General features: G+C 40.8%; 1 protein-coding gene and 1 pseudogene across 1 annotated transcript; both read right to left on the bottom strand.

Annotated features, from left to right (window-relative positions):
- Positions 1–13,694: 13,694 nt before the first annotated feature.
- On the bottom strand, positions 13,695–14,694 carry LOC102001283 (annotated as a pseudogene).
- Positions 14,695–36,805: 22,111 nt separating this feature from the next.
- On the bottom strand, positions 36,806–37,316 carry LOC102001001 (60S ribosomal protein L26-like). Its single transcript, XM_005356478.3, has one exon. It carries the CDS (start codon positions 37,306–37,308, stop codon positions 36,871–36,873), a length of 438 nt encoding a protein of 145 aa, XP_005356535.1. The 5' UTR covers positions 37,309–37,316; the 3' UTR covers positions 36,806–36,870.
- Positions 37,317–72,089: the final 34,773 nt, after the last annotated feature.

Genomic DNA, 72,089 nt, shown 5'->3' with positions numbered 1-72,089 from the left:
GTTTTGTTATATGTAATTTTACTATGTTAAAGTTAAAACCTTCCTTTATATTTAGAAAGAAAAGGAGAGATGGTGTGGGATTCCCCTCTGTATGCTGTGAGTATGTTTTATTACCATTGATTAATAAAGAAGCTGCTTTGGCCTATGGCAGGGCAGAATATGACAAGGTGGAAAATCCAAGCAGAGCTAGAGTCAGGCAGATGCCATGTAGATGTTGAAGCAGAAAGATGCCAGAACCTTACTGGTAAGCCACAGCCTCATGATGACACTCAGATTAATAGAAATTGGTTAATTTAAGATGTAAGAACTAGCTACAAATATACCTGAGCCATTGGCCAAACAGTGTTGTAATTAGTATAGTTTTGTATGATTCTTCAGGTCTCGGTGGCCAGGAAACTAAAGTTCAATCTCCTATTACAGATTGCAGCTTCCAGCACCCCTGAGCAGAGGCCTGTGCTGGCTCTATACCTTATTGTTGTTTGTGAGTCTTCCCAAATAATTATTTGATATTCCATGTTTTGGGCTTTTGTGGACTCACTTACTCTCATTTACAGAGTCTGCCAGATATTCTAGGCCTGTAAATTGAAGATTGGATGCTCCAATGTTGCAGAGGAACCTTGGGTGACTGACTGCCTAGGCAGCCAGATATCTCTATCATTTCTAGAGTTTTGGGAGTTGTTTGCACCGCATTCCCTGTTTACTCAGGTAATATTATATCCTTATGGGGTCTTTGATGGAGTTGAAGACTAGGTAGTTATTGTTGCAGTTTTCCTTAGTTATGATAGAAGGTAAATTAGATACAGAGCTTTAGACTCATCAAGATAGAAAAAATAATGGAATATTTCCCCCCATATGTCAGATACAAATGGCCTGGACATTGTAAATGTAATTCTTCCCTAATGATTGTTCTTACTGTTTATAGTTTTACTGCATTAGAGCTAAAACCTTCCATTTTTACTTAGACAAAGGGGGGAAATTTTGTGGAATAATCTTTTTGTACACTGTGGAGAAGTGTCACTTGGATTGGCTTAATAAAAAGCTAAATGGCCAATAGCGAGGCAGGGTATTTGGGACAGAGAAAGAATCTGGGAAGAAGAAAGTGGAGTCACCAGTGGGCATGGAGCAAACAGACAACAAGCTACCAGCCACGTGACAGCACGCAGATGAACAGAAATGGGTTAGGGTGTAAGAGCTAGTTAGAAGCAAGCCTACGCTATTAACCAAGCTTTCAAAATTAATAATAAGTCTCGGGGGCTGGAGAGATGGCTCAGTGGTTAAGAGCACTGGCAGCTTTTCCAGAGGATCCAGGTTCAATTCCCAGCACCCATATGACAGCTCACAAGTGTCTATAACTCCAGTTCTAGGGCATCTAACACCTTCACAGCAATGTACATAGAAGAAAGTCAAATAAATTTAAAAAAAAATAAGTCTTAGTGTCGTGATTTGAGAGCTGGTTGCTGGGACAGAAAAAAAACTCATTACAGTACCTGACTATTTAAATTTTAAATTTATGTTAAAGAAAAGTTAAAATTCAAATTGGCATGGGGGCACATGCCTATATTACTAACACTTGGGAAGTGGAGGCAGGAGGACCAGGAAATTAATATTATCTTTGATTGTGCAGCAAATTTGAAGTCAACCTGGACTAAATGAGACTCTGTCTTAACAAAGTAAAATAAATGAATAAAAAATAAAAACACAGTCTGGGGCCATGGTAAAGTGCTCACTGCACAAGTGTGAAGACTCGGGTTCATATTCCAGCAGCACAGAAAGAGTAGACACAAGTGTCTACCTCTAATCCATGTGATGGAGCTATGTTGGCCCATCAAGCTAGCTGAATTGGTGAGCTCCAAGTTAAACAAGAAACCTTGTCTCAAAAAAAAGGCGGTGAGCAGATGAAGATGCCAGATGCTAACCTCTGGCATGCACGCACACACACACACACACACACACACACACACACACACACACACTCAGACACACATACACACACAGATAATAAATATATACACATAGAAAATTTTAAGTACAAGTATCCAAGTGACTTTTTTCTAAGAAGATGTATTATTTTTATTTTGTGTGTATGGGTGTTTTGCCTACGTGCATTTCTGTGCATGTGTACCTGGTACTAGCAGAGGCCAGAAGACAGTATCAGAACCCCTGGAAGTGGAGCCACAGGTGGTGGTGAGCTGCTGGGAATTTAAGCCATGTCATCTGTGAGCATCAAGGACTCTTAACCAGCAAGCCATCTCACCAGCCCCACAATATTCATATTTTAAGTGCCTAAAGCCTACATGTGTTCAGCTGTTACTATATGTGGGTAGCTGGCAGGAAGTTTTTTTCGGGACAGATCTACTTAAAGGATTCCAGGGCAGAGAGGTAGAGAATCAGATTGCTCAGCTTCTTGCTGCATATTATAGGAGTTTGCGGTATGCGTTAGTTGTTGACTAAGCATTGAATAGGGCACCAAGTATCTCCGAGGACCGCGAGGAAAGGCATGTGAGTAGGAACTTTTTTCTCCATATTTCTTTTTTTCTAGTTTTTATTTTATTTATATAAGTGTTTTCCTGCTTGTATATCTGTGTACCGCATTCATTCCTGGTGCCTGCAGAGAATAGAAGTGGATGCTGGATCTCCTGGAAATGGAGTTACAGATAGTTATATGTTGACATGTGCTTCTCCATATTTCTATCTACATTTTCATATAAAAAACTTTGAAAAAACAGGGATAATGAGATACATGAAGAATATTTTAACTATTGAGGATATAGAATGAGAGGAATATGCATTTCAAGTCTAGCGTGTCTGTTCTTTCTGTTTATTACCGCTCAAATCCATTCCCCAGCGATTTTATCTATAGTAATGAAAGAAAGCTTGTGATGTAAGTCTATACATGCATCTGCCCCTGAGTGCTGGGCTGTCCCGTGGTCACTGAGAGTGCTCGTGTGAGGGAGGCTGTAGTGTGCAAGAGGAGAGCAGCAATGCTCCGAGGGAAAGTGCACACTCATAGCACAAACATGTGCACTCTAATTTTGTTCCAGCAATGTTTTGCTCTTTTAGGGAAACAACTGGCTAACACTTTTAGCTTTTCTAAGCCTGAGGTGAAATTAACCTCACTTTTTCCCTAGGGTACCCTTAGCTCCCTGGAGATCTTAAAGCAGGCTCTCCATCAAAACCCTGTGGGTACTGTCAAGTGTGCTGCTGCAGTAGTTGTGATTCAGATCGTGGGTTTGGATTCCCAATGCAGTTGTGTTTGGTAAACCTGTGTATGTGCAGATGTGCACAAAGAAAACTCAGCTGAAAAGGCTTGTATGTGGTGCACCGGTGCCAGGCATGTGTAGCACAGATGAATCTTGAAGGATTGATTTCATGACCTATGCAACATAAGGTGTGTAATGAACCCAGACTAGATTGAGTTAGTAGGGAGGGGAAACTATTTAAGATTCATATTGGTTTTTTTTTAAAGTTTCAATTGGTGACCAAAAGGTAAAAATTTCACTTTTACTTTGAGACTTAAAATAATTTTAAAAATGGGAGCTTACTTAAAATGGTGATGTGATATGTGACTTGTTGGCAATGTTGGAAAATAGCAGAAATCAGTATTGACTGGACTTATGAGTATCACAGTAGACACTGATTTTTTAATCATAGAAGAAATCCATCCAGAAATGCATCAAAAATGAAATCCCCAATCACCAGGTGCAGTGGTTAATCATGACGTTGCTCACTTGCTGTTCTGTCTTCCTCTGCTGCAGTAAACTGCAGTATGTCTGAGACAGTCCATGTCTCAGCAGCATCTAGAAAACCACAAACAAGCATGTCATTTGTTTCCAGTAAAATATAATTTTAGTATCATCTGATGCACACACAGGCTTCGTGGATTATTTCAAAGTATCTTTTTAGAATTAGAGAATATGGCACAAACACAATAGTTCTCTTCCCTTACTTTGTAAGACAAATTTGTGATTTTTGTAAACTGGTAGCATTGGGTTACCATTATTGCAATCCATTTGCTTGTGTGTTTGTGTGTGTGTGTGTGTGTGTGTGTGTCTAAGACAGAAGTCTGTCACCTTGCAATGTAATTCCTTAGGAGCTGTCCATGTTATTTTATGAGACAGGTTCTCTGTTTGGCACCAGGGCTCACCAATTAGTCTAGGCTGGCTCTGGTGAGCTCCAGGACCCACCTGTTTTCACTTCTCCAGCACGTGAATTACAAGTGTTCAGATTCTTATGAGGCCTGGAGTCCCAACTCTAGTCCTCACGGTTTCATGGCCAGTACCGAATTGTCTCCCCACATTACCAGCATCACCATCAATCCCCTCCAGCCTATCTCTATGTAGTACCTGCTCCTCCCTCTAGACTTAGGCAATCACTGATTTGCTTGCTCTCCCCATACATATGTGTATGTAGTATGTGTACATTTATGTTCACACCTCTGGGCTCACATATGTGTGCATGTACATTTGAAGGCTGGAGGTCAACATCATGTATCTTCCTTGATGATTCTCCATTTTATACACCGAGGGAGGGTCTCCTATTGAGATGTGCTATTTTGAAGCCGGCCTCGGTAGCTTGCTTTGGGCATTCACTATTTCACTCAGTTTTCATGTGGGTTCTATGAATCTGAACTCTGGTCCTAATCTTTGCACAGTGACAGTAAGCACTGTATAGACTGAGCCTTTTTATGGCCCTTGATTTGGTATCTGTTCGCATAAATTTTCCTTTTTGGATATTGTGTATTTTATTTTTTTAAAACCTAGTGCTATTTACCCACCTCTCCTTTTTTTCTTCCTGTTACTTTTTTTTCTCTGAACTGTCTTGTGTTCTTGCTACTTCATCCCCTGCCCTTTAAAGTTCTTGTAAATGAGATTTGTGCAATAGAATTTTTGCAATTATGTAAATGTTCTTTATCTGCATTGTCTAATGGCTACTTGTGGCTTTTGAACCCTTTGAAATAGGATTATTATAATGGAAAAGTTGAATTTTACATTTTAAATTCATACCACTAAATATAGCAGCAGCATTGTCATTAGATAGTGCAGTTGTTGGGTCTTAGTTGGATTTCAGCCCAGTGTTTAGGGCACAGACAGTTCCTAAAAAGTGTCATGTGCTCAATGTATCACACCACATTAGGAAGTATGAAGTGTTTGCTTGTTCTACTGCTAGGGATACAGTGGATTTGAGTAATGACAGTGTAATCTCCATTGTAACAATTCCCTAGGAATATTTATGTAGGCAGAGGCTGCTTGTTTGTTCCCAGTTTCCCAAATTCAAAATAATCACACAGAAACTTTATTAATTAAAACATTGGTTGGCCAATCACTTAGGTGTATTGTTAGCTAGCTCTTATATCTTAAACTAACCCATCTCTATTAATCTGTGCATCATCATGAGGTCATTGCCTACTGAGAAGGTTCCAGCAGGCTCCTGTAGACATCTTTCTCTTTCTGCGGCTGCATGGCATCCCTCTGACTCTGCCTTCTGTTTCTCTACATCTCTGTTTGGATTTCCCACCTGGCTTTCTCTGTTAAGTCATTGGCCTAAAGCAGCTTCTTTATTAACCAATGGCAATAAACCATATTCATAGCAGACAGAGTGGAATCCCACATCACCTACCCTTTTCTGTCTAAGTAATAAGGAAGGTTTTAACTTTAACATAACAAAATTACATATAACAAAACAGATATCATGCAAGAAATACAGTTACAATATTTATATCTACTTTATCTTTTATCATAACTAAGGAAAACTATAACTATCTATTCTTCAACTCCATCAAAGACCCCAGAAGGATATAATATTACCTAAATTAATAGGAAGTACATTGTAAGCAATTCCAAAACTCTAGAGAATTGACAGAGACATCTCACTGCTTGGACAGTAACCTATAGTTCTTCTGTAACATTGGTACATCCATATTCAACCTACAGGCACATAGTATCTGACAGACTTTTCCATGAAGCAGTAAATTCAAAGACAGTTTTGCCTATATTGGCAGCTTGTCAGTCACTTTCTTCTGTGTCCTGCAGAATGTCTGGCAGATTCTGTCATGAAGCAGGAACCCTGAAGGATTGTCTCACCTTCTTTAGGCAAGTTCGGCAATCATTTTTCTGTGGGTCCTGCACATTCGTTTCACACAGCATAGCATCAAGCAGTCCAGGCAAGAACAGTTTCTTCCCCAAATGGCTAGCAAATTCCATAAGGAGCTTCTTTAATACCTACCATACTCTTGAAGTAGATTGGTGCTACCAGGAGCAGATGTGTCTCATTGTCATAAAAAGTCCTAATTTATTAAACATTTTAAATGCCATATTCTATTAGTCTTTGAAAAGTTTGAAGAATAACTATCTATTTGAAATGTATTTATACATCTAGAAAAACCTAACTAACATGAATACAAGTTTGACTATTATAAATGACTATCTGCTAATCTATATTTTTAAATTATACATTATTTTTAAATGATCTGCACAAACACAATACCTTAATCAAGAGCAGAAATATACATATAATAAAATTGACCTTAAATTTATATCAATAGAACAAAATCTATACAAACGCAAAGTATTCATCTCTATATCATATCCCCCTTTAAATATAAACAAACATTTATAAACAATCATTTAGAGAATTTGGACATTGCTCTCTCTAAAATGCTTCCTGCTTTTTGGTGGGTGAAGTAATTTTTGGGGTTAATGGAGATCTTTCAGGGGGTCTTTTCCATCAAACCACATTAGCCTGGAAGGAATCTACAGGTTCTCATCTTCTGTAGAAACAAAAGCAGAACCTCTTTTCCAAAGCAACATATCCCTAGCCCCAAACTTTCAAGTCAAGATACCTTTAAAGTATACATATTGATTTAGCTTAGCAGCCAATACAATGAAATGTCTCTCTGTACTTCTTCATAGTCAAAAAAATTAAAAGAAAATACAATAATATATATAATCTAGACTCTCTCTGTATTTTCCATCTTTGCATGACTTATTTTTCTTTATTCCTTTACTCTATGACTGTCTGTACTGTCTCTTTAAAGACTTTGTTTTATTTTTTATATTTATTTACTTCCCTTTTATGACTGTCTATATTCTTCTCTCTCTCTCTCTCTCTCTCTCTCTCAAGCCTACATACATTTATCCAGCACTATGACCCATTTAGAGGTCTTTTTCCATTTGAATTTGTCTTTATTGTGTACCTGTAATAATTTTCTGACCAGGAGCACTTCTTAAAATGCTAAGTAGTATGGCTTGTACTAAGGCTGCTTTTGCCCAGTCTAAAATGGTGGAGGTCTGTTGACTGCCTCTGAGACTGCTAGGTGGAAGCTGCCTCAACTCTGGGTAGCACTGTGTAGCATATAAACCCTTTTTTAATCTGAGTAATAGCTAAATCTGCCATGCAGCATACTGCATGACCTGGAAATCTCTCTGTGTATGGTGGTGGGACACTGCCATGCTCTCCTGCCTGCACACTCTTAGCAGACTCGATCCCGCTACCTGCCCAGGCAGAGGGTGCTAAGCCATGGGCATGGTCTCAGCTACTTTCCTCTTGACCCCAAGTGGGCACAAAAACATCCAGACCCAAAGTGGGTGGCAAGCATCAGTTCCAAACATTTGAGTGCCATTCTGTAGGCAGAGGCTGCTTGTTCATTCCCAGTCACCCAGACCTGAAATAATTACACAGAAACTGTATTAATTAAAATATTGCCTGGTCAATCATTCAGGCATATTGTTAGCTAGCTCTTATATCTTAAATTAACCCATCTCTATTAATCTGTGCATTACCATGAGGTTATGGCCTACCAGCAAAGTTCCAGAACACTCCTGTGGGCATCTTTCTCCTTCTGCAGCTGCATGGCATACCTCTGACTCTGCTTTTTTTCCCCTCTACATCTCTGGATTTTCTGCCTGGCTTTTTCTGTTAAGCCATTGACCAAAAGCAGTTTCTTTATTAACCAATGGCAATGAAAGATATCCACAGCATACAGAGAGGAATTCCACATCATATTCTTGTATCCTAAAGTAAAGATTGTTGTGGGACAAAAAGGACAGATACTTAATTTTATAGAGGAATGTATTCCGTAGTTATCAGTGGGACTCAGTGTAGTTGTATTTTATTTTCAGTGTCATTATGGATTAGAGCATTTACTTAGCATAGATTAGTCAGTTTTATTTATTTTTTATGATAAAGTATCTTATCTTTGGCTAATAGGAGCTCTGTGTATTAGCATGTTTGCTCTTTTGGTAAAACCAGAGGGAACAGTAACTATTAAGGAAATGAAAATCAAAACCATAATGATATCAATGGAATGATGATTATCATTCGACACAATAGAAAATCAAGTCACTGGTGTTGGCAGAGATGTGGAGAAATTGCTGACTTTATGTGCTATAGGTAGTAATATGAAATAGGATAGCCACTATACACAATGTATGATGTTGCTATCCTGAAAGTCACTGTGTAGACCAGGCTGGCCTCAAACTCACAGTGATCTGCTTGCCTCTGTCTCCCCAGAGTGCTGGGATCAAAGGTGTGGGCCACATCTGGAACTAAAGATATATTTATGTAGTTATGGATATGGATGTTTGTCTACCTGGACATCCACACTCCAAAAGAGAGCACTGGATCCAATGGGACTACTGTTTCAGATGGGTGTGAGCTGCCATGTAGGGGTGCTGGGTATTTGACTCAGGACCTCTGGAAGAGCAGTCAGTGCTCTTTACTGCCATCTCTCCAACCCTACTATGGTGTTATTAAAAGTATTCAAAATAAAATTACTACATGGCCCATCAGTTCCACTTAAAATGGGTATGTACTCAAAAGGGTCAAAAGCAAGACCTTGATATTTGCACACAAGAATCAAAATTTGTTCACAACAATCAAAAGTCACTGTGTTAAACAGTGGATGAAGAGATAAAACAAACATGGTGTGCATTTACACACACATGTACACACACCATGTGTGTAGACATACATAATGGAATATTATTCAGTGTAAAGAGGAAGGAAATTCCGCTGCATGCTACAGCACAGATGAACCTTGAGAACATTGGACAAAGGCCATGTCATTGTGCTTATATGGAGGAAAGTACAGTTGTAAGATTCATATAGATAGGAAATAGAATAGTGGTTATCAGGGCCTACAAAGAAAATGGAGAATTATAGTTTAATGGTTAATGAATTTCAGTTAGTAAGATGGGAGGGATTCTGTGAAAAGATGACATTGAACTATACTGTTAGAGATGTGGTAAAGTGGTATGTTTTATTTTTATATGTATTTGTACCATAGACTTTAAAAATATTTTTCTAATTCTTTGAAAATTTCATATAATTTTAATTCATTCCCCTCCCCCAACTTCTCCCAGATTCTCTCCTACCCATCTACCCATTTAATTTTATGTTATTTTCCCTACTTTAAAAGAATCCACTGAATTTATTTATATTTTGAGACAGAGTCTCAACATGTAATGCTGGTTGCCCTGGAACTCGCTGTGTAGATCAAACGTGCCTTGATCTTGCCTCTGCCTCCCAAGTGCTGCGATTCAAGACATGTGCCACCATGCAGGCAGAATTACACTCTTCAGGCAGTCTATGGAGACCTCAGAAGGAAATAAGAACTAAAAGCAGGCAGTGTGACACCGGAATTGTCTTTTTTAACAGCTTATCACCAGTTTTGCTTTTCTGTGCATTCTATAGGTTTAAATAATAATATAGTATAAACAAATGTGATATATATTCTTCCTTCTATGTTATATTCTTCCTTCCTCCTTCCCTCCCTCCCTCCCTCCCTCTTTCTTTCTTTCTTTCTTTCTTTCTTTCTTTCTTTCTTTCTTTCTTTCTTTCTTTCTTTCTTTCTTTATTCCAAGATAGGGCTTCTCTGTGTAGCCTGGCTGTCCTGGAACTCAATCTATAGACCAGATTGGCCTCGAACACAGAATCTGCCTGTCTTTGCCTCCCAAGTACTGGGATTAAAGCCATGCGCCACCACTACTCAGCTTTTTCCTTAATGTTTTTATACAAATAAAGTTCTGCTGTTCCATGCATTGCCTTTTATATGATGCATATAAAGATTTTGCCTCTTTTCTGGCAGGTGCCACATCGGTGCTTCTTGCAGTGTTTTATTCCTAGGTCTCCCTTTGTCCCTAACTTGAAACATTTTTTTGAGAAAGCGTCTTTAAGTGCCAAGTCTGGCCTCAAACTTGTGATTCTCTTGATTTAGCTTCGGAAGTAGCTAAGGTTGTAGGTGTATACCAGCATGCCAGGCACTGAAATTTTCCTACATTAGTACACAACGGGTTTTCTTATATTTTTTACAGTGTATGCATATAGTAGAATTACTTTAAGCTTCTATTAATGAGCATTTAAACTGGGTTTGGTCACTTCCTGTAATTATTTTGTAGTATGTAATCTTAAATACTTAATCATTTCATAAATTTTTGAGAGTACGTTAGAGTTTTACTTTTTAAATTTTTTAATAGTGCAAAATTGTTCTCTAGGAAGTTTAACAGTTTAAAGCTTGAACAGCGACTTAATGAGATTTCCAGGTTTTAGTCTTTGAAAAAAAAATAGAGGAGGATTTAAACAACAACAACAAATTTAAATTGTTCTAAATCGCCAAAGAAGAGATCTAGAGTCAAGGAGAAGTGAAACATTGAACTTGAAATGGGAATCACCTCTGTTAGAAACATAGCTTCATACTGAAGAAACAGCATTTTCCTAACATTCCAAATGCCACGCTTGTAGGGAAAGGCTTTGGCAGTGCTTTTGAACTGTGATTATCCCGCAGTGCTAAATTCCTTGTGACTTTAATGCCTTGACTACATTAGGAGGCCTACAATGAGGCTAATATTATGCATAGCTCTATTCTAGTCTATTAACAACCTTGCGACTCCTTTTAATGAAGAGTTTGAGAAGATAGATAACATTATGTGATTTCCTTTTCCTTTTGGGAGGTCAAAAGCAATGGACTGATTGCCGGTAGCTAAAATAAAATTATTTCCAACTTTAAGAGCCACTTTAGTTGGAATTAATCTCATTTCAGACTGTATGTCCTGGCAGACAAATTTCAATGAATGGTCGAGTTTTTATTCTAAAACTGTTTTTTTTTTCTCTTTGGTTTTTTGTGCTGGAACTCACTCTGTAGACCAGTCTGGCTTCAGAGTCACAGAGATCCTCCTGCCTCTGCCTCCTGAGTTCCGGGATTAAAGGTGTGCCTTGCCACTGCCCAGCCTAAAACTTCCTTTATGACAATTCTTGGTGGTCTGAATGAGAACGGTCCCATAGGCTCGTAGCTCTGAGTACTTGGTTTGGAAGGGTTAGGAGATGTGACCCTGTTGGGAAAGGTGTTCACTGGGGGATGTTTGAGGTTTCTAAAGCCCAAACCACCCCCACTTAACTCTTTCTCTCTCCCTTGTGCTTGTGGTTCAGGCTGTGAGCTCTTAGCCACTGCTTCAGTACCGTGTCTGCCTGCTGACATGCTCCCCGCCATGATGGTGGGTCATGGACTCCAGCCCTCAGAAGCTGAAGTCCCCAGTAAACTCTCCTGTAAGGTGCCTCAGGCATGTTGCTTTGTCACAGCCATTGGAAAACAACTAAGACACAATTTCAAAACTGATTTCAGGCAGTAGCGTTATTCCACTTGCTTGTCATTTCCACACCTCCACGCCAGCTTTAGTTATTACTCCTTTACTGTCTTCAAGTCAGCAACTCGAGTGAACCCCATTTCCATGGCCTTTAAAAAAGATTTATTTTATTTTTATTATATGTATGTGGGGTTGGGGCTCTGTGCACATGGCTGCAGGTACCCACAGATGCCAGAAGAGGATACTGGATCCCCTGTAGTTGGAATTAAAGACAGTTGTGCCCAGTGTAAGTGCTGGGAACTGAACTTAGCTCCTCTGAAAGAGCAGTACTTTTCTTGACTGCTGAGCCATTTCTCCAGTTTCCTTTTTATGTCCTTTTAAAACTTACTCTGACTTAATGAAGACAAGGTACAATTATTGGTGGATTATTTCTGAGTTTTGACAAAGATATATGTGTGTGTGTGTGTGTGTGTGTGTGTCTAACACTATAGTTGACAATATAGAACACTTCTGTCACCTCCAAAACTTCTGTCATTCCCCTTTGCTGCCAATCCTTTTGTCCTATGCCTAAGTCCTCACCTGCTTGGGTCCCTGTTTAAACTTTGCCTTTTCTAGAACACCAGTAACCGGATACTATAGTGTAGCAGAGTCGTTGGTCTTGACCTCTTTCATGCATGATGCTTTTCAGTTCACATTTTAACATGAATCGGTATTTTCTTACTGGTTATTGTAAAGTAGATTCTGCTATAAGGAACTGTCAAGGCTTGCTATTTTTAGTTTATGATTCTAGAGTTATTTGGGTATATGGGTAAGGTTTCCATATATAAGCCAGTGATTTGACTTCACCCATGGTCAAATACAGGTTATCCTACAAAAAGTATGACATACGTATTAGTACAGGAACCATACATTTTCTTTAGAATCAGTCTGTGTAGAAGGCATCACTTGAGTTGCACCTGTAGGCACAAGGAAGAAAGATGTCATGAACCACAGGTGACGCTAGGAGCAGTGAGTGAGTGTGAGCACTGCCTGAGGACTTACGGTTCCTGGATCAAAGTTCTCTGAGGGAAGACAAGGTAGGAATTCAAGCCAGGCAGAAACCTGGAGGCAGGAACTGATGCAGAGGCCATGGAGAAGTGTTGCTAATGGCTTGATCCTTATGACTTGTTCAGCCTGCTTTCTTACAGTATCCAGGACCACTAGCCCAGGGATAGTGCCACTCACAATGGTCTAGACCCTTCCATAGCAATCTTAATTTAAAAAACAATCCTACAGTTTTGCCCACAGCCTAAACTGATGGAGGCTATTTCCCGGTTGAGGTTCCTTTCTCTTAGGTGACTCTAGCTTGTGTCAAGTTGACACAAAATTAGCCAGCATAGGACTCAAACCCTCAGAATCATTTACTGGTGTAGGCAAAACTGTGAAATTTCATTTGTAATTTCCCAGTGGTTGGCTCTGGTAACATTACTGGTTGAGGAGTGTATTAGGGTCAGGGCATGCTAGACATGAGAGAGTAAACTAACTCGGGTAATTACTTAGACAAACTATAACAGGAACTAAATCAAATGAACATTAATGATGTGCAGGATAGCTTTCCCTGCAAGTTCTGGATTGTTTTTAGAAAGCATTTTCTGGCCCCTCTCAAGCCATCCCTTCCCTGCAAGTGCACAGCACAGTGAACTCCAGAGCAGTAGTTCAGCGTGGTCTGCAGAGCTCTGTGGGTCCCCTTGCAGGAGCCGTGGGAGCAAGAAGCATTTCCTGTTCTCTTTTCATGGTTATGGCCGTTTTCAGTTCAAAAACAATGGCAGACCAAGCAGCTCATATTCAAAGTGGCTCAGCACTATGCTGCCACCCTGTGCTGCCAGGGATTGTACTCCTATTTGTATGCGTGTAATGAAAGGAAAAATGTTTGTTGTTGTTGTTGTTGTTGAGGGGTGCAATGAGCTTTATTGATGGTATTCAAAAGAGTAGGGCTCCCTAAGCCCCCTCCTGCTATTCTGGGGAAACTGTGAGGGAGATGCTCAGTGTCAAGGGTTAGTTAGGACAGGGACTGCTCAGCAGCTGAGGGCCTCTCTCTTGCTGTGTCCTTGCTGGGATGGGTGGTCCAGGGTGAGCTTACTACTCCTTGGAGGTCATGTAGGCCATGAGGTCCACCACTCTGTTGCTGTAGCCGAATTCATTGTTGTACCAGGAAATGAGCTTTACGAAGTTGTCATTGAGAGCAATGCCAGCCCCAGCATCAAAGATGGAAGAGTGGGAGTCACTGTTAAAGTCACAGGAGACGACCTGGGCCCTCGGATGCCTGCTTCACCACCTTCTTGATGTCGTCATACTTGGCAGCTTTCTCCAGGCAGCATGTCAGATCGACGACAGACACATTGGGGGTAGGAACGCGGAAGGCCATGCCCATGAGCTTCCTGTTCAGCTCTGGGATGACTTTGCCTACAGCCTTGGCAGTGCCAGTGGACGCAGGGATGATGTTCTGGGCAGCGCCACGGCCATTTTGCCACAGCTTCCCAGAGGGGCCATCCACCGTCTTCTGAGTGGCCGTGATGGCATGGACTGTGGTCATGAGTCCTTCCACGATGCCAAAGTTGTCATGGATGACCTTGGCCAAGGGAGCTAAACAGTTGGTGGTGCAGGAAGCGTTGCTGACAATCTTGAGGGAATTATCATCTTGTCATGGTTCACACCTATCACAAACATGGGGGCATCGGCAGAAGGGGCGGAGATGATGACCCTTTTGGCCCCACCCTTCAAGTGGGCCCCAGCCTTCTCCATGGTGGTGAAGACACCGGTCGACTCCACAACATACTCGGCGCCGGCATCCCCCCATTTGATGTTGGCTGGATCTCGCTCCTGGAAGATGGTGATGGCCTTCTTGTTGATGACAAGCTTCCCATTCTCAGCCTTAACTGTGCCTTTGAACTTGCCATGGGTGGAGTCATACTGGAACATGTAGACCATGTAGTTGAGGTCGATGAAAGGGTCATTGATGGCAACAACGTCAACTTTGCCAGAAGTGAAGGCAGCCCTGGTAACCAGGCGTCCAATACGGGCCAAATCTGTTCACTCCGACCTTCACCATCGTGTCTCTGGAACGAGGCTGGCACTGCACGAAAGAAGCTGCTGTCTCTAGAAGAGGGAGGAGCAGAGAGCCAGGAAAAATATTTTAAGACAATTTTTGATGTCTCTTGTGTAAACATCTTTACACCATTCTGGGATACAATGTATCATATTTCAGTATGAAGGAAAGGAAGCCGGCGGGGAGCCTGTTTGCCTGCACATCCCAGTGCAGGGAGCCTGTTTGCCTGCACATCCCAGTGCAGTGGTTCTCAAGGAAAAGCTCTGTGTGAATGAAGGATGCGCTTAGCCAGATGCCCCATACATGGGATGCTTTCGCTCATATCGGCTGACAAACAGTGCTTATTCAGAAGCTTATTGAGAAGCTGGCAGACGCCTCAAAAGTAAAGTGATCTTTCATGAAAATTTTAGAGAAAAGAAAAGGTAGTATCGCAAGTGTTAATTTTTAAACTCCAACTAAAAGCTAGAAATTTAGGAAACTTGAATGAACTGTGAGCTTGATAGTGCCCAACAGCTGAAGATTTCCTGATGAGACTGGTGCCCTTATTAATTGTTGTTACTTAAAAATGTGGTACAATGAAACAGCGTTTGAAAGATTGTGTCAGTGAACTAATAACTCGTGCGTGGTAATGAAAGATCCATTCAGACGCGGACTGAGGGTGGAACTCTGTGCTAGAGGCTTAGAAGTGTGTGCAGGCTTGGGTTCGAGCCCTGGCACTGAGATGTGAAACAAACAAGAAGGCCAAATGTGCGATAAACTGCTATAGCCTCCCTCTTCCCTCCCTCCCTCCCTCCCTCCCTCCCTCCAGCCGGCTCTGTCAACAGGGCCTGGCTGTTCTCCAGTTGCTTATGTAACTAAGAAGGACCCTGAAGTCCTAATTCTCCTGCCGCCACTGCTCAAGTGCTGGTTATAGGAAAGCATCATCACAGCTAGCTTAAATACGCTGCCAAGTATGAAAGCATCCACAGTATGGATTCTGATCCTGTATTTAGACTGACAGAGGCCTTTTGGTTTTTATTAAAGCTGACTATCTGCAGCATGCAAAGTAATATCTCATTTCCCACTACTTACGCACATATGTGGCTAGATTTACTTTATAGAGTTCAGTAAATCAACATACCTAGACAAATTGAAGCCTGGTTCATTTATAAGATTCAGGCTGTCTTCTATTAAGGCAGTATTCTTTTTTCTTTTTTGTGAGAGGAGATGAGGAGGAATTCTTTTAATTAAAAATTTATAGGCGGATCTCTGTGAGTTCGAGACCAGCCTGGTCTACAAGAGCTAGTTCCAGGACAGGCTCCAAAACCACAGAGAAACCCTGTCTCGAAAAAACAAAAACAAAAAAATTATTTATTTATTTATTTATTTTATGTGTGTGTAGAAGTTCAGAGGCCAAAGGAAAATGTGTTTCTTACCTCCCCACCATGTGGATCCTGGGGATTGAACTCAGGTCTTCAGGCATCATGCAAGTGCCTCTATTGGCTGAGCCATCTTGCTGCCCCAGAATTATAGTTATTTTAAATAACTATATATTGTTAAACTATGTATTTAAATAACTATATAAAATGTTAGTTATGTTACTATATAATAGGCTTAGTCTCATAATTTTAAAATTAATTAATGAGTAAATACCTTTGAAAATCACACACGCATAATATATATAGGCACACACATATATATAGGCATACACATAGTATTTATAGGCACACACATAATATATATGTGCACACACATAATATATACAGGCACACACACATATTTTCTTAAAACAGGGTTTCTCTGTGTAGCCCTGGCTGACCTGTAACTCATTCTGTAGACTAGGCTGGCCCGGAACTGATAGAGACCCACATGCCTCTGCCTCCCAATTCCTGGGATTACAGGCATGCGCCACCACTGCCCAGCATCAGTTCTAATTTTTAACACACCACATATCCAAATCACTCAGAAATAAAAGGTCATTGGAGCCCTATATTTTTAGGGTATAAGAAAGTCTGATAATTCATCAGGCTGAGCCTTGATCCTGCTGAAGCATTTTCTTTCTGCTCTGTTCCCTGCTTGTCTCCACTGTAAAGCAATCAAGGAATTTGGTTGCTGGGATTTGTAGATCCACTCTGGTTTTCTTTCCTTTTGTTCCACATATCTTTATTGATTATTCGGGAATTTCACATAATGCACCCTGATCACACTCACTGCTCTGTCCTCCTGATCACCCCACCCTTGTAACCTCCCCACACACAAGGAGAAAAATAACCAGATCCAAATTGTGTTGCCCTGGGGGAACTGTAGAGATGGCTCACAGGTTGAGAGCATTAGCTGCTCTTGCAGAGATCTTGCGGTCAATTCCCAGCAACCATATGGTGGCTCACAACCATCTGTAATGAGATCTGGTGCCCTCTTCTGGCCTGCAGGCATACATGCAGACAGAACACTACGTACATAATATAAATAAATCTTAAAAAAATAAAGAAAGAAAATAGTCCAAATTGTGTTGCCCAAATACTCACTGGAGCATGGTCACACTCCTGGTGGCCACCCCTTAAAGAAAAATGAGTCCTCCCCCTCCCCCCATCTTCCCACCCCCACATTAAAGTCTTCATCGTGGAAAACCACACTTCAGCTTCCTTACCACATTCTTTTTTTCGAAGCAGGATTTCTCTGTGGCTTTGGAGCCTGCTCTGAAACTAGCTCTTGTAGACCAGGCTGGTCTCGAACTCACAGAGATCCACTTGCCTCTGCCTCCGAGTTCTGGGATTAAAGGCATGCACCACCACCACCCGGCCCTTATCACAATTTTTAAGCGTTCTCTTCAGGCTATTTCTCTTTGGGAGGAGGAGTGGGGTGTGCAGAGTAGGGACAGTAGGGAGAGGATGTCACAGAAGCCTTCTATGCCCCTCATTCTCAACTCTGAGTCTATAGAACTCCCCCTCCCCAGCCGCCCTCTTTCAGCAGGACTAGCATCCATGGTGGCTCCAGCAGCTCCATGCTGTGGGCGGGTCCAAGGACCAAGGCCTGGTCCTATTCAGTGATGTTGTGTTCTTTGACACTATCGCAAAAGAAGCATCCTTGCCCTGTGCAGTTGGCAGGAGCACAGTTTATGGACTTCCACATGGCTCTGGAGACAGGACGGACCATGAACGTGGCCTCTGGCATCAGCATGTATTGTGGACGTCAGCATGGTTCCCATGGCAGTGCAGACTTCGGACTTGAACATGGCCCTCTGCTGCAGCACGCGCCATCACAGCCCTCAGGCAGTAGCACCGACTGTGGACATCAACATGGCTTCCAGCACAGATCACAGACATCAACACGCCCTCTGGCTGCAGGACAGATCACACACTTTAACATGGCGCTTGGCTGCAGCACGACCTCAAGCCCCAACATGAGCTCTGGGGGCAGCATGGACCGCGGAGGTCTTTTGAGGAGGTCAAGTTCAGAAAATGAACCCTTTATTGTCTCAGACATCCTGCCGTTGCTTAGAAACAGGGCAATTGTGAGGCTGGGCAGCAGCACATTCTGGGGTTGAGTCTGCGCAAACTCCCGGCTGCTGCATCTCTCTGTTGGCGCTACTCAGCGACGTGTTTTCCTGCCCAGTGCAGTCTTCTCCCACACTGACCACGTTCATGCGTCTCCAGTTCCTCTCTCCACCGCACATCACTGCTGTGTTCCTCAGTCTTTCCCACCTCTTTTCATATTCATTTGTTGTAGAGGAATTGGAAACTGCAGTGTGTCACACAGTGTGTGTGTGTGTGTGTGTGTGAGAGAGAGAGAGAGAGAGAGAGAGAGAGAGAGAGAGAGAGAGAGAGCCTAAACGTGCAAATAACCGTACAGGACCATCACTGAGACTCTCAAATATACTGCTGTTGCCCAGTGATCTTATGGAAGCAGGGGAGAGAGTTCCAGTCCCCCAAATAGCTCCCACTCTCAATGCAGGTCGCCTTGAGGATCAATGGGAATGACCCTTTTGCTTGCAGTCTGTAAGCAGCACCGCCCCCTCCCCAGCCGCCCTCTTTCAGCAGGACTAGCATCCACGGTGGCTCCAGCAGCTCCATGCTGTGGGCGGGTCCAAGGAGCAAGGCCTGGTCCTATTCAGTGATGCTGTGTTCTTTGCCCACAGAGACTGTGCTTCCCTATCGTCCTGGTACCTTTCGTTGGGAGTTCCATCATTCTCCCATACACACACAGCTCTGCTCCACCATTTTCCCTTCCAATTTTGGAAGTCTACTTTTTTTTTTTTTTAAAAAAAAAACTATTTACTTAACATCCCAGCTGATGTTTCCCCTTCTTCCTCTCCTTCCAGTGTCTTCCCATGCCTCCTCTGTTCCCACCCCCAATCCACTCCTCCATTTCTGTTGGGAAATGGGAGGTTTCCCATGGATATCAACAAAACTTTACATATCAAGTTACAGTGAGACTAAGCAATTCCCCATGCATTAAGGCTGGGCAAGCTATCCATTATGAGGAGTAGGGCCCAAAAGCCAGTAAGAGTCAGAAATAGCTCCTATTCCCACTGTAAGGAGTCCCACAAGAGGACCAAACTACACAACTGAAACATATATGCAGAGTACCTAGGTCAGTCCCATGCAGGCTCCCTGGTTGTCAGTTTAGTCTCTGTGAGCCCCCATGAGCCCAGGTTAGTTGAGTCTGTGGGTTTTCTTGTGGTGTCCTTGACCCCATTGGCTCCTGCAGTCCTTTCTTCTGCATGACCTCCCAAGTTCCACCTAATGTTTGGCTGTAGGTCTCTGCATCTGCTCCCATCAGTTATGGGTGAAACTTCTCTGATGACAATTGGGATAGGTATCACTCTATGAGTCTAACAGAACATTGTTAGGCATTATTACATTGATATTTTTATCCAATTAAAAAACTGGGGTACAGAGCTAAACAGGGAATTCTCAACAAAAGAATCTCAAGTGGTTGAGAAACACTTAAAGAAAGGTTCAATGTCCTTAGCCATCAGGGAAATGCAAATCAAAATGACTCTTGAGATTCTATCTTATACCTGTAAGAAAGGCTGAGATCAAAAACATAAGTGATAGCTCATTCTGGAAAGGATGTGGAGCAAGGAAAACCCTCCTTCATTACTGCGGGAGTACAAACATGTACAGTCACTTTAAAAATTACTATGGCGGTTTCTCAGAAAACACCTGAAAACTATAGAACAACAACAACAAAAAAAAGCAAACTCACCCAGGAGGACTAGATGGCAGGAAATAATCAAATTGAGAACTGAAATCAACAAAATAGAAACAAATGAAACAATACAAAAAATCAATGAGACAAAAAGTTGGTTCTTCAAGAAAATCAACAAAATAGACAAAACTTTATCTAAACTAACCAAAAGGCAAAGAGAGAATATCCAATTAATAAAATCAGAAATGAAAAGGGGGATATAACAACAAACACAGAGGAAATCCAGAGAATTATCAGGTCGTATTTCAAAATCTGTACTCCACACAATTGGAAAACTAAAATGAAATGGACAATTTTCTGGATAAATATCACTTACCAAAATTAAATCAAAACCAGATAAGCAAATTAAATAAACTTATAACTGCCAAAGAAATAGAAACAGTCATCAAAATCTCCCAACCAAAAAAACCCCACAAACAACAAAAAAACAACAACTCCAGGGCCAGATTGTTTCAGTGTGGAATTCTACAAGATTTTCAAAGAACTAATACCAATACTCTTCAAATTGTTCCACACAATAGAAACAGAAGAAACATTGCCAAATGTTTTTTATGAGGGTACAATTACCCTGATACCCAAACCACACAAAGACATTACTCAGAAAGAGAATTACAGGTCAACCTCATGAACATTGATACAAAATTAGTCAATAGAATACTAGCAAACTGAATCCAAGAACATGTCAGAGCCATCATTCACCATGATCAAGTTGGCTTCATCCCAGAGATGCAGGAAAGGTTCAACATATGAAAATCTGTCAATGTAATCTACCATATACACAAACTGAAAAATAAAAACCACATGATCATTTTATTAGAGGCTGAAAAAGCCTTCAACAAAGTACATCTCTTTCGGATAAAGGTTTTGGAGAAAGCAAGGATACAAGGAGCATACCTAAACATGATAAAGGCAATATACAGCAAGCTAACAGACAACATCAAACTAAATGGAAAGAAACTAAAAGTGATCCCACTGAAATCAAGAACAAGACAATGTTGTTCACTCTCTCCATATTTATTCAATATAGTTCTTGAGGTTCTAGCTAGAACAATAAGACAACAAAAGGAGATCAAGAGGATACAAATCAGAAAAGAAGAAGTCTCACTATTTGCTAAAGATGTAATATTTTACATAATTTTCCCCAAAAATTCTACCAAGGAACTTCTACAACTCATAAACACCTTCTGTAATGTAGCAGGATACAAGATTAACTTGGAAAAATCAGTATCCCTGTTGACAGAGGTTTCTGTCCTGCCCAGTTCTGCAAGAATTCAGTCCCAAAGAAATACACAGAGGTCTATATTAATTATAAACTGGTTGGCCTATTAGCTCAGGCTTCTTATTAACTAATTCTTACACCTTACATTAACTTATAATTCTTGTCTGTTAGTCATGTGGCTTGGTACCTTTATCAGTGAGGTATTCTTATCTTGCTTCCTCTGCATCTGAGTGCAGACTGCAGACTGAGCCTTTCTTCTTCCCAGAATTCTCTTGTTCTGATTGCCCCACCTGCTGGCTACTGGCCAATCAGCAATTTATTAATTCAAGTGACAAATCTTTACAGGGTACAAGACCATTGTCCCACAGCACTCCCACCTTTTTTTTTTAAAAAAAAAAAACAAGAACTATGAATCTAATCTCCTTTGCTTAGTTTTCTTCCTGATCATTATCTAAAACAGCTTGTGGCCAACACTCTAAGCAAAGATAAACATACATAATCCAGTTTTTGGGAATGTGGGCATAGTTTTCTAGGATGCTTCCTGCTGATTGGGGTGCTGGTAGTTTTATGGGGACCTAAAGAAAACAAATGGTACCAATGTGGACAACTGCATCTACATAAAACCTGAGAGAACTTGGGAAGTAATCCTAGACACAAAAGAAGAGTGTTAAGCACAGCTTCTTGGTAGCAGCATTTTCTTGGGTGGGTTCTGTTTGCCAGAGGCAAGCACATCTCATTCAAGAGAGGCTTCTTGACTCAGCTTTAGCTGCAAAAACCTTGCAGCTCTAAGAGGCTCCACCACCAAACACTTAAGTGGTGTTTATGAATAGCTGACAGCATGCTTCTTGGTGGTGGCAGGACCTTAAAACTCCATAGAGTTGTGGCAATAAACCCGGCTCCTGGCAGTACCTCTGCCATAATGCTAGACTCTCAGAAAGCTAAGGAATGGGGCGGACCCAGCCATCAAAGCCACAACTTTAATCCTAGCCATATTGTTTAGCAAATTAAAGACTCATGTGGTAAGAAAAAGAGAGATAATACAGTAAAGATAGATTCAGATGAATAAAAACCTCTAGTTTTTATTACAGTGTGTTTAAAAATATAAGTAGGCTTGTGAGAGAAAAGTAAAAGGACAAAGTCCTTAAAAAGAGAGAGAGAGTAGTTGGGTGTGGTGGCACACACCTTTAATCCCAGCACTTGGGAGACAGAGGCAAGCAGATCTCTGTGAGTTCAAGGACAGCCTGGTCTACAGCCTGAGTTCCAGGACAGCCAAAGATACACAGAGAACCCTGTTGAAATAGGAGCAGCGGCGCTGTGTCCCCGGCACCCGGCCACCCACATGGCTAGCTTATGCCCTGAAATAATTACACGGAAACTGTATTCTTTTAAACACTGCTTGGCCCATTATATCTAGCCTTTTCTCGGCTAACTCTCCCACCTGAACTAGCCCATTTCCAAAAATCTGTGTAGCCCATGAGGTGGCTTACCAGGAAAGATCTTAACTTACATCTGTCTGGAGTGGGAGAATCATGGCGACTCACTGACTCAGCTTCTTTCTCCCAGCATTCTGTTCTGTTTATTCCGCCTATCTAAATTCTACCCTATCAGAGGCCAAGCAGTTTCTTTATTACTTAACCAATGAAACAACAGATAGAAAGATGACCCTCCTCCATCAGAACCCCTGTCTTAAAAAAACAAAAATTAAAAATAAAAATAAAAGAAATAGAGTTTAAAATAAAGCCACATAAAGGTGGAAAATACAGAGAATCTGGATACTGTACGTTATTGTGTTGTCTTTTAATTGTTTGACAGCTCAGGAAGGAGCAACAGCTGCTAAAAGACATTTGATTATAAATGCTGCTGGATTAATCCAACCTATATATTTTGAAAATGCCTTGACTTCAAAATTTAAGTCAAAATGTATATTACTTTGGAGAAAAGGTTTTTCTTTTGTTTCCACAGGAAATGAAAGGCTGTGGATTCATTCTGGGTTAAGAAAAATCAGGTTTGACCAAACCCTGAGAAATCTCCAATAGGATCAGATGGCCCAGATGTCTAAGTTCTACATCCAGAACAGCCTCAAGACTGCTTGCTGGCTGAGATGATCAAGCCTCACAGAATATTTCAGTCAGGACTTGAGCAAATTCTAAATTTTCCTTAGGCCCCATATTATCAGTGCCTCCAATGAGCAAGAAGTAACCTAGAAAACTATGCCCACATTCCCCCAAAATGGAATATGGATGTTTATCTTTGTTTAGAATGTCAGTTACATAGCCTTCCTTTACACAGATGATAAATTGGTTGAGAAAAAAATCAGAGAAATATCACCCTTCACAATAGCCACATGTAGCATAAAATATCTGGGAATAACTCTAACAAGTGGAAGATCTGTATGACAAGAACTTTAAATCTTTGAAGAATGAGATTGAAGAAGGCACCAGAATATGGAAAGATCTACCATGCTCTTGGGTAGGTAGAATTAACATAATAAAAAATGACAATCTTACCAAAAGCAATCTACAGATTCAATGCAATACCCATCAAAATCCCAGCAAAATTCTTCACAGACGTTGAAAGAATAATACTCAACTTCATATAGAAAAACAAACAAACAAAAACAGGATAATCAAAACAATCCTGTACAATAAAAGAATTTCTAGAGGCATCACAATCCCTGACTTCAAACTCTACTACAAAGCTACAGTACTGAAAACAGCCTGGTATTGGCATAAAAACAGACAAGAGGACCAATGGAACCAAATCGAAGACACAGATATTAATCCAAACACTTGATTTTTGACAAAGAAGCTAAAATTATACAATGTAAAAAAGAAGCATATTCAACAAACTGTGCTGGCATAACTGGATGTCAACATGTAGAAGAAGGAAAATAGGTCCATATCTATCACCATGCACAAAACTCAAGTCCAAATGGACCAAAGACCTCAACATAAAATCAACCACGCTGAACCTCATAGAAGAGAAAGTGAGAAGTACTTGAATGTATTGGCCCAGGAGACCACTTCCTAAATATAACCCCAGTAGCACAGACACTGAGAGAAACAATTAATAAATGGGATCTCCTGAAACTGAAAAGCTTCTGTAAAGCAAAGGACATGGTCAACAAGACAAAACGACAGCCTACAGAATGGGAAAAGATCTTCACCAACCCCACATCAGACAGAGGGCTGATCTCCAAAATATACAAAGAACTCAAGAAACTGAAAAAGCAAAGGATTTGGTTTCAGAAGCAAACTGTAGCCTGTGTGGGCCAGGAAGTATTCCAAGAAAGGTTACTGGTGTGCACTGCAGCAAATGACCCTGTCCCCACAGCTGCTTCTTTCTTTGCCATGTGGAATCCCTTTTGACTTCAGGCTCTATCCTTTGGGCTACTGGTGTTAAGTTAGGAGACTCCCTAGGTCCCTGGCAGGTGGCTGGAATGTGGGTGACCATGATCGAAAGAGTGTGTTGGTGTAAATTGGTTTCCGGGGTGGTTTTATTCTGTGTGGGACATAGTACTCTCTGATGGAATAGGTTGATCTGGCTTTCCCGGGAGCCTCAGATGTCCTAACCATTTTGTGGTTGTTTTTATGTTTGAAATTAAAGTATGTTTTTCTAAGTTAGACTAGTTTCTGCCTTAAAACAGTTGTTAAAGTCAGGATTAAACGTAATAAGAAAGTAATAAAATTAAAGACAGTCTTTCAGTGCTAAAGTAGACTCATTTTGCTTTTTCCAAGATTTTTTTAAAATTAAATATATTTTTAAAATATTTACTTAGTGGCAGGCAGCGTGCTGCAGTGTCTCTGTGGAGATCAGAGGGAGCTTAAAGATGCACTACTACTGTGGGGATCTGGTGCTTGAACTCAGATTCTTAGGCTTGGCAGCCCGAGCTTTGCCCACTGAGCCATCTCACTGTACCTTCTTCCAAGATCAAATGATAGAACTGTACATATCATCTTTAAAATCAAGCCCATAGGATGTACTCACTCATAATTGGTTTCTAGCCATAAATAAAGGACATTGAGCCTATAATTCGTGATCCTAGAGAAGCTAAATAAGAAGGCGAACCCAAAGAAAAACATATAGTCACCCTTCTGGATATTAGCCTTCATCAGGCGATGAAAGGAGACAGAGACAGAGTCCCACATTGGAGCACAAGACTGAAATCCCAAGGTCCAAATCAGGAGCAGAAGGAGAGAGAGCACGAGCAAGGAACTCAGGACCGCGAGGGGTACACCCACACACTGAGACAATGGGGATGTTCTATCGGGAACTCACCAAGGCCAGCTGGCCTGGGTCTGAAAAAGCATGGGATAAAACCGGACTCGCTGAACATAGCGGACAATGATACTGAGAACTCAAGAACAATGGCAATGGGTTTCGATCCTACTGCACGTACTGGCTTTGGCTCTTTGGATGTTCACCGTACTAGACCCCGAAGGAGGTGGGAGGTCCTTGGACTCCCCACAGGGCAGGGAACTCTGATTGCTCTTCCGGCTGATGAGAGAGGGGGAGTTGATTGGGGGAGGGGGAGGGAAATGGGAGGCGATGATGGGGAGGAGACAGAAATCTTTAATAAATAAATAATAATAATTTAAAAAATCAAGCCCATAGGTAATGCTTTTAAACACAACAGAAGTCATGACCAAGACGTATCTAGATCCTTAAATTTTATAAAATTGCATCATATTTCTTAAGGCCACTAGCATTTAAAGAAACTCCCCACAAATTTGTCTATTTTCTGATTACACTGATGTCCTATCACTGTGTCTGAAAAGCCAGGTTGTAATTTTGAGGACACCATGGACGAAAAGAAAGAAAAAAAACTACCACTAGTAACAGATGTGAAATTACATTAGATAAATACAATCATTAGTTTCAGTCTCACCCTGGTTAATTTGTTTGTGGAAATGTGCAACCCATTATTCATTAGGTAATTTTTCACACATTGATTAGAAAGCCATGTCGAATTGAGACCCTGCACATTGGGGCTTACCTAGCTTACCAAGAAGTATACCAGTTACAATAGTGGAAATGGGGACAAAATGTTTATCTTGGGCTGATTTTGTGCCAATAAATAAAGTAAATCAATAGCCAGCGAAGTGTGAACAACATTTCTCTGCTGTATAATACGGTTTTGGGGCCAATTTGACATGCTACAAGGGGGAACATGGGTCCTAGGCAGAAAGGTGATAAAAGCGAGTCACGCCGGTAACCATTATTGAAGTCCTATATTCTTCTATACTTCGGCAGCTTTAAGTTGTGAAGAATAATGCACATAAAATTATAAAAAAATATCGAGGCAACTCCCCCATATTTATAAACACTCCTTCTCCTAGCTGAACTTGATTTTATTGGTCATGCGCTCTATACCTGTGACAAATCTTTTCTATTCCCAATTTGATCTAATTTAGTACACAAATCCAAATATCTTTAAGCCATTTAGAGTAAATAAAGTGCGAACACCTTACATTTCAAATAGATTTATTAGCACTCCCTAGGACTTCATCTGAATCTTGCTTTACCACATCAGATAGCAACAAAAGCAAACAAACAAAAACAAAACAAAACTTTTTCTTTCGGGTGTGAGGGAAGCCTCAAGGAAAACCCTCCATTTCCAGGTGTGCCATCTTTCTTACTGAAACAGAGGAGGGGTCTGCTGTATCTAAGCTCATGAATCCTTTCGTATCACTAGAGGGGAGCCATGATTTAATTGTGTTAATAAGGTCCATCTCCTTGTGCTGTAGGACCTCTGATGTTGTCTTCTAAATTCCAGTGAGAACAGCGCCTTTTCCTGAATTAATACTGGCTCTGCCCAAGTCGCGAGTGGTTAACACAAGCAGTTTCCTCCGACGAGCAGACAGTGAAGGGCTGTGCAGGTCACCATAGAAAGGAAACGCTGGGACTGTTTGTGTCCTAACAGGTTGTTCTGGTCTTCTTGGTTCACAATCACAGCTGGGAAACCTGCAGCTTCAGGGGTCACATGGCTCCTGGTATCACAGAAGCAGCATTTGCTTCCCAAGAATGTTACTTCCTTGATATGTCTGTGTACTGTTATTAGAATTTTTAAAAAGTCATGAACCATCAATTTTTTTAAAATAATATATGCCGACATGTAGACTATCTGTTTTCAGTGGCACAATTAGTGTGGAAAGTCCTGCGCATTGTCTGTGTATCTAGATATTGAGACACCCCCTCCTTTTTAAAAAATTCAAACAAGGTTTCAGTTGAGCATGGATTAGTGTTTAAAATCTAGAATCCAGCAAATATGTACTATATCATGAATAATATAAAGATCTGTTACTTCTAATTTCCCACTTGGCTACATATCAGCAGAAGTCTAAGTACTTAGAAGATGGAGTAAGTGTCAGACTGAGCATCCGGCAGTGGGCGAGGTGAAACAAGGGTTAGACATGGAGTCATATACGTATCCTTGGTCTTGGTCTGCCCCTGAGTCCTGTGGCCTTACATAAATGGTATATGATACATATAAATCAAACACTTACCAATAATATAAAGACCTTTATTTCCTGGTTCAAGTAAGAGGGCCCGACGTCCAACATACCTGCATTTGAGATCAGAACCTACAGTGTGGGTGAAGACAACTGACTCGGGTCTTCTTTGACCCCAACACGTACTTCCGGCATGTGTACAGAAGCGTATGCATCTAAATGAGAGAGCACATATATGTGCATGCACAAAAACATGCAAATAAGTGAATACAAAAAAATTTAAAGGCAGCTTATTTTCAAACAATTTTTGATATGCATATAATTTTACCACTTATTAAAGACAAAAATATTTATGTAAATAAAATGAATGTGCTTTGTTTTTCTTACCAAATGAATGAAATCTTTGCCACAGCTTTCTTCACTTAGGGATTGCTCTAACTGGGGCAACAGTGAAGACAAACACACATCCTCAGCTGGCATCAGGGGGGCGATGCTCTCAGGGGAGGAGATGCTTCAATAACTCAGAAACATCAGATTTGCATTTATTACAGTAGCAGAAGCGAGGAGGAGGTGGGTTAGGTGTGCCGTGTGTGAAGGGAGCAGTCCCTGGTTGCAGTCAGCCAGGAGGAGGATGCTGCTTGCTTCTGCAAACACTGGGAGGGCCTTGCTGTTTCCATGAGTCTGAGGCACTGGGGTCCTTTCATGGCCATGTTCATGTCGGTAGCATGCGTTCACTCAGGACTTCTCCTGCCCCCCACAAATCCTGGTTGAACGTTTGATGCTTCATCTTCAATGGCTTCCAGGACTGATTGTGCTGAGAATGTCGCTGCCTAAATATGTTATTACAAATAGCTGTATCATACCCACTAAATAACTTTTACTATGGTTCTTTTAATTATTGCTCTGTCACTGGACACAATCAAAGTTATAGTCATACCTTTCTATGGCCTTGTTAACCTGTAACCCCCCTGCCTTAGCCTCCCAAGTGCTGGGATTATATGTATGTGCCACCATGCCCTTCTTCATAGTTCAATTGATCCCTTTTTCCCACTTTTTCTTTTTTCCCCTTTTTTTACATGACAACCACAGTTCCCCTCCCTCCTCTCCTCCCACTCCCAGCTACCCCCTCCCCATCTGCCCACTATTTCTCTGTCTCAGAAAGGGGCAGGCCTCCTGTGGGCTTGAACATAGATAGTATGGCACATCAAATCAAGGTAGGACTGCATTCTCCCCTCCCCCACCCACCACATAAATATGCTGATATTTCATTTGTATTTTAATAAACAAAGTTTGCCTGAAGATCAGAATGCAAAATAGCCACTCTAGTCAGCCATGCAGGCCAGGCAGTGGTGGCACACACCTTTAATCCCAGCAGCTACATTAGTTAGCAATAGAGGCCAGGTGCACGCCTTTAATCCCATCACTAGAGACGAATATAAAACCAAATGAGACAGGAACTCACCATGTTTTCGGTCTGGAGATTTCATAGAGGTTAGAACTCTCTAGTGGCTTTGCTGCTTTGCTTTTCTGATCTTCAGGGTGAACCCCAATATCTGTCTCTGGGTTTTTATTGTTTGTGCTACATATAAAGTCCGGGCATGGTAATCCAGCATGGGAAACAGGTTCCTAAAAGCTAACTAAGTACCAGGGACAGGCCCTGTTCTCACTGCTAGGAGCCTTATGAGCATACCAAGCTACATTACTGTCACACACATGCAGAGGGCCTAGCTCGTTTCCATGCAGACTTCCTAACTGTTGGTCCAGAGTCCATGTGCTCCCATGGGTTCAGGCCAGCTGTCTCTGTGGGTTCCTCATGACCTTGACTGCCCTGAGTCATACAATCCCTCCTCCGTTTCTTCAGGAGGACTCCAGAGCGTGGCCCAGTGCTTGCCTGTGGACCTCTGCATCAGCTTACTTTAGTTACTGGATGAAGGCTCTCTGACGACAATAAGGGTACTCACAGGAGATAACCAGTCAAGTACCCTCTCTACTATTGCTAGGGGTCTTAGCTAGGGTCATCCTTGTGAATACCTGCGAGTTTCCCTGGCACCAGGTTTCTCCCTAGCCCTCTGTCCTGCCCCCAAACCGCCTCCTGCACCCAACCCACCTAACCTGCTCCCTCAAATTCCCATTCTCTCACCACCACGCCCCTGTTTACCCAGGGATCTCTTCTACTTCCCCTTCTCAGGGAAATCCAAGCATCTATCTTTGGGCTCTCCTTGTTATCTAGCCTTCCTGGGCCTGTGGATTGTAGGTTTGTTATCCTGTGCATGACTCCTAAGATCCACTTATGTGGACCCTCTTCCACTCTGTCTCCCACAGACTGCTGGTCTATGGACTTTGTCAGCACACACCATGTGTCAAGGTAGTGTCGTTATGCTTCAAACCCTCCCAAGGATTTAACCAGCCTTAGCTTCTGGTGTGTACTCTGTCTGCCTGGGACACTTTTTTCCCCTGACATCTGCATCATTTATTCTATTGCTTCCTTCAGCTGTCTGCTTAAAGGACACTCCCCCTAACAGTACTTCCAAGCATCCTACCAAAGCAGCATCCTTCTAGCATCCTCTGCCCAGAGTTTCTTCTTTCTAATACTAATCCCGTTGCTATCCAATACACTAAGCATTTATTTGTTTTTATCTATTATTGGCACTTAAATTCTCTGAGAGCAGAACTTCGTTGCTTTTGTTTGTTCTAAGGTAGCATCCAAAGCTCTGCCTGGTTGGTAGATCAATGGCAGATGGGAAAGTATTCGCTGAGTGACTTGTGATTTTAGTCACTAATTTCCTATTGAAAATGTGGATGAGAAACCTTACTGTTTGCCATTTGGAAGAATACAGCGGCTAGTCTTTTCAGATGGAATGCATGGTGTGGGGAAACATGTTGGAAAAGCATCAATATATAGCTAGCTTACCTTGAAAAAGAAAGAAATAATGATTTGGAAGTAGGGGAGATGAGAATGGAGAGGGTAAGGACCGATGTGGAAAGAGGTTCAGACTTGGATTGGGGCGCCGACAGAAAGTGAGCACGCAGAAACAACAGATCCTTAAATAACAGCTGTGTTTGTATTTAAACTGTGCTGCAATGTAAATCCCCCCTCATTCCCTTCATGGTTCAGCTGTCTATGTAATTTGTGACATTTCTTATTGATTATTATTTGATATTGATTATGATATTGATATGATGATTGATACTGATATAATTATTATTTGGTAGTTGTTGTTTATATTTCTGATATTTTCTAATTTAATTCCCCTTTGGAAAGAGAATGTACTTTGTATTATTTCTGTCCTGTTAAGCCTATTGAAGCTTGTTTTATGACTTAGCATACTGTATACCCTGGAGAATTTTTCACTTGAGAGGACTGTGTCTTCAGTTTCCACTGGGTGGAGTTATCTCTTAGGTCTGCTTCCTTCACAATATTGTCGCAGCTGTTCATTGTTGACATTCTATCTAGTTCAACAGTCTTATTTTATAGTCTTCAACTGTAATATTTATATTTATTTACTACAGCTCAGACTCCAAGCTCATATCCTCTTGCTTCAGCCTGTCAATAGCTGGGACCACAGTTGTGCACCACGGAACCCGGCTGGTGCTCTTCTGGTTAGCGCCATATATGTTCACAACTATTCCATTTTCTTGACACAGTTACTCTTTTAGTACTACGTGTTGAAATAGGAGCGGCGGGGCTGTGGCCCGCCACCCAGCTGCCCGCACGGCTAGCTTTATAACCGAAATAATTACACGGAAACTGTATTCTTTTAAACACTGCCTGGCCAATTATTGGCTAGCTCTTACATATCGATCTAACCCATTTCTAATATCCCTGTAACACCACGAGGTGTTTTACCAGGGAAGATCTTAACCTGCGTCTGTGTCCGGTAGGAGAATCATGGCGACTCCTTGACTCAGCTTCTTTCTCCCAGCATTCTGTTCTGTTTACTCCGCCTACCTAATTTTATGTCCTATCAAAGGGCCAAGGCAGTCTCTTTATTTAACCAATGAAATTAACACAAAACAGAAGACTCTCCCCATCAACTATGAATACTATTCTTAATGTCTAGTAAGTTCTTGTTTTAGGTATTATTAAAATCGTTCTAACTTTTAATTGATGCTTGCATATTTATTTTTAATCTTTTTGAGTGTGTTTGTGTGTTTTTAGATGTATGTATAAGTGCTGATATTTGTGTTGAGGACAAAGAACAACCTCAGATGTCATTTATCCACATTTAATTTCTGAAGCTGGGTTGCTTACTGGCTTGGAACTCAACAGGTAGGACAGACCAGGAGGTCAGAGTGTCCTAGGCATATACCTGTCCTGCCTTCCCCATACTGAGGTTATTCTACCAAACCTGTTTGTTTTCTCATGTGTTCTGAAGATTGGCGCAGGTGCGTGTGTTTGCAAAAATGAGCACTCTATGAACTCAACCATTTCCTCAACCCTTTTCCATCTCCCTGTTCCTATCTCTCACCTTGTACAAAACTCAACTCTAAGTGAGAGACTTTTAATCTTCTTTCAATTTGTTTGTCTTTGAATCTAGTAAGATTTGAAATAAATTTCTTCTGTGTGTATGGTGTAAGCGTGCGCTTGCGTGCGTGCGTGCGTGTGTGCGTGCGTGCGTGCGTGCGTGTGTGTGTGTGTGTGTGTGTGTGTGTGTGACTCGGGTATTTGTAGAGGCCAGAGAAAATCCTCGGGGTCTGCTCAATTTCTCTCCATCTGAAACAGATTCTCTTACTGATCTTGGAGCACACTGCTTTTCACGGAGCTGTTTGGCCAGAATTCTTTCTGTCTCCACTCTGCACAAAGCAGGGTTGGGGTCTGAGCTTAGATCTCTCATGCTTGCTATAGAGTAAATGCATTCCCATTCAGAATTACAGGGCTAATCTTAAAATTTAAGAAAAATCTTAAACTTAGTCAAGCGGTGGTGGCACACGCCTTTAATCCCAGCACTTGGGAGGCAGAGGCAGGAGGATCTCTATGAGTTTGAGGCCAGTATGGTCTGCAAGAGCTAGTTCCAGGACAGGCTCCCAAGCTACAGAGAAACCCTGCCTCAAAAACCTAAAAAAAAAAAAATCTTAAATTTTATGTGAGAACTGAAAAGACCAAGGATAGCCAAAGCAATCCCGAACAAAAGGAATCTGGGGATAAGGTTATACTGTACCTGATTTCAGTTATACTACATGGCCAAAGTAATGAAACCAGCATAGTACTCTGTCAAAATAGACACACAGATCAGTGGAATATAATACAGGACCCAGATATATGATCGTGCAACTATAACTGCCTGGTTTTGGGGAAAGACACCAAAATGTATATTGGAACAAAGAGCATCCTTACACACAATGCTAGGAAAAATGGCTATCAACATGCAGAAGAATAAATTCCCATCTCTGTTCAAAATTCATCTCCAAGTAGAGCAAAGACCTTAATGTAAGGTCCAATACCTTAAAAATGCTGGAGGGAAATTGAGAGCATGTGTCAGCACATAGTCACAGGTAAAGACTTTCTGAATAGGATTCCATATACCATGAGAAATAACACCAGCAGCTGGCAAAGTAGAGCGCACGAAATTAAGAAGCTAACTGTCGACTAAGAAAAAAACGCAGCCTACAGAATGGGGAAAAGTCTTTTCCAGCTATACATCTCACAGAGGATTGATGCCTGGAATATATAAAATATATCAACTAAAAACTAAACACTAAGGAAAAAAGTTAAGCATGGACTATAGAACTAAGAATAAAGTTTCCAAAAGAAGAAGCAGGAATGGCTAGGAAACATTTAAATTGTTGGCCTAGTGTACTTAGCCACTAGGGAAAATATATAGGAAAACCATGTTAAGATTCCGTCTCTTCAACTGGCCTTCGCAGTAAAAAGAAAGTGATTAATTTTGGCTGCACACATAGTTATACACACTCAACAGGAAGAGATCTCAATCTCCAGACATTAGGCTTAAATCTATAGGAAGTTATTTATGAAACTGTTTCTCACTGTGCTGGCTAAATTTATGTCAACTTGACACAGGCTAGAGTCATCTGAGAGGAGGGAGCTCGAACTGAGAAAATACTTGCAAGAGATCAGGCTGTAGGTAAACCGGTGAAACATTTTCTCAATTAGTGATTGATGTGGGAGGGTGCAGCCCATTGTGGGTGGTGCCACCTCTGGGTTGGTGGTTCTGGGTGCCATAGGAAAGCAGGCTGATCAAGTCAGTAAGCAACAATCCTTCATGTCCTCTTCATCAGCTCCTGCCTCCAGGTTTTGTCCTGTATGAGTTCTTGCCCTGACTATCCTTGATGAACTGTGGTGTGGTAAGTAAATCCATTCCTCCCCAGTTGCTTTCGGTCAAGTTGTTTCATCACAGAAATAGAAACCATATCAGATGTAATGATTTTCTTCAGCTGCAATATGGCAGATCAGTCACTACTTCAATTACATAACAGCGGCCATGGCCACCTCTTTCAGAGGGAGGAGATGATGACATCAGGAAGCAGAAACTGGCGAGGTAGTTTGGAGTAAGAAGATGTGAAAGGAAAGGGTCCAGTTGCTTTCTTCTCTAAAAGTCAGAGATGCCCTTGAACCTCTTGGGCAACTTGTTGCCAGAAGTGTTTGGGTGCTCTTGTCGATGATCTAATTCCTAAATTACTTTGGGGTTAGCTCTAAAGATAGGAGGGATGTTAGAGTGGTAATGAAGGCCATCAAGGGAAAGCTTCAGGTCAAGAGAATAGGATCTCTGACTGGGTAGAGACCTAACAGTTAAGCTAATCAATCACTTGACCAAAGGGCCATACCTCGGAAGGTGGGCTCACCTTCAGCTGTGTTAAAGAGATACACCGAATATTCTTTATTCCTTTAATGAGATACTCTACTTTTTGTCTCCCAGAATTCCTGTCCTGTAGCACAGGCAGTCTTGTGATCTAAGCTAGCATGAGGCTGAGCTGTGTCTAGCCATCTTTCTGAGTTCTTCTTTTAGGGTGCTGGCCAGATCTAAGCAGCTTTCTCTGATAAAGAAGCCAAAGGGGCCTCTTATTCTTTCCTGAACCCCCACTCCCCACCATGTGGCTGCTTCCTGCCATATGGTGGACTTCTGTGTAGGTGACTTAAACTGCATGGCTCTTGAATTCTCTCCATTCTCCTCCTCTGGACAGGTGCAGAAATTTACAGCTTTCCCAGCCCCCTCCCCGGGTGGGGTGTCTTTGAAAGGCTAACAAAATTATTTTTAAGTTCAAAAGTTTTCATTTTACCCCAGTCAGGATGTCTGTGAACAAGAATACCAGTAACAACAAATGCTGGCATAGGTGTAGGCAAAAGGGTGTGGCCCCTATACCCTGTCGGAGGGAATGTAAACCAATGCATCCACTCTAAAGATAAGTCTGGAGGGTTCTCAAAAAGCTCAAAATAAAATTACTACATTGAACCAGCTGTCCCACTCCTAAGCATGTACCGCAAGGGCTCAAGGACAGAGATACATGCCCACTAGTGTTCACTGCTACCCTACTCACAACAGTTAGGAAAAAGCCTAGATGCCCAATATCTGATGAATGCAAAATAAAGATCTATATACACCGTGGAACATTACCCAGCCATAGAGAAAAGTGAAATTATGAAATTTGAAGAAAATGGATGGAACTGAAAAAAAAAATCATTCTAAGGAAGGTAACCCAGGCCCCAAAGAACAAATGACACACTTCTGCTCTCATATGAGGATCCTAGAATCAAAACATTAGTAGCTGTACAAGTCAGGAAGCAAGGAAGGGATTGGGGATAGTAGAGTATTGATAAAAAGAAAGAATAAGAGAGGTGATACTGTGAGTGGGAAGATTTAGTCGGGGAGGAAGGCAGGAGGATTGGAGAGAAGAAGGTGGGGAGTTGGAGCAGGATTAACAGGGTTATAAGAAGTAGAAAGAAATCATTTGGAAAGTTAGATCCACCCACCTATGCAATGGCATTTTGACTGTTGGGATGAGTGGGGATAAGCAACTGCCTTCTGAATGGATTCAAGACCCATGCAGGTCGGCGGTAGGGACGCCATTGCCTGGTATTGTCAGCCTGGGGAGCAACCCAGGCACAGAAAAGTAGTAGGCTCTTGCAGGGGATTTATCTCTGATGACTGAACTAATCACAGCAGAAGATTGCCTTCTAAATACTTACATTTGTACTCAGACAAAAGTGGCACCTAACCTTAATCAGAGGAGCCCTCCTGACGATGTGGTGGCAAATGCAGAGGCTCACAACTGTCCAAGACAGAGAAGATGAGTAACAGATGTGGGCCCAGCCTTAAGCAAGTCACTTAGCCATGCACTCTAAGGTTCAGGGAATACTGTGGAAGAGGGACTAGGAAGTATTTAAGAGCCAGAAGGTAGAGTGAAGGATTATAAAACAGCATCCCCTAGACCAGATGTGACTATATCATTAGCTCCCATTGACTGTCGTTACTTGAACTGGACCCACCCAAGACCAGTGCTGTCAAGAGTCGGTCAAGGAAAGGTGAAGGGCTCACAGTGACCTAGCCTTTCTTATTGACTGTGGGTAGATTCTGGAAGGAGGACATTGCTGTCTTTAGCTGTATTCCACTGAGCCTCCACGGTTCAGTCAAAACAGCTGCAAACCCCAGTCACCCAGTTGGCCCTGATTCATCTTGGTAGGTCACAAAACAAAACGACCAGACTCAGATGTATGAGAGAGAGTTGTGAGCAATAGCGAGGGTGGACGGGGGTGGCAGGGAGGTAGGAGATTAGAATGGCCTGTGTGCAAAGCATAATATACCTGTGAAATTAAAAAAAAAGTAAGGTAGATTTGCACTTTCTTACTTGTGTGAACTCTTTCTGTGTCAGCGTGAACAAACTGGTTACTCATTTCAGGCAACCCACCAGCGGCAGAAACAAATGACTCCACCCATGTGTAGTTTGGTCAACCTGTGAATTTAGCTGGGGTTTCTTACAGGGGCCATGGTCATCTTATGAGAGGCTACACCACAGAAGAAAAGTTTCTGTCTTAGCAACTGCCTACATATCCTGGGAGTGGGGAGGCCTTGTGAGACACTTCCAGGTCCTCCCTGGCAGACGGTTAATGTCCCAGCTTTGTGCATGGAAAATGGTTTTGAGGCCTGTGATGCGAAAGAAGGGAAATGAGCAAGATGGTATTTAGGGGGGGTTGTGCTGGAAGACGGGCGATGTGTGTATATTAAACACGGGGACAGAGGCCAGAAAAATGATCAAGAAATAGAGGCAAAATGAAAACGTGATTTCAGAAGACTGGAGGGAATGGGACAGAGCACAGATAAAAGATTCCTTTTTTTTTTTTTTTTTTTTTTTTTTTCCTCAAGCAGTCTTTAATGAAAACTGTATGAGACGCCCCTACTCCTGCATCTTCTCAATCGTTTCTTCCTTGTATTTGCCCTTCTCCTTTCCTACTTGTCGAGACTTGGCTTTCCTTTCCAGGATCTTCTTTCGGTCTTTGTCCAGCTTTAGCCTGGTGATCACCACCTTGCTGGGGTGGATGCCCACGTGGACAGTTGTGCCATTAGCCTTTTCCCGCTGCACCCGTTCAATGTAGATGATGTATTTCTTCCTGTATACTTGGACCACTTTGCCAATCTGCTGGCCTTTGTAGTGTCCCCGGACAACCTGAACTTCGTCATCCTTTCGAATGGGCATTGAGCGAACATTGTACTTCTGTCTCAGCTCTTTGGAAAGGGGGGAAGACATGATCTTCCTCCGAATGTGAGAAGGTGCATTGAAATGTCGTTTGCGGTTCTTGCTCCGGTCAGAAGTCACAAATGGATTGAACTTCATTTTGGCAGCTGCGATCCTAAAAGATTCCTTTTAATGAAGGAGAGAATAAGGGTGCCCTATACATGACCAATAGTCATATGTTACCAGTATGCCCTGAGGTTTGTGCAGGGCAGAAGGTTAACCGGAATCCACTATGGTTCACTCTGTGGTTAAAAAGACTGCTTCTAAAAAGGTTTATCTGCATCTGGTATACCTGCCTACCTGCCTGTCAGGGTAGCCCAAATCCCCGGAGAACCACAGACGGGAGCTTTGATGCCCACGATCCTTAAGGTTAGGGATCTTGGAGATAATTGACTTCTGAGGCCCCCTTTTCCTCAGTTGTATCAAAATATGGCAAGAGGCATAACTAACCTTCCACCTTCTCCTCGCCACCATCTACAGATTCCACGGAGAGACGCCAGTGTCTTCAGGGAGATGAATCCAGGTTCCCAGTGTGCTTCTGAAGCATCGTTACACAAAGAAAACCAAGGAGAGCATTTAACACTGAACACTGGGGCGAGCAGACTGCTAATGCTGGTATCAGGGACTATCAAGGGCTTCAAAGACCCAGTACAGTGGACAATTCCTTCGTGACTCATTGCTGTTCCACTGCGCTCTGGTTGGGCCCCCCTTCTAAGGGGTGTGCTCCACTCTGGTGTCTGCTAAGCTTCTGGTATATAATGAAGGAATCTATGACCTACCTGTGCTGCTGAAATTCTTACCCAAAGTATTCGAAATTAAATATAATTAAATATACTTAAATACTAACAGCAGATGATTTGCTTTGTCCTTACACATCCCCTCCATAAATGTGACTTCAAGGGTCATCTGCATTCAAATACATTTTATAGGTTACTAAATTACCTCATGGCGATGTTCTTTTCTGTTTCTGACTATTTCAAATCTGATTTAAGTACCACAACTCATTCTTCTTCTTTTTTTTTTTTAAGACAGTGGTATTTTTTTATTGATTCTTTGGCCATAGCTTATTCTTTAGGTCTTTCAGAAACTGTAAAGATACGTCTTTTATGAGTTAGCATGTCACAATGCTGGTAGCAAGCATGTCCAATATACTATAAGGGACAATATTAGAAATCATCAGATTTTACGGAAGCAAATATGATATATGTATTCAATTCTTATTTAATTTTCTAAACATGTTTTAGGTTATTCTTCTCTTGAACTGTAGTGAAATGTGATTTTTGTATATGAGGTTAAGAAGTATCAACTATATGTATTTATATGCAGAAAAATTATAGCAATATAGGAACCTGGACTTTCCTATTAAAATTGCAACAAAGAGAAAAATACAGGAGTGTATTTTTCAAGGAGGTTTTGAGCTATATGGGAAATTGTATCTTAAGACCTATTGTAGATCCATGTCGCTGTGTGAAAGAGAATAATTAGCGTCTGCACTCTGTCATATCAGACTAAAGGTAATGGGGTGTAGGAAATGGTTCATTAGGCTCCCTCAAGTACTTTTACTGTGTCCATACTATTTATGCCAGCAGAAAAATTCAGTCTTTAAAACCCAGTCAAAGCATTAGCCTTAGATTTTTCAGGATGAGAAATAACACTGAATAAAGTCAATTGAGTAAAGTCCTTTAGAGATGCATATGGAAGCTAACACGGGATTTACTGGCTACATGTCACCTGTGCGATGCTTTCCTCCTCTAGGCTTCTGGACCCTTACCTGAGGAGCAGAGTTTTGAGTGAAGCAAGAGGCAAGATCACAAACCAATGTACTAAACACAGTTAGTGTTCATGTAGAAACCCAACTGAAATGAAACTTTATAGCTGTGTCTTAGTAGGAGCAGAATGAGGAGTAAGAAGGAGAGCAAGCAATAAATGGTTTATTCTGTAGAAGTTTTGCTGTTGTGGGAATTGGGTCAGGTAGCAACACCTGTAATGTTCTTTGATAAACTTGTTCAAATGTTCTGAGTGGTATTGGGCAAAGCATTGGAGAGACAACAGCTTGGGGAGAAGTTCACGCTTGCTCTTTCCTCAATCTCTTTTGCAATTGAGAGTGCAGAGACAAAGCTCGCTAACCTGTAAGGTACATACGGAGTAGAATCTTGGAGGGTTCTGATATTGTGTTGGGATGCTCTTCATATTAAGAGAAACTTAGATTCAGTTCAGTATTGGCGCCTGCTGTGGCTTCTCAAGATCAACTCCCCCACAGCTTTTTTGCAGATTCCATGCTCAGTGTAGGAGGTTAGGGAAAAGCAGTTAAAAAGTCTGTCCTGTTCAGCAAAGGACTTTTCATTATGAATTCTTTGAAGGCAATGACATGTCTAGAGGCTCGGTGGCAGCATGCACAATTGTGAGGAAATGATTTTGCTGGTAAAATTGGAAGGCAAGTAGAGGGACCAGAGCTGGGGACATGACTCTGTGGTAAAGCATTTGCTTGGCATGAGTGAAACTCTAGGTTTGATGCCCAGTGCCACAAAAAGGAGGGTGAGGGGCGAAGAGAGAGGTGAGAAAAGACAGAGAAAATAAAAGGGGACTACTGTATAGGAACTACACTGACCCCATATTAGACACCAATTTGGGACTGGATAGACTTAATAAAAGATGTTCAATGAAAATCATATATTTGGTTACCAAAAATCAATTGTTGACTGGCACTTTAATCAAATACATGCCAAATAACAGCTTGAGGAATTCTCTAATGATATCAACAATCCTGATACTGCTTTGGGCTTAGAGGTGAGTTGTTTGCCTGGCAATGCACAAGGCCCTGTGTTTGATTCCACAGCACCACAAAGAAGAACATAAGAAACTTGGCCCCAATACAAGTATGCATTTTTTTAACTGAAAAACTTAATAGTAGAAATAGTTTTAGCCCCATATTTCTAGTACTTGGATGACTGACTATAATTAAGAGTCTTCTTAAGATTGATCATTTCTCTCCTTACTTGTACCTATGGTAAGAAACTAGAAAGTGGTTAGGTAAAAATCGTGCTTGCAAAATGTCTATAATCACTCAGTACTCTTTATCAGATATTAGGGCTTCCAAAATAACTTACAGGCCTACCATGTGAAGCAAGACAAAACTGGGTAGCTAACATTTTAGGCAACATCTGTCGTTCTTATAACATAGCGACAATCGCCGAGTTCCCTTTTCAAGCGTTTAAAATTGCTGTTAGCCTCATAGCTAGAACAGAAATCTGTGAAAAATAATCAGAGCAGAAGATTTGGAACCAAAAGGCCTTCTCCAAGACTCCGCGTTGCTTCTTTCCAGCTATGTCCCATAAGTTCTGAATTCCTCTCACACTTTTTAAATGGGCAGAGAAAACGTTAAAAGTCCTGGGTGTCACAACGCAAGCGCATTGCTGGTTCTGATGTTGCACAGGTTCCTACTATCAGGGTTAGGGCTGGGGAGGTGGCGCAGCAGACAGACATGCTTGCTGCCCGGAACTTGTGTCCCGTCCTTGGAACCCATGGGGAAGGAAGAGAGCTTCCTTTCGACATTTGTCCTCTGTCCTCCACACAAGCACCTACACCTATGTGCATCCACACACAAATGTGTACTCCACACACCAAAGTGCCCTCAACACATGTGAACACACAAGCACACAGGCAGTTTATAAAGTGAAACTTCTCCCCCCTTTAACCTCCTAGCAGTTTTTCTCGTGTGTCTTTTGGAGTATCAGTATCCATTTCATTTTGTATGTGACCTCCTAGGAAACTCAGTCACTTAATTTTCAGGTCTTCCGTGGTTGCCTACAGAATTATGTATCGGGGAAGCTTAGCATTTTTCCTGTTTATTCAAGCGCTATAAATGCAAATATTAATCCAGTTTTTCCATTGGAAAAGCACTTTTCCCTCTTTTCTTGAGAATTGGGATTTAAACACATTAACAGCAATTAGTACTTGAGCCAAGAATTTGGATTTTGAATAAAACTACACTTGACATTTGCTCCTGGATGAGAGAGTGAAAAATGGTCCATAAAGTTTCTATTAACTTCAAAAGCAGCAACATCTGCTCCAATCCACAAAGCCTCATGGTCCACCGTGGAGGGAGAGATCTCTGCTAGCGTGCATCAGGCCGGCAGAGCAAAGCCTCGGAAGAGAGGACCTTCCACATCCTCCAGTCTCTTCCTCCTTACTCCTCCATCATCTTCCTCTTTTTCCTCCTCTTCTTTTCCTCCCTTAGCCCCTCTTGATGAGTAGTCACATAACACAAATGTAAGGCTGTGCCCCTAACTCTCTGACTCTTTGCTGCTAGAGTTACTTTGGGTAGTATCCAAATGAGCTCTGTGGGTTTTCTCAGTCACGTGGTTCCCCTTCAAAATTCAGGGGAATTCCAGACCATTTTGCAATTAGTTAAGGATTATATTTCCTTATTTTTATTAATTTTGTGTAAAGTGGGATTTATCAGTGGAGCGTTCATTGACACTGACTTCAATTTATTCTGATGAAACTGACTGACATCTGTGTGTGCCGCTCATCAGTCATCTTTAAACCATTCTTAATTGCATTAAATGTAAATTAAGACATTCAATTTCAGCCATTATTTTTCATAAAATACTGTGAACTGAGTTTTAGTGGGTCACGAGATCTTACATTCAAGATAAATAGGGTAAATTCAAAACTTACCATTGATGTTCATATTTCACCCTTTGCCGACTGTTTCTTTCATTGCTTACCAGATTGGAACGATTAATTTGTTCTCTAAAGAGATGGATGGGTAAGGAAGATACAACTGAAGTTTCTAACAAATTATTTCATCGTTAGAGCCTGCCTATGTTTTAAGTATGTGGTTTAAAAAAAAACCTCTTTATTAAGTATCTATGTAGACCTAACCATAATTTGAGTTAAAAGAGCCAAAATAGGTCATTTGGCTTTAGAACTATGAAGATTTAGGAATTTAGAATGGCATTTAAAAAATGCTATGCTAACACAAAACCTCAGCATTGCATATCCCACAGAGGAAAGCATCGTTAATGTGAGGACTGGTGACACCTGCAGTATATTACATACTCTATTACTCAGTACAACAATCTTCACCATTTCCTTTCCATAGATTCCTTATTTTATATACATGAATGTTCTGTCTGGGTATATGTATGTGCCCCATGTGGGTGCTCAGTGCTGGAGGTCGGCAAGCTGAGTGTTGAAGTCTCTGGAACTGGAGTTACAGAGGGTTGTGAACCACAGTGTGGGTTCTGGGAACCAAACCTAGGTCATCTGCTAGAGAAATAAATGCTCTTAACTGTTGAGCCAACTTTCCAGCCCCATCATTCCCCTTCTTGATGAATGAATGTTGTATTATACAAATCATTTGTTCTAGTTTCAGTTGTAAGCAACTGTCCCTAACTTCTGCTATTGTTCCCGCGGAATGAGAATAATCATCATTTCGTCACACAATAATTAGAGTGAGAGTTATTAATATTGAATAAGAGAGATTTTATTACACACGCACACACACATTTTTCAGCACTGGAGATTGAACCTAGAACTTTGCACACGCCAGGCAGGCACTATATTAGAACTATACACTCATTCCAGTTTTAACTTGTATTTTGAGGCATGGCCTCAATAAGATTCCCATGTTGACCTTGAACCAACTTTGCAATCTAGGGAGGTATTGAATTTGGAATTAGTCTATGTTAGTTTCCTGAGTGGCTGGGATGTATGCCACAAGAACCAATATTAATTTTTAATAAGAAAATGCATAAATCCATGGTTGATTCTCCCTCCCACATATTATCATTCAAATAACAAGCCCATTTGACAGTGAACCTGCGGGAAATCAGGCCCAGGTAGAAATCACAGTGTCACCAAATATGCTGGCTCGTTTTATGTGTTAACAGGACACAAGCTATAGTCATCAGAAAGGAAGAGGCCTCAGTTGAGGAAGTGGTTCCATGAAAGCCAGCTGTAGGGCATTTTCTCAATTAATACACAATGAAGGAGGGCCCAGCCCACTGTGGGTGGAGCTATATAATCCCTGGGCTGGTGGTCCTGGGTTTTATAAGAAGCTGGGCTGAGCAAGCCAGGGGAAACACTCCTCCATGGTCTCTGCATCAGCTCCTGCCTCCAGGATCCTGCCCTGACTTCCTTCAGTGATGAACAGAAATGCTGAAGTGTAAGCCGAGTAAATCCCTTCCTCTCCAACTTGCTTTTTGGTCATGGTGCTTCATGGCAGCAATAGAAACCCTAACTAAGACACCAAAATATTTGTGTTTGCAAGACTAAATGTCAAATGGTTGTGTCTGAGATATTCAGTGTGCCTAGTATCTAGTGGTTACTTTTGTCTCCGTGTATATAAGAACACCATGGTTATAATTTTTTGTATTACCTTTAAGTTCAGTCTTTGTAGTGCCAGAAGTCAAACCGAGATCCATACATGTTGCATAAATATCTGCTACCGAGTTATATCCTGAGCTTTATTTTATATATTTAATTTTACTTATTATATGTATAGGTAAGTGTGTGTCGTGACATGACGTTGGAGATTAGAGCACCACTTTAGGGAGCTGGTTTACTCTTTTATGTGGGTGTCAGGGATCAGACTCACTCAGGTGGCTGGTCATGTATGATACATGTTCTACCCACTGAGCCTGCTCTCCAGCTCCCTCCTTATTTATTTTTGAAGCATTGTCTTAACCTACATGACTGATCACTTCTTCCTTAGAAGTTCCCAAGCTCTGGGTACCCACATTCTGAGTTTACTATGTAGTTGCCATAGAAGCTGTGGTCCTATTTCTAAGACCACTCCTCCGCCACTTGTCCCGGTCAATGGTGAGAGGTTTTTTTCTTCCTTCTTCGTCCACTCAACTAGTCTTTCTCACATCTTACATCTCTTTGTTCTCCCCAACTGACAGTTGGTCAGCAAAGAGAAAGAAACAATTGCATTTGCCTTCTTTAGTCCTGCGGTAAAATTTCATGTGCCGTCTTTACGCCATTTGCATCCCCATGTCAGTTCAGCTGATGGCAAGAGAGGTGTCGCAGTAGGTCCGGAGATGGGAAGTGATGCCATCAGTCCACCAGTTCCCTGCTATTAATATATGTCTCTTGCTCATTTTTAAAGATAGCACAAATGAGAGTGCTGAATATAAATGGCTTTTGTAAGTCATCCAGGTCAGTGAAGCGTGTCATTGTTTGCAGCCTGAGCACCACGAGCGCCCCAGATGATAGGCACACCATATATTTTTCTCATAAATGAAAAACACAAACAATATTCACAGTATTTAATGAATATTATAAAATAGTGCTCTATCAGTTTCCATGGGAAAAACTGCTCGCATGTGCCTAATCGTGTGACCTTTGGGTGTCATCTTTAAATTATGGAAAGCCCATATAGAAAGATGCGGTATAATTTATTTTTCCAGATGTAATGTTAACAAACATTTTATTATGATTTATTTTTTGGCTCCCTGAAAGATGAAGTGAGTTCTTTAATATTAGCATTGCTAATGATTTTAATGAGGCATTAAAATGTTGCAGTATTGTAGGAACATTTTTCTTTCTTCCTTTTTAAAAAAACATAATTTCATTAATATTTCACAGGACTTTTAATCTTAAATTGATGAAAGAACCAGAGAGCAGAATTTGCCAAGAGCTTCGGTGCTTGAGCAGCAGGCCAGAGCCAGGGAAAGGCAGGACCAGCGATGTGAGGAAGACTGGATGAAGGTGGCCTGTTGACGTGATGGAGACAAAACAACCTGAGGTTCTTGTGCAGAGCTTGCCAACCCTGACCTGTCCACTAACACATCTAACTGAGGTCGTGCCTCCACAGTAGGGATGGGAAGTGAGACACACACAGGGAAGCTTTTCTTGGTGAGGATGATCTGTTAGTCACTTATGTATTACAGAAAACATCACTGTCTGGTGATGGAGCTCAATGGTAGAACACTCACCCAAGTGTTCTTCACCCCAGGGCCTGAGTACAGTTTGATCTCTAGCACCGAAAAAAAATTCTTTCTGCTTGAAAAATCCCTAACAATTCTGACATTTTTGTGTCCTTATATGGTTTGCAGAATGTTTCATGGGCACAATATTAGTTAACTCCACAGAGTCTTTTGTAAATGATGCATCTTTCCGGGAAAATCATGTTCTCCCCCTTATTGTAGAATTCATTAGAGAAGCTGCCATTTGGATAACTTAGGGTCACTGCAAAGTGATCTCTCTTCAGATCATATGGACCTGAGGAGATAGGGGAAGCGGTTTCATCTGCAGGTACTCGAGGTCACGTGGGTTCATAATCACAAAGAGAATGGTTAGGTTTCTTTTAGACACTTGAGAATGTTGAAAGAACAAATAAAGCCAAGGACTAAGCAACCTTTGCAGCCATGCTGTGGAATTCCTGGCACAGGAGACACCGTTCTTGAGTAAACTCTCCAATGTCACGGGCAAAATAGCACTTGTCATGGTTTGGCCTCAGCAGCTCTTGTTCTGCCCGGATCATAGCATAACAGAGTCGGATCCTGGCTGAACAACATTGCTGTCTTGTCCATGTTATTAGCCGTAAGCCTGATCCTGCCCTTAACTCAAGCCTGTGGCTTAGGGTTCCTCACACCCTAAAGCACACGCTTCTGGGCATTGAATCTTTGTCAGCACAGTTGCTTAGACTTCCCTGGGGATTGGGGTTTGGGGGACCCCAAAACAGAGTAATTGCTTACTCAGAAAACTAACTGCAGGGATATCAAGCTTTTTTTCTTGATTTAGGCAGCGATTTTTCAAAGTGTGGTCCCTGCGTCCTACACCACAAGGGGGGAAATTGGGAGTAGGCTTGAGAAGGAATGAGTGGGAGGAGGTGCATTTATTAAATTACAGATTTGTGGAGAGTTAGACTCCCTCAAGAGACACCTCAGAAATCTTTATTTTAAGCTGGATTCCCAGATAATTCAGGAGAGCGGTAGTGCCTTATCTAAATTTTGAAGGGATGGATGTGAAGAACTGGTTTAGGTTAACTCTGCTATATATGCTTTAACATATAATTAGTTTGCAAAAATAGCATTTATTCTTTTTTTTTTTTTTTTTTGGTTTTTCCAAAAAGGGTTTCTCTGTGGCTTTGGAGCCTGGAACTAGCTCTGTAGACCAGGCTGGTCTTGAACTCCCAGAGATCCGCCTGCCTCTGCCTCCCGAGTGCTGGGATTAAAGGCGTGCGCCACCACCGCCCGGCTAGCATTTATTCTATACTTAAAAATAATTCTGTTCATGAAGCATGTGTACTGCTGCTTGGGAACAGGGTTTTTTCACTAATCCCATAGTATTGCTGTGTTGCTGTGTACACGAGTCAAGAATTTATGAAAAGACGAAAAACGATGTTTGTTATAGTACTGGCAGCAGCCAGTCATTGCTCAAGTGTTCGCGTTGCAGCTGGCTACAGCAAACAAAGCAACACAGCAGAGCTCTTACTTCCCAGTGTCTTGGCGAAAGCTACTCAAGGACCCTAGAAGGATGCAGAACAACACTATGAGCTGAAAAAGCAAGCCCAGTCAATTATAATGTCTGTTAGCTAATACAATAAAAATAAGACCTCTATTGAAGAGAAGATGACTTAACATCTTGATCAAAATTAAATTTTGGTATTATCTATGGATTTCGGTTATTCATGCTATTCCAAAACTCCAAAGCATGAAGATCCAAGACCTGCCTATGACCTGTGCTAGAAGAGATACCAATAAGTTGCACAATAAGTTATGTGCAAGCTAGTGTTGCTATAAAAGAGCCGTGGACTCTTATCACTATAGATCATTTGCTTTTAGTATTTTAATGGGGCTCAGCTTTTCAGTGTCTGATCCGATAGGAAATTCATGCACTCTCATATTAGACACTTCTCTGCAATGGATAAACTTACTTCCACTCATTAATGTAAGCTGATGGTGGCATCTTCGTCCATGGCATGCAGTGCATTTAAGTCTAATGCCTTCTGGTGTCCTTGGATCATGCTGATATAAGGAAAACTAGACCCCGAGGTTTAGATGCAAGCTCGGGCTTTGACTGCCGTCTGTCTGTGCATCCCATGTTATTAGCTGGTGTGTGTGTGTGTGTGTGTCGGAGAGGTGTGCAATGTGGAGACAGGAGAGAAACAAGTCACTTACCGCCCTGACATGAACAAATTTTGCTGTCTACACCCCTCTGACTCCCCTTCCCAGTGCAAAGCAATCACATACAAAGACAAACACCCCTCTAAGTCATGAATGATAAATCCTTTTCCTTCAGAAATGGCAGAAAGGGCCTAGAAATGTTGAAAAAGGAAGCCCTTTAAATGGATACATATATTGGCTTGTTTTTACCTTTCTAAATGGATAGTTCAGTTCAAGATTTTATTTAATTTAACTCATACTGCTATCTTTCTTTTAGAGTTGGGGGGTTGAACACAGAGCCTTGAATGTGTTAAAGAAGAACTCCGTACCTCCAGTCCTTAGGGAAATTTTTATTTGTATCATTTTTATTCAAATATTGTGCTAGGTTTTTTGTTATTGGTTGTGATAGGTAACCTGCATGACTTAAGAGTCATTGAAAGCATTACATAGATGGAGCTGGAGATATGGCTCAGCAGTTAAGAGCATCCACTGCTCTTGCAGAGGCCCTGAGTTGGGTTTTGGCACCCTCATGGTGGCTACAGTTCCAGGGAATCTGATGCCTGTTCTGACTGCCATGAGATTCTGCATGCACATGGTGAACACTCAGGCAAGCACACATGCACATAACTTTTAAGTTACATAGTATTAATGTAAGTAGAGCTACAGAAAGACCTGAGGTACAAACAAGTGAAAGAAAACATGAGTCTTTAATTAAACACATTAAGATTAGTTAATTCAAAGTGTATTTTGTTTAATGTTTTAATTTTGTGTCTGGGTTTTCAGTGTGGGTGAGCATGTGTACGTATGTGCTGAGTCCAGACTCGGTCCTGACTATCATTCCCGAGGAACTGTTCACCTTGTGTTTTGAGGCAGGATCTCTTGTCTAGGATTTGGGGGTCTCTAATTAGGCTAAACTCAATGGCCAGGGAGTCCCAAGGATCTGTGGGTCTCCACTTTCCTACCACTATAACCACAAATGTTTACTGCCATGCTTGACCTTGTGTGTAAACACTGGGTATCAAACTGTGTGCTTAGCCCACAGGCACTTTCCCAAAGAAACCATTTCCCAGCTGCTAACAAGAGTTTCTTAAGTTGGGCATAGTGATGCATACTTGTAATCCCAACATGCTGGAGGCAGGTGAGGATGGTGGCAAACTTGAAGCCGGTCTTACCTATGTAGTGAGACCTTGTTTCAAAAAAGAAATAAACAAACCAAAATAAATAAATAATAAAGCAAATGAAACCAGACACTCACAGAAAAGTAGAGAGCCACTAACGTCCTTCCAGCGCTCGTGTTCGGTGTTGATATGACGCGTTGGTTAAGGGCAGAGGCTCTAGGAAGACCCAAGTTTTAGCTCTTCTTGTGAGCTGTGCTCAGTTATTTCACCCTTCCATGTCTCTCTCCTCATCTAAAAAGTTGAGTTTCATATCACAACTTTTGTAGGCAGCCATTTTGGTGAGACTTTATGGATGTGGCTCATGGATTTACGGATGACATTCCTCACACAATCTCATGGCAAACTCTGGGTCCTCTGACTCTTACAATATTGCAAGGGTCCCCAGGCCTTGGGTGACAGAGTATTTTGTAGATGTAACAGTTGGGACTGAGCTTCACAATATATATATATATATATATATATATATATATATATATATATATACACACACACACACACATACATGTATGTATAAAACAACAACGAGAAAAGAGGTCGTAAACTGAAAGTGAGCAAGAAGGAATATATGGGAGGGTTTGAAGGGAGGAAAATGAGGTAATCCTAGTCTCAAACAAATAAAAGAAATAATTACAGGGTGGATATGGGAGCAGGGAAGAAGATAACTTAATTAAGGGAACCATTTTAGGGTTGGCAAGAGACTTGGCTCTAGAGGGGTTCCCAGGTGTCCAAGGAGATGTCCCCAACTAGTTCCATGGGCAGCAGAGGAGAGGGTGCCTGAACTGGCCTTATCCCATAGTCACACTGATGAATATCTTGCATAGCACTAGAGAACCTTCATCCGGCGATAGATGGAGATAAAGACAGAGACCCACACTGGAGCACTGGACTGAGCTCCCAAGGTCCAGATGAAGAGCAGAAGGAGGGAGAACATGAGCAAGGAAGTCAGGACTGCGAGGGGTGCGTCCACCCATGGAGACGGTGGGACTGATCTAATGGGAGCTCACCAAGACCAGCTGGACTGGGACTAAACAAGCATGTGATCAAACCAGACTCTCTGAATGTGGCTGACAATGGGGGCTGATTGAGAAGCCAATGATAATGGCACTGGGTTTTTATTCTAGTGCATGTACTGGCTTTTTGGGAGCCTAGTCTGTTTGGATGCTCACCTTCCTAGACCTGGATGGAGGGGGGAGGGTCTTGGACTTCCCACAGGGCAGGGCACTCTGACTTCCCTTAGAACAGGAGAGGGAGGGGGAGGGGGAGGGGGAGGAGTGGGAGGGCAATGGGAGGAGGAGGTGGAAATTATAAATAAATAAATAAGAAAAGCAAACTCTATAGGGCTGTTAAAATGAGCTACTGGAGATGTCCAGAGCGCATCAAGAATTCAGTGACATCACAGTTACGTGCGGCATAGACAGAATGTTTTAAGATATTAGACGGTAAATATTTAAACAATTTGTAGTTCTTTCCTCTATTGTGTTTACAATCTAAGGAGAGGTTTATGAAAGTATAATTTTAAAAAAGCACAGTGTTGGTTAGTTTAAATCAAAATAGAAAAACGAAGTCACAATAGAAAAGCATAGCATTTGCTTAAATCATGATAGAAGAGAGGAGGGGAATAGAAAAGAAAAATAGGACCTGAAGACAATTGGTAAGAGTGATAGGTAGAACTCATTTTTTATTATTATTATTATTATTATTATTATTATTATTATTATTATTATTATTATTGTTGTTGTTGTTGTTGTTGTTGTTGTTGTTTGGGAGACAGGGTTTCTCTATGTAACAGTCCTGGCTGTCCTGGAACTCACTTTGTAGACCAGGCTGTCTTCGAACTCACTGAGATCCACCTGTCTCTGCCTCCCAAGTGCTGGGATTAAAGGCGTGTGCCAATACCACCTAGGGAGCTCATCTTTAAAGGATGGATAATGTTGACATACCATGGCAGAACTGGTATTTTAAAAGCATTGAAAGTGAAGTAACTAGAGACACTGGGCCAGTGGAATCTGGTTCTAAGTTCATTTATGCACGAGAACAACCCCGAGAGCTTGAGCATTGGCTCCTAGTCTGAGCCAGGCTCGTCTAAGAATCTGCAGCTGTAAGGCCTCTTCAGATCACTATGATTGACAGCGAGGGTTTCAGAAGTGCTGAGCCTAGTGTCTTGAGGCTGTGAGGGGCATGACACCGGAAATGGAAAGGACTATTCAGATTTAAATGCCATCTTAAAGAAAGAAATTGGTGAAAGATCAGAGGATAGAAAAAGAGCCAAAAGTCACCTTCAAGTGTATACTCAGAAGGAAAAACAGTTTATAAAGATACATCGCGGGCCCTTGGGGTTTGAGTAGATATAAGTTAATTAGTACATAGTCTAGAAATTGGTATAATCTAAAAACTGGGGCATAAATTACAGGTCAAGGTTGAGGACAAAAGGATTTTGTGGTCACCAGCATGGAAACGGTGGTTGACGCTATTAGAATATATACGTCCGCTAACGGGAAAGCTGGCAAAGGGAACGTAGGGCCTGGTGTGGAGGCTCACCTGTAATCCCTGCGCATGGGAAGTGGAGGCAGGGGGTTGGCTATGAGTCTGCAGCCAGCCTGGCTACATAGTGGCCCTGTTGCAAACACACACAAAACAGAGTGGTATCTTGAATGATTCTTCCCGAAGGAACTGTTACGAGATTCAAGCCACAAAGCAGTCAGGCCATTTGGAAGGTGAGCCGGTTCCACAGAGGTGTTGACAAAGCCATGAGGCCATCTCGGTGGAGTCCACGGGGTTTTAACAGTGTTCTAGATGCAGACAATGACTTCACTGCGAAAGAAAAGCAACTGGATGATTAAATTATTTCAGTCAGTGGTTTAGATGCAAGGAGTTGAAGTGACCAAGTGTAAAATAACAGCTTTAGTAACTGACAGGTTTCTCTCTGCCAGGACCGAGTGCGGTTCCTGTCATTTGGTGCAGCCGTCACCCTCTGCGCTGGCTCACCTATCTAACCCCGAGGGTTTCCCGGGCAGAGAAGCATTATCATGCCTATCGTGAGGATGAGAGGATTCGGGCCCATCGTGATCCAATAACTCACACAGAGATACGTGGTAGAAAAGACCAGTTATGGGAGTTCTTTATTCAGTACACGTGTGTGCTTTCGGAAGCGTGTCAGCAATTTCAAGTGTACTCTCCTAACTGGCGGGAAATGGGAATTCTCATACTCAACAGACAAAAGGTAGCTGGTGGAAAGGAATACTTGTTTGAAAATTTTATATTAAAAATGTATTCAATTTTGCACCCCAATCCTTATTTCATTTGAATGTAAAAATAGTGTTTTACTTTCCTTAGCATTTATTTTAACCAGTTTTAAAATATACATTTATATATAAATTATAAGAGTTTATGTCATAGCATGTAGTGATTCAATTTAATATAAAACAGCATTTTAAATTACTTTATTTTCCCATATAAAAGAGTATTCCATGTTTCTGCAGTGGTTTTGGACATTTCCTGGTGGGCTCTGGTCCCTCCTGAGAGCACAGTACCTGGGGCACAGTGGTCACCCAGTGAGGACATGACAGGATTATGTTCATAAACAATAGCTGGAATGTACCGAAAAGAGGATATACTGTGGAGTGCGTCACAGACTTCTGAATAGCAGGTGACACTTGTGTTCTCTTCATTACACTGTGCTGAGTGGGGGCACTAAGAGTATGGCCTGAAGGAGGCATGACCTCGGTGGTGGCTTCTGGGAGTACGCGTTCCTGCCGCTAGGAAGCAGATTCTGGAGAAGTTAGAAATTCTACAGTGAAGCCTATGAACCTGAGAAGTGGCCGTTACTGGTAGGAGAAGACATGAGCACTCAACCAGGTAATGACAGAATCACCACACATACTAACCATTGGAAAATGTCACCATCCTGCAGACTACCGGGCTGTAGTTAGGCGTTTATTCCTCCACTCGACAAACATGTGTTGAGAACATATAATGTTTCAGACACTGGCCTAGATACGGTGATGGTTATAAAGATGAAATTGATGCACTTTTTTTTTTTTTTTTGGTTTTTCGAAACAGGGTTTCTCTGTGGTTTTGGAGCCTGTCCTGGAACTAGCTCTGTAGACCAGGCTGGTCTCGAACTCACAGAGATCAACCTGCCTCTGCCTCCCGAGTGCTGGGATTAAAGGCGTGCGCCACCACCGCCCGGCTTGATGCACTTTCTTAAAGTGCTTATGGTCCATTGTAGAGAATAAGACAAAGCATATATGTCAGACAACATAATAAAAATAATGGCCAATGATGCAAACTTAGTCTAATACTTAGAGGTTGGAAGAAAAAGTAGTTCCTAGGAGAGTTAGGAATTGCTTTTGGAGGAGCTGACATTTGAGCTGAGACTTCCAAGATGAAGAGGATTTGCTTACATTGATGTACTAATAGTAGGTGACTACCCTATTGGTGTGAGTTGCTCTTATCTAAGCTAGGCTAAGTGTAGAAGGCATCTTTCCCTTGTGCCTTTTTTTTTTAAACTGTGTGCCCAGGGGCTGGAGAGATGGCTCAGAGGTTAAGAGCATTGCCTGCTCTTCCAAAGGTCCTGAGTTCATTCCCAGCAACCACATGGTGGCTCACAACCATCTGTAATGAGGTCTGGTGCCCTCTTCTGGCCTGCAGGCATACACGCAGACAGAATATTGTATACATAATAAATAAATAAACAAATAAATAAATAAATATTAAAAAAAACAACGTGTGCCCAGAACATCCCGCGGTGTCTTAGATGCCTAGCAAAGATGATCCACAAGCCAACTTGTAATATTTTTGTCTTTAATTTTATTTTTCCATAACAATTATATCATTTTGTATTTTCTTAGAAGGAAAAAAGTTTGGACACAGGCAATTTTCTGTTGAAGACACCATTAAGTAATAGAATTTATTAACAACTGAACTGAGCCAAAGGACACATCAAGTGATGGTTAGTTCCCTGCCACCAAATGAAGATATATTATCAGTATTTGTGTTAAATATTCCATTTTAACAGAGCAGATACATATTCATTAGCAGACAGATAGCCCTAGAACGTGCACTTTGTAATACTTGTTATTTTTGCCAAGTCTGTGCAGGTTTGCAAACCCTGCATTACCTTCTGTGTGTAATCTCGGGGTCTGTCATTCACACGTAGAAAGCTTGCCTCTCTCTTTAGCCCGTGGTTGGGGAGAGATAGACATTTACAGGGCCCCTCTGCCCTTGAGCTGTTCCATTAGCGCATGGAAAGCACCTTGCAGCCCGTGACAAGCGCAGCAGATCGGCACTAAATCAAAAATCAGTGCCAGCCAGGGATCTAAGCCACCATGAAGGTCACAGCCATCAACCGCGTGCCGTCTCAATCCAAACAAAACACATTGGCTACAGGGGGATTTTCACAACTCACGACCGGTGACAAACACTTCATGTCAGAGGAATCCACAGCAGCTAGAGTGGAGGCTGACCTCTTAGGCACTTTTGACTATTTAATCAAACTTTGAAAAAGCGGGAGGTAATTTTCCATATTTAGAAACAGAACACGACAAAAATCAAACCTCCACAGAGGTGTGGCCGTGAGGGCGGTTTCGATGACAAGTCCTGTTGTGGTGGTTGTCCTTTAATTCACGTGTGCTTCATTCAAATAAAAGGTTTTATTTGACTTCCTGCTTTGAAAACCATGTCACTGATCTATTACGAAGTAAGTACTTTGTTCTTAGACTGATTTTTGCTTATTCTGAATATTTTTGCCTCTATTAATATTAAACAGGAAACAAATTTTTGTCTTAGGCACAAAATTCACCTGTAACAACCCTGTTCAGTTAAAGTGGGTTTCCCCGATGGTAAAATTTTGTTACTGGACAGTGAAGGATTTTTGAAGAATATAAACATTATTTAAATGTTATAGATTGAATTCTTTTTCACCTTTAACTCAGGAAGGAAAATAGAGGAGTAAATAGGTAGAGATTTGAAAAACCCTTTCCGTTATAGGTTTTCCTGGTCTCATTCTGAGGATTCATTGCCTGGAAGTAGGAAATTCTGGATAACATCTACGCTGGAGTTTACTGCATTGGCTTGGAAAACACCTGTGCTTCGCAGGATGAAACCTAGAAAGTTATTTTTCATAACTGAGCTAACAGTAATATGATCTGAATGAATTATGTCAGATTGTTACAGGGAATAAGGCAAAAGTTTAGTGCTCCTAACTTCTGTGAAAAAAACTGGCAAAGGGTTAACGTAAGAGACTTACATATTCTTATGATAAAATTAGCTTTTGCAAAGGTTGTTCAGGACAAAGCATAGAGCAGACTGCATTTGCAGCACTCTGAACGGTCAAATCTGCTCCGGAGCAACAAAGACTACTTTGGAAACAGGTCATCAGAGAAACTGTTGTTGGATTCAGCTACCTTTGCCATTGAATAAATTTGTAGTTAATTTCTCAGCCTAAAACCATAGTTCAGCAGAAATGTATGTAATGGAAGAATGCCACCTACTGGCAAACTCCATCAAGCTCATAATTAGAAAAGCACAAGGACTTGCCCTGCACACTAGGAGAAGGCAAAGTTCCTGGAAGCTTTTTTTTTTCTTCCCCTAAGAAATTCCCTGTCATTTAGGTGACGCACACCTTTAATATACATTATTCATTTTAAATTAACTTGATTACTAACTTTATGGAGCCACTAGTTAGGAAAGCTTTGAAACAGACTCAATGGGCAAGTCCCCCTTTTCATTTTGCCCATTTACAAAGTTTTGTATTCATCATTATCAGTAGTCAGTCAGTGAGTCTGTTCTATTTAAAGGCTCTGGCTTTTCGCTTAATGCAGCCCATCTGTTTCTGAAATAAATTGCAAGAATCCGTGTTTAATTTTAATCAATGTATTACTAAATATGCAAATTATATTAAAAGCCATGGTTTGAAAAGGCTTTCATTTGTAAATATGGAAGCTTAAAACAGGAAGCATAGCTAAAAGCCATTTAGCTACAGTAGCCTAACTCTATCACTGTGGCTGATTTATCAGGCAGATCACAAGTTGATCTTCCTCCCACAAGGGGATATGTAAAACTGTTGCATAGCGGATTTTGTTAGCATCTGATGGACCAGTGCTAACAGTCTAGGAGACCCATACTTCACAACCATGTCTTTCACGTTTAAATTAAGGTAATCTTATTCCATTCTACATCTTCCTAATTTTTTTTTACACAACCTAACATATGAATTTGCGTGATTGGTTTATGAATCACAGTTAAAGCAATTTGAGCAAGGCTTTCAATCAATCTTAAATTTTTAGTGTCTAATTTACTTGTGATTTACATAATTAATTGAGGAAGGGATCCTTTGGGAGTCCCCCCCCTTCTAACCTTGTATCTCATCCGTGGACTACACAGACTGGGGAGGATGGAGTTCTTTCAGGTCTGCTAGATGACATTTTTAGGAACCCAGAATTATGTGGTGCACCTTTCGCTCCGATCTGCCTGGATTAGTGAAAATTAAGTTTGTTATCTGAAAAACAATCCATTTAGTATGTCATTGACTAAGCAACAGCTGGAAGGGAAGCTGTTGGAGTTCCTCCCCTTATCTGGGGCATGGGTATGTAGGAATACATATAAACTCCTAATGACATACAGAACTTTGTCATCTACACCTTGTACTGGTCTGGGGACGTCACCTAGGATGCCTTCCAGTCAGGGTTATGCTAGCATGAAGTTTCAGGAGTCTTGCTGGCTTATTTTAAGCAGTCATTATTAACAACAAACTCTAAAAAGTGAACTTATAATTTAAAAAGTTACAATGAAACTAAAGTAATTAACTATCAAAATACCACCGTCTAGTTACGATACTCCATTTAATGTGCTAGGTGTTCTTAGGGGTCGTTGCATCTGCCTTTTGTAGTGACGTGGAGGAGATACACTTTAATGGTTTGCTGCTGTACCTTTCTTCCAGTTCTGCATCTAGGAATATCATATTGGCTCTGGAGGGAGCATTCATACCATTGAAGTCAGCAAATGCTACCAACACAAGAGTTTCTCCTTTATGTAAAATGGATTTCTCAAATCCTACTATTGCCTTTGATCAAAATAATTGAAGAACCACTCAATCCATGCTCTCTTGTTATCATTCTTGGGGACTACATTGAGAGAGTAACAACAGCTATCACAGGTTATACATAAAAAAAAAACAAATGAAATACATGTTCAACTCCAAAGAAGAATTTAAACATTTTGATCAATTTCAAAAAAAAAAATTAAGTTAAAACCCTACTATAAGATAAATTGAAAAAAGAATTCCTTTTCAATGATTTTTATCATTGCAAATGAAGGAGAACATTATATTTTCTTAGGTTACTATGCAGTTTGTGTCTTGCATAATGGCTTAGCACATTAGTCATTACCTTGTTAAGCAATGCTAAGATTAGAATATGCTAGAAAATTAGTGAAGTAAATGATTTCAACAATATAGGTCATAGAATAATTCCAAAGATCATCCTCATTAAAAATAAACTTATTTCTTTGTGGAGCAGATTTATTAATTACACCTCAGAATGCTTAATAATGGGAGAAATCAAAGCCTTGACTTGTGACCTTCCTCCAGACCTTCGCTGCCCTCACGGCAAAGACCACACCTCACACGGACTGGTTAGAGGTCCCCAGAGGCTCTGACTCCCATAATATACTTCTATTAGCCCGTGCACACCTGAGGCCAGAGAACTCCTTGACCCTCCAACATCCTAGCAGCCCCCTTCAGATGCTGTTTGCTCACTGGGTGAGGCTTGTGCTACAGGTCTTGAGACCTCTTGGTCACAGGTAGCTTCCTCCAGCCTGTGTGCACCCCTGCTGGAGAATCCAAAGGAGCCTGGTCCTCTCTCCTCCTTGTAGAGGGCACACCCCTATAGCTGGACATGTGCCCCTACTGGAGAAGCAAAAGGGCGTGTAACTGGCATACACCTGGCACACACGCACAACACTCCTCGTGAATCCTAGCTAATAAAGTTCGAGGTTGTGTATCTTCAGCCCTAACTGAAACTCCGATAATCCTCTCCAAACCCTGGCTTTTGAGACCAGAGGACACAGAATCACTGCTCTCGGAACAGCCCTCATCACACTGCACCCTGATTTTTGGGGGGATAGAATCCATGCTCCCCCTTCTGAGCCGAGATCACCTTCAGCTATCCCATCCATGGACCAACACCGAGTGCCTATAGAACTGAACTTTAAGCAACATTGAACTGAGTCAACATCCAAGGAGCAGAAAGAGTAACTAACACACGCTGAAATAAATGACCACTTAACCGATGTGTGTCAGAAAGTCTTATCCAATAGACTTACTCCAGATGAATATATCCCAACATAAAAACCTCCAGTAACATGAAAAACTGAGAAAAACATCCCTCTCAAAAATTATTAATTCCATAGCAATGGTTGCCAATAGCAGTGACTTAGATGAAATTCCAATACATTCAAAAGAGTGGTCATAAATAAGTTAATAGATCTCAAAGAAGACAAAAATCTGTGAATGAATTAAAAGAGGATGGACAATACCCTGAATAAATTAAAACACACCCTCACACAGACACACAAAGCAGGTGAATGAAATAAGGAAGTTGATTCAGGATATGAAAACAGAATTCAACGTTGACTGAAGAAAACACAATTGAGATGATCCTGGAAATGAAAAGTGAAACAAGAGCTCCATTAGACTGGCTCTCCAGAGGACAGGATATAAGGGTTTGACATAAGGTAGAGGAATTGGATAACTCAGTTAAAATCAATGACAAGTGAAAAAAAAACTAGCAATGTATGAGCGGAACATACTAGGTCTGTGGGGACACCATGAAAAGACCAAGTTTGTGAAATCTCGGCATAGAAGGAGAGTAATCCCATGCCAAAGGACAGAAAATACTTCAAATAAAACCATAGAAAAAAATTCCCCAAATCTAGAAAACTTATTCAAGAGGTAAACAGAAGACCAAATAGGGCCAGAAAAGAAACTCTCCATGTAAGATTATTGTCAAAAACAGTAAATATTTAGGAAAAAGTGGCGAGGGAGCCAGGCACGGTGCCACATGCCTTTAATCCCAGTATCGGGGAGGTAGAGGTTGGTAGAGTTCTGCGAGTTCAAGTCCAGCTTGGTCTGCAACGTGAGTTCTCGGACAACCAGGGTCATGCAGAGAGAACCTGTATCAACAAACAAACAACAGCAAAGGGGGAAAAAGTGCCAAGGGAGAAAAGGGTCAAGTCCTATACAAAGGTAGGCTTAGCAAAGCAAGATCTGATTTTTCAGAGAAAACTCTATGAAGACCAGAAAGACAGGGACAGCTCATTCAAGTTCTAAAAGATCACAAGTGCCAACCCCGACTGCTGTACCCGAGCAAACTGTCACAATGGATGAAACAGAACTATAGGCTTAGCAAAGCAAGATCTGATTTTTCAGAGAAAACTCTATGAAGACCAGAAAGACAGGGACAGCTCATTCAAGTTCTAAAAGATCACAAGTGCCAACCCCGACTGCTGTACCCGAGCAAACTGTCACAATGGATGAAACAGAACTACTTCCCAGGACAAAAGCAGGCTAAAGCAATTCATGTCCACGGCCACTTCTCCAGAGGATAGTGGAGGGATGTTCCAAATAGAGAAAATATTCTAAGATATTTGTGAAGCAAGTGAAGACTAAGAAAACACTAAACTCTACAAAATCAACAAAATAACATGAATTAATTATCATCTTTCAATGATAACTGAATACTAACAGACTAAACTCAATGAAAACCCACAGACTAGCAAATTAGCTGAAAAATCAGGACCCCCCCTTTTTTGCTGTATCTAAGAAACAAATTACCACTTAATGATGTATTGCATATTTAAAATATCGGCAAAGCCCAGAAATGTATTTCTGACAGTTCTGGAGTCTAACAAGTCCCATGCCAAGGCACAGCAGATTTCAGGACTGGTCCAGATTTCTTACTGGTCATAGAATCCCTTCTCAATGTGTTGCCCAATGGGAGCAGTTGGGGGGGGAGGGGTCATTTTTTCCTTATCATCACGGAATGCTCCACCTCCTAGTACCACAGAATTTGTAGTTAGGTTTCCACAGCAGAATTTGGGGGACACACAGTTATTTAGATAAGAGCACTCGCTCTCTCCCTTTATATGGTCCCTGACACCTGGAAGCCTCTAATCTGTCTGTCCTCCGTTTAAAGACATTTCCATTCCAAGCATTTTGTACAAATGGCGTCGGAGAGTCTATAGCTTTGAGATTTCCCCCCATCCTGCACACCTAATCAGTGTAGTTCTGTAGATGCATTCAAACTGGCGGTGTCAATAGTCCGCTCATTTCTTATTGCTTAGCACTGGCGCACGGTGTACAAACCATTGTTTCTTTACTTACCTGTTGGTGCGAGCTCTTATCAGTTACAAATAGAGTTGCTTTCAACATTCATGTTTGTTTAGGTTTTTGTGTGAAAGTAATTTTCTTTTTTTTTTTTTTTTGGTTAATGTATCCAGAGTTTTGTAACTGTCAAACTATTTTGTGGATTGCCTGACATTTTGCTTTCCTACCAGTAGTAAAATATGAGTAAGTTAGCTTCTCTGCATCTTTGTCAATATTAGTGTGTTTCTCTCTCCTCTCTCTCTCCTCTCTCTCTCTCTCTCTCTCTCTCTCTGTCTCTCTCTCTCTCTCTCTGGTGTGTGTGTGTGTGTGTGTGTGTGTGTGTGTGTGTGTGTGTGTGTGTGTGTGTGTTTGGGGAGGCACATGCTTATAGAGGTCAGAGGACACCTTGCTGGAATTGTTTCTCTCCTATCGTGTGGGATCTCGGTCTTTTTGGTAAGCATATAGCAATGGCTCATTGAAGTTTAATCCAAAGTCTCTTAGCGGCCAGCAATGTTGATCATCATTACGTACAGATATTTATATATGCTACTTGGAAACTTACTGGGCTTCATAACACAAATTGCTGTCCTCAGTTCTGGAAAGCTCTTAGCCATCATGTCTGCCAACTGTTGCTCTGCCACACTGTCCTTTCTGTCGCCACATTTTCCATATTTTTCCAGACTCTGTGCCATGTCTCATAACATTTCTTTCATGTTTTCTTCTTGTCTCTTTCTGCTTCATTTTGGAGAAGTTGCCAAGCTCCATCTTCCAGTCTAATTCCACCCCTAGACCAGATGAATGCAAATCTGCATTTCAACAAGGGAGTTGTAGTTCTTAGGGCTATTCTGGTCTCTCAGGTGATCAGTGATCTCAGGACTCCACCAGCTGCCGAGAAGACTGTTCCCAGACAATGACCCCTGGATCTTGGACCAGAGTTAGAACCTTTACCCAGTCAGTGACATTGTGTTTTGGGGCACAGAGAATGGACTAAAACAATGCCCACTTTGTAAATAGAAAGCATTCTTTTGCCTGAAGGACAAAGATGATACAAACACCACCGAAGCCATTTATTGCTTTTAGGCTCTGATCCCTAAGGACAGGATCTGTGTATTATGATGACCAGCTCTTTGACTATGCCTTTCCCATACTAAATCTCCATAAATGGTTAAATTGTACTTGTAGCGGTGTTTTTGTTTTGTTGTGTTTGTTTCCCGAGACAGGGTTTTTCTCTGTAACCTGACTGTCGTGGAACTCTCATTGTAGACCAGGCTGGTATCGAACACACAGAGATCTACCTGCCCCAGTCTCCTGAGTGCAGGGGTTAAAGGCATGTGCCACCACACCCATCTGAGGTATTTTACTAAAACCTATTATTCATAATTTTAGCTTCATTGCATTTGGTTTTGACCATATAAGGTTTCCTCTGGGTTCTATATTTTGATTAAAATTTTTATGTAAAACATATGTAAATTTAAATATTTTATCCATTGATATTATATTAGTTTATATGATGTTTACTCAATAAACAAAAAATACCATGTTTAACTTTAAAAGCAAATAATGAGTTTTAAAAGACCCTACTTAAACTTGAATTCTTAGGAAAGAACTTTTAGGCTCAACTAGAATTGCTTAAAATTTCACCAAAAATATTAACTTGTGCTCTGTAGGTTATTAGTCATACAATAACTAACATGAGTGTTCTTTTACATTTTTGTGTCTTTTATTTTACTTTTATTGTATAAATGTTTTGTCTTGCACCATGTTTGTGCCTGATCTCTGTGGAGGTCAGAAGAAGGCATCAGAACCCCTGAAATAGGCATCTGTGAGCCACTGTGTGGGTTCTGGAAATTAAACCAGGTCCTCGACAAGGGCAGCCAGTGCTCTTAACCACTGAGCCTTCTCTCCAGCCCCCGTGAGTATGCTTTTTAATAAAATACACATGTGCTGGCCTGTTGAAGCAGGCTTACTATCTCAGCTACTTGAATCCTGAGGCAGGAGAATTACAAGATGAAGCTTACATGGGCTAGAGAGTGAGATCAAGGCCAGCCTCAGCAACTTGGTGAGACCCTAACCTCAAAATTAAAAAATAAATCAGGGAGTGGAGATTATACTTACTGGTAGAACACTTGGCTAGTGTGCATAGGCCGTAGGTCAGTCTCTATAAATCTGTGTATGTGGATGTACACGTCCCTTGTTTTCAGAAATGGAATTTAATTATAGATTAATTCTGTGGGTCTTGCAAAGGAAGATTCAAAGTCAGTGACATTAATTCTTTAACACTCTAAAGAGCACAGGCATGAATAAGGAAATAGCCACTGCACTGGGAACCCCGAGAAACAAATCTGACAGGATTTAAAGACATGGAAAAGGCCCCACATTGGTATGAAGGTTCGGTCGCTTAGTCATGATGGTCTGAACAGCTCGCCTTGATTTTCTGTCTTCATAAGAGTTCCTTAGGAGTTGATGTTCAATTGCATCCTTCTGTATGACATGCTACACCACTCATCCCAGGATCCTCTTCTTTTTTATTTCAACCTTGGCCTCATCCCATTTTTTTCTCTCCCACAGGAATCTCTAAATCTATAAAGTATTTGGTGTTATGTATGTATAGATATATGTATAATATATGTATAAATGTATGTGCACAGGAAATACAAACACTTGAAATATAGATATTTGTGTATGTGTTTTATGAAGGGTACTGATATAATTTTATTACCTTTCCTAATCAATAGTATTTAAAGCATCAGTCATGCCCCTGCCTGTACCTTTAGCTCATTGTTCTACTGTTAATCTTTTCATATGCATCCATCCAATTTTACTTGTCAATTCCTCTACTGGGGAATATCTTAAGTTACCTCCACACACTACCCAAGCAAAAAAGAAAGGAAATGTTGCAAAGAGCAGCTTTCTACCTGGAGGGGAATTTTTCTAGGGTAGGTGGCCTACAGTTGTGTGGCTGGGTGGTGAAGCGTCTACTCCTGAAAGCCACTGACGATGCTTCAGTCTTCACAATGCTTGTTGTGGCTTCCCTACTTATACTGGCCATGCATAGGAAGCTTAGGCCCTCATACACTTGTTAACATATATAAATTTTAAATACGTGTTTTTAGAAATTTGAACTATAAAATACATGTAAAAAGCATGAGTGCACATTTTAGTCAGTTACTGGAAGGTAAAAATGTAGTCACTTAAATAAAGAAATGGAATGTTTGTCAAGCCCTTGAAGGCTCCTTCCCAGTGGTCCCCTCCTTTCTCCTTTATTTTTATGGGAATCACTTTCTTGGTTTTTTTTTTTTTTTTTACATCCACCCAAGTATTCATGCTCATTCACTGTAATTCAGCTTTTCCTAGTTTAGATTATGAATATGTTCTTTTGGGAATGGCTTCTTTGACTTTTTACTCTGTTGATGTTTATCAACTACTACTGTAGTCAAATTTTATCTATCATCTCTCTATCTATATCTACCTACCTACCTACCTACCTACCTACCTACCTACCTACCTACCTACCTATATCTATCTATATATTCTCTCTGTCTCTCTCTCTCTCCATTTAGAAACAAGGGGTGTGTGTGTGTGTGTGTGTGTGTGTGTAATAGCTCTAGCTGCCTGGAACTCACTCTGTAAACCAGACTGACCTTGAACTCACAGAGATCTGCTTGCCTGTGCCTCCTGAGTGCTGGGATTAAAGGCGCTGATATAGTTAACATAGTTTTGCTGTTATATAATATTCTTTTGTAAAATCACCATATGATATACCAAAGCTCATTTACATATTCTACTACTGATGGGAATTTGGATTTCAAAAATATGTATAATAAAGTTACTATGGACATTTATTTTTTGACATTTACATTTTCTCTTACAGTCCATATTTCTTTTCTTTTCTTTTCTTTTTTGGTTTTCTTCAAGATAGGGTTCTTCACTCAGTACTCCTGGCTGTCCTGAAACTCTGCAGACCTGGCTGGTCTCTAAGTCAGAGATCTACCTCCCTCTGCCTCCTGAGTGCTGGGATCAAAGGCCCAGCAAAGTTAATTTCGATTCACAGTTTGTAACCATCCATATTGGCAGGGAAGGCGTGGAGCAAGCATGGGAGGCAGCTGGTCATATTGTGACAGCAGTCAGGAAGCAGAGAGAGATGGGTGCTGGTATTCAGCTGGCTTTCTACAGTGTCTCCTTTTATCCAGTTTAAGACCCCAGATCATGAGGTCTTGCTGCCCACATTCAGGGTGGGATTTCTCTCCCCAGTTCAACCTCTGTGGAACACCCTCGCAGACCTTGCCGGAAGTTGTCTCCAGTCAAGCTAGCAATAGAAGATTAACTGTCACAAGTGAATATGTGATTTTTCTCTTTGCATTAACATTCTGAAATGTACTGATATTTTCTGAGTGATGATACTCCAACATTGCATTCCTATAATAAGTCTGTCTTGGTCATGATACAGCTTCCTCTCTCTGTGCTGCTGTATTTTGTTTGCTGATACATACGTTTTGTTTTGAATTTCTACTATATTTATGAATGTTATAGCTAGTAATTTTTCTTTCTTAAAATGTCCTTGCCAGGTTTGATAGTAAGATAATTTTAGTCTGACAAAAGTAATGGAAAATTGTCCTTATATTCCCTGTTTCTGGAAGATTATATAAGATTGATAGTATTTCTTACTTGACTGATGCAGTTGGCCTGTGAAGGCATGAATTTCATTTTCTTGCAATTGTAAAGTATTTACATATATATATTTAACTTCTTACATCATTTTGGTAAATTGCATTTTCTAGGAAGTTCACTTTACTTGAAATTTCAATTTTGTGTTCATAAAATAGTTTATAATCTCCATTTATAAATCTGTAACATGTCTTTTCCATTTCTATGTTTTCTGTCTATGATTTCTGTCTGCCTGCCTTGTACAGTTTTTTCAAAGGATTGTCATTTGTATGTGTTTATGTGTTTATACATATATATATATATATATGTATGTGTGTGTGCATGCATGTATATATGCATATGTATGCACGTGGGCCAGATGTGTGTGCGTGTGTGTGTGTACATGTGTATGGAGACCAGAGGACAGCCTCAGATGTTATTCCTTGAGTACCATCCACTTAAAAAAAATTGAAACTGTTTCTCTTATTGGCCTGAAACTCACCAAGTCACCTAGGTTGCCAGCCAGTGAGTTCTGTCCTCTCTCCAGTGCTGGGGTTATAATGCACTACCTTTCTGGGCCTTTTAAATGTAGGTTCTAGAAATCACGCTCAGATTCTGGTCAAGGCATGCAATGTAAAGACCTTATAGACTGAGCCATGGTGTGGGCAGACTTTTTATCTATGTGTTGCTTTTATTGGTTAATGAATAAAGAAACTGGCTTGGCCTGATAGGGTAGAACAGAGCTAGGTGGAGAAAATTAAACTGAATGCTGGGAGAAAGGAGGCAGAGTCAGAGAGAAGCCATGTAGCCCCACCGAACACAGACGCCAGAACTTTACCCAGTGAGCCACAGCTTAATAAAAATGGGTTAAATTAATATGTAAGAGTTAGCCAATAAAAAGCTGGAGCTAATGGGCCAAGCAGTGATTTAAATAACACAGTTTCTGTGTGATTATTTGGTTCTGGGTGACCTGGACGAACTAGCCCTCCTCCTGCAACAGAGCAACAACTCAGGGCCATCAGTTTTAATAATGTTTTCAATAAGATCTTTTTTTAAATTAAATTTTTGTTGTAAAGTTTTACCATTTTACCTTTTTTTTGTTTGTTTTTCGAGACAGGGTTTCTCTGTGGTTTTGGAGCCTGTCCTGGAACTAGCTCTGTAGACCAGGCTGGTCTCGAACTCACAGAGATCCGCCTGCCTCCGAGTGCTGGGATTAAAGGGGTGCGCCACCACCTCCCGGCCATTTTACCTATTTTTGTATAAACTCTGTTTTCTCTCTTTTTGGCTTTAATTCCCTACTCTTCCTTAAACTTCTTGTGAATAATGCTTACATCATTAATGTCCAGTCTTATTCTCTGATATGCATTTAATACTATCAATTTCTCATAAGCACTTTGTTGCAAGGAGCGGTTCCTTTTGTTTGACCTGGCCGCCCAGCTATCTTACACCTGAAATCACAGAAACTGTATTTATTAAAACACTGCCTGACCCATTAGCTCTAGTTTCCTATTGGCTAATTCTTACATCTTAATTTAACCCATTTCTATTAATCTGTGTATTATCACGTGACTTTGGCTTACCGTCAAGATTCTAACCAGTGTCCTTCTCAGGCAGGATATCCATGGTGTCTCTCTCACTCTGCTTTCTTTCTCCCAGAATTCAGTTCTCTCTTCTCCGCCTACCTAAGTTCTGCCCCATCAACTAGGCCAAGGCAGTTTCTTTATTCATTATCCAATGAAAGCAACACACAAACAGAAGGAACTCCTACACCACCACTTCTTTAATTCTTACAAGTTTTGTATTTTTTTATTTTCAGTTCAAAAGCTTTTTCTATGAGGTGTGGTATAAGTAGATTTATTATAGCTAAAAACAACTATCTTTTAAAGTAGAAGGCAGAACTTGGAATGTTATTAGGTGGTAGATGCTCTAACCATCCTGGCTTCATCATTATACAATGAGTATATGTACTGGAAGATCACACTACACCCTATAACTATGCACAATTAGTATCTGTTAATAATAAGATGAAGCCTTAAATATATTTCTATGGCTTTATCTTTAGCCCTTGCATCACTTAGAAGTGGTTGACATACATAGAAATTTAAAAAGTTTTGCTGTGAGTGTAACAATATGTCATTAGGAGTTGTCTTATTGTTTGTTCATAGAAAGGGCCTTAATCTTCACCAAAAGTGATTGGTTACTCCCCTAATGTTTGTGCCGCTCTTGCACCAGTGGACATGTTTTGCCTGAACTCACAGAATTCCTAGCCAGGTAAGGCTGATGATTAGTTTTCTCCTTTGGTAGTGCACACAGCACCTTCCAGCACTATAGATCTAGCCAGTAGGGGTGAAGCTTGTAGTTGAGCACTAGCTTGATTTTCCATGTTTAACGGCAAATTATGTGGTGTCTTCAGCAATAGGGTCTTGCCATCAGGTAGTATTGGCAATGACCTGTCATATTTGCAGGTGTCTATAAGACTTCCTTGGCCATCAGTTAAAAACTACGTAGCTAATTCCTGATACCGTAGGTTTTATTTGGTAGCATCTGATGCCTAGTTAGGGTATTGACTCTCTGTTATATGGTAACTTCGTTTAAACTCCTTTTACATATTTTAGAAAGCTTCTACAGTAGTATGTTTCTGCACAGCTTTTCAAAAATCCTTTAGTGTTTAGTTAACCCTCCCCATATTTCCTTCTCTGTAGCTTTGCTATAATCTTAACAGACTGAAGAAAGTATAAGTCAAGCTGTGTATATTGGGATGAGAAGCAGGAAGGATATATAAAATAATCATTGAAGCACTTAGAAATATATTGAGGTTGGCCCCAGGACTAGAGAAGTATACCTGAGGTTAATGACTCAACATAAATTTACCTTGTAAACAAAAGGTAAGTTCAGAATGGAAATGTATAAAACTAAAGAAAAAGGATCCTTGAGTCCAAATGTAAATTCTGTCTTCGAGCAATGTGGAGCATAACTCAGAGGCAGAGTTCTTACTTAGCATGCATAAAATGCTAAGTTCAATCCCCAGTATCACAAAACCAAAATAATACGGTGTAACAACTGTAAATCTTTTACAGAAATCAGTGTGAATATTATTAGAAGCTGTTTAAGAATCATTGTTAATTTGTCAGTCTGATCATTGTGGTGGGATAAAAATGTTATTTTGCAGAGATGCACGTAGAAGTATGTAGGATTGGAATGATATAAATATAATGTCATGAACTTACTTTAATATCTTGCAGCAACAAAGTCTTTCTAAAAAAGGGAAAAACAAGTGTGTCAAAATATTCAGAGCTATTGAATATGATTGGTAGGTATCACGAGAGTGTGTTACGTGCCTTTCTCTATTGTAGCCTAGTTTTAGTCTTGATAGGTTAAATAACACCAAGAATAACCTGCAGAAAAAGTGTGAAATGGGTTAATGCTGGCAAAGAGTGTGAAGACCTTTGGGTAAAAACCCTGCTGTCGGTCACAGAGTAAGAGTAGTTTGGACGTTGAAGTCACGGTTCTACAGAGATCTTTAGAAGGCACTGTCCAAGTTGGTTTATTGGAGTAGATACTTTTCAAGTTACAGCCATGGTTTCTAATTTAACCAATATGATTTATTTAATTGGTCTATATTTAATGGTCCTGGAACCCCATCAGACAGTGAGTTTATGTCAAAAGGGTAAGATAGATAATTGCACTGGCTTTCTTGACTGATTGTTCTCTACTTGAGTTTTCTCAGTGAGGCTATGACTGGCCAAGAGCAACACCTCCGTGACTTGAATAAAAATTAGTTTAGAAGCCTAAGATTTTAGTTTTTGAAACCAGATCTCACTATATATCTTTGTTTGGCTTCAAACTTGCTATGTAGACCAGGTTAGCCTTGAATCCACAGAGAACTGCCTGTCTCAGCCTCCTGAGTGCCGGGACTAAAGGCAGGCATCACCATGCCTGGCTAGAGACGTAAGATTTTAAGGTGTTTTCCATTCAATTACTAAAAAGCACAGAACTTTTTTTGTTGTTGTTGTTGTTTTTTTGTTTTTCGAGACAGGGTTTCTCTGTAGCTTTGGAGCCTGTCCTGGAACTCCCTTGGTAGACCAGGCTGGTCTCAAACTCACAGAGATCCACCTGTCTCTGCCTCCCAAGTGCTGGGATTACAGGCGTGCGCCACCACCACCCGGCTCAAAGCACAAAACTTTTATGAACTAGAAAAATATACTGAGATAATATATTGAGAATACTTTTGCTTAATATTTTCAGTGAAGAATATGAGATTAATTAACCTTGTGGATCTTGATTTGCTTGGATATGTTTTTATATAGAAGAGAAAGTAAAGCGTTGCCTTGGTTGTGTAGCCTTAAAAGTTACTAGTAGGGCTGGAGTATGTCAGTGGTGGGTGATGTATGGTTTCAGTTTTAGCATCATAAGACAAAACAAAATAGAACAACAGTAACAAAAAAAAAACTAGGGAAAATTGGAACAATTTTGAAGTGAATTTCACATTTAACATAAAAGTAAACTCATTTAAATAAAGAGGATAACCAGAAGGTCTTAGAAAGAATTTCAGTTGTTCAATTTGAATTCAGGCTAGAGAATTTCTACCAATATTTTAGTAAAAAGGAGACGGAGAAATGGATCTGTGGTTAAGAGTGCTTGCTCCTCTTGCAGGGACCCAGCTTTGGTTCTCAGTGCCTTCACGTGGACTCTCACAACCCACTGGGACTTCAGCTACAGCGCATCTGATGCCCTCTTCTGGCCTTTGTAGGCACACACACCCGCACACACACACGCACACACACACGCATATGCACACACACACGCACATGCATACGCACACACACATGCACATATATAAATTTTGAATTAGTAAATCTTAATATTTTAGAAAAAGTTAAACTGCTATAAATCTTCATAGAAAGCTGTTTCCAAGTTGAATCTTAATTAGTTTTGTAATTTTTTTTTTTTTTTTGGCTTTTCAAGACAGGGTTTCTCTGTAGCTTTGGAGTCTGTCCTAGAACTAGCTCTTGTAGACCAGGCTGGCCTCGAACTCACAGAGATCCACCTGCCTCTGCCTCCCGAGTGCTGGGATTAAAGGCGTGCGCCACCACTGCCCAGCTAGTTTTGTAATTTTGTTTGAATCTTTTTATATTGTGCTAGAGATAATATGATAAAGTAGTGGGACATAGAATTTGGGAAGATTAAAGACCAAGTGCTTGTAGTTAAGTTGCTAACTTAGTAAATAAAGTGAATAAAAATGTCCTTACAGAATCATTCCATATCAATGATTATAGTAACCTACTTCTGAAGTATAGCAAATTTGGAATATATATTTTCAAAATAATTTATATGATGCTTAAATATAAACACATTATTATATATACAAATACATTGGATAGCAATTTAAATAAGCTTATTTTGCTAAAAATAAATAATCAAGAAGTATATTAATTTCATTTTTATGATCGTTACAGTAATTCACTATTGAATTACATTTATCAAGGGACTAAGAAATATACATATATTCAAAAGTATATATTAGAAATTTTATTTTATTTTAGAGGCATGTGTGAATGTTTGCATGGAGGTATGTACAACTGGTGCCTATGGACGTCTGAGGGGGTCAGATCCCTGGAACTGGGGTTAACAGGCAATTGTGAGCAACCCCAAGAAAGCGCATATGCTCTTAACCACTGAACTGTTAGCTCCAGGCTCTGAAAGTGTATTTTTAGCTATTTGAATTCCATTATTTGATATTAGCTGATGTTTTGCTAAATACCTCAAAAATGTAATGCTCATGTCTTGAAAATCAGAGAATATAAGCTTAGAAAATTAACATTTTTTTAGAGGCTACAAATTGGTAACAGTTGCATGGAAATCCCTACTTCTCACTAAGATTGTTTATTTAGCAGTAAATTTATACTGTGTGGATACATATTTAAGGCACGCATTATTGATCTCTTAAGTCGGTGTTTTACATACAGTAAAAATTGCATTTAAATGTTTTGATTTATGAGTTATTTCATTTGAAAATGCTTTACTTTATTTCAATAAAAATATTTAAATTTATAGCTATTTCAGATCTGAAGCACTTGCTCAAGGTAGCATAAACTAAGAACAATATATCTTTTATACTCACATTTACCTTGGAGAAAGGCATTTCTTGTTAACATGGATCCTGTCGTGTGCCCTGTGAACACAAGTAACTTAGGAAAAACAAGGCTATAATGCCACCTGGGGGCTTCAAGTGACATCACAGTCCACTAAAATATATAGGTAATATATCATTTTCTTCATTTGCTCTTCAAAACAGTAATTACTCTATTTTTTATTGATTATAACAGTAATTACATACAAGAAATATGGCTCAAAGTATTATCCTTTAAAAATAATCTATATTAATTGTGAATTTTCTTTCCTATAACCAAACAGTATTTGTCCTCATAAAAGAGAATGTGTAACATAGGAATACATATAACAGGACAAAGGATGTGTAATACAAGAGTGTGTAACACAGAAGTATATATGACACAGGACAGATAAGACCGTGTGTACTATAGGAATATGAGTAACATAGGACGGAGAGAGTGTGTAACATGGGAGTGTGTGTAACCTCAGTTAGATAAGAGCATGTATAATATAGGGTAGAGTATGTGTAACATGGGCGTGTGTATAGTATAGGACAGACAGAGTGCATGGAACAGGAGCATGTGTAACATAGGACAGACAGAGTGTATAACATGGGACAGATAGAGTATTATAATATAGGAGAATGCATAACAGGATAGTCAGAGTGTGTGGTATAGGAGCTTTAAACTTCATGGTAAATTATGAAAAACAAGGGAAAAGAGTTGAGCCAAACGAAAAATTACTAATACATACCTATGATAGTAAAAAGGTCTCTTTTCCTTTTTTTCCTGCTTAGTCCTAAAAATATATGAAGAGTCGGGCAAGCAGGGCCCTGGTGGGAAGATGACATCTGAGAAGCAGTCACAGAGCTACACCCCTCTGGAGGAGTCCATAGCACTTGGTGCTCAGCAGTTCTCGCTGAAGGTCTGCACATTTCCAAGGAAAAGAGAGAGCCTTCCTACAGTCAGGAGACAGCCTGTATCATTCGCAAGATAAAGATCCAGAGAAGCTGCTCCTGCCCTTCTCTAGAGTATTTTTGTATTCTATATTTGATGTCTTTTAAAAATCACTCTGAGACTCTGAGAATATCTTGTGGTTTAACTGGATCCTCCTCTTCGAGTGTTTTCCAGAGCCATTTATTCTACCTATGATGGGCAGGGCCTCCTTGATAACACAGCTGGATTGAGATGATAACCCTTGCTTATGTCTTGATGCCTTTTCAGAGATGATTAGGTCACCAGGCTCAACCCTTATAAGTGGGTTAACACTTTGATAGAGTCATGATGTAATAACGTTGTGGGGGAGGTGGTCAAAGGTAGAAGGCGGAGCCTTGTGGGAGGAAGTTGGTTGCTGGAATACACCTTAGCCTCTTCTGGTATCCTCATTTCTCTGCTTCCTGGTGAACTGCTCTTCCCTGACACTCTCTTCTCACCAAGACACATGATACTCTGATCCTAGGGCCAGAAA

Source organism: Microtus ochrogaster, chromosome 19, assembly GCF_000317375.1.
Source record: "Microtus ochrogaster isolate Prairie Vole_2 chromosome 19, MicOch1.0, whole genome shotgun sequence".
NCBI lineage: Eukaryota > Metazoa > Chordata > Mammalia > Rodentia > Cricetidae > Microtus > Microtus ochrogaster.
The sequence above is the reverse complement of the archived record's forward strand: the minus strand, read 5'-3'. Positions and strand labels throughout refer to the sequence as shown.

What these genes read in the sequence shown, in the direction of transcription:
- LOC102001001 (XM_005356478.3), bottom strand. Translation starts at nt 37,308, where the DNA reads ATGAAGTTCAATCCATTTGTGACTTCTGACCGGAGCAAGAACCGCAAA.